Source organism: Sorghum bicolor, chromosome 6 (assembly GCF_000003195.3).
Source record: "Sorghum bicolor cultivar BTx623 chromosome 6, Sorghum_bicolor_NCBIv3, whole genome shotgun sequence".
Classification (NCBI taxonomy): Eukaryota; Viridiplantae; Streptophyta; class Magnoliopsida; order Poales; family Poaceae; genus Sorghum; species Sorghum bicolor.
Window position 1 is genome coordinate 50921951 of NC_012875.2, and position 69635 is coordinate 50991585.

General features: G+C 43.5%; 7 protein-coding genes and 1 non-coding gene across 10 annotated transcripts; 4 read left to right on the plus strand and 4 right to left on the minus strand.

The window, feature by feature from the left end:
• Positions 666-3658, minus strand: LOC110436673 (probable low-specificity L-threonine aldolase 2). The gene is made up of 9 exons (XM_021464127.1): positions 2912-3658; positions 2541-2652; positions 2212-2262; positions 2039-2110; positions 1801-1933; positions 1594-1652; positions 1408-1505; positions 1053-1119; positions 666-961 (listed from the first exon to the last, which is right to left on the minus strand). Exons 1-9 carry the CDS (start codon positions 3346-3348, stop codon positions 878-880), a joined length of 1113 nt encoding a protein of 370 aa, XP_021319802.1. The 5' UTR covers positions 3349-3658; the 3' UTR covers positions 666-877.
• On the minus strand, positions 7602-12114 carry LOC8075931 (probable low-specificity L-threonine aldolase 1). Of its 2 annotated transcripts, XM_002448142.2 has the most exons (10): positions 11884-12114; positions 10327-10786; positions 10096-10207; positions 9933-9983; positions 9745-9816; positions 9535-9667; positions 9191-9249; positions 9001-9098; positions 8135-8201; positions 7602-8045 (listed from the first exon to the last, which is right to left on the minus strand). In XM_002448142.2, exons 2-10 carry the CDS (start codon positions 10767-10769, stop codon positions 7962-7964), a joined length of 1119 nt encoding a protein of 372 aa, XP_002448187.1. In that variant the 5' UTR covers positions 10770-10786; positions 11884-12114; the 3' UTR covers positions 7602-7961. The 2 variants fall into 2 exon arrangements, with proteins under 2 accessions (XP_002448187.1, XP_021319745.1); XM_021464070.1 differs by lacking the exons at positions 7602-8045; positions 8135-8201 and adding an exon at positions 8696-8922 and having other exon boundaries at positions 11884-12024.
• TRNAR-CCG lies at positions 21095-21167 on the plus strand. The gene has a single exon. It is a non-coding gene; the product is annotated as a tRNA-Arg (tRNA).
• Positions 21236-23449, plus strand: LOC8054277. Its single transcript, XM_002446742.2, has one exon. The coding sequence runs from the start codon at positions 21534-21536 to the stop codon at positions 23211-23213; it is 1680 nt and encodes a 559-aa protein (XP_002446787.1). The 5' UTR covers positions 21236-21533; the 3' UTR covers positions 23214-23449.
• Positions 26190-29172, plus strand: LOC8075932. Its single transcript, XM_002446743.2, has 2 exons — positions 26190-26545; positions 28546-29172. Exons 1-2 carry the CDS (start codon positions 26325-26327, stop codon positions 28871-28873), a joined length of 549 nt encoding a protein of 182 aa, XP_002446788.1. The 5' UTR covers positions 26190-26324; the 3' UTR covers positions 28874-29172.
• On the minus strand, positions 38445-40480 carry LOC8075933 (transcription factor MYB4). The gene is made up of 3 exons (XM_002448143.2): positions 40136-40480; positions 39908-40037; positions 38445-39347 (listed from the first exon to the last, which is right to left on the minus strand). Exons 1-3 carry the CDS (start codon positions 40266-40268, stop codon positions 38792-38794), a joined length of 819 nt encoding a protein of 272 aa, XP_002448188.1. The 5' UTR covers positions 40269-40480; the 3' UTR covers positions 38445-38791.
• On the minus strand, positions 52954-57459 carry LOC8054278 (protein root UVB sensitive 2, chloroplastic). Its single transcript, XM_002448144.2, has 10 exons — positions 57211-57459; positions 56948-57088; positions 56027-56115; positions 55855-55939; positions 55634-55693; positions 55456-55549; positions 55086-55183; positions 54659-54838; positions 53707-53829; positions 52954-53625 (listed from the first exon to the last, which is right to left on the minus strand). The coding sequence occupies exons 1-10, from the start codon at positions 57220-57222 to the stop codon at positions 53188-53190; spliced, it is 1320 nt and encodes a 439-aa protein (XP_002448189.1). The 5' UTR covers positions 57223-57459; the 3' UTR covers positions 52954-53187.
• Positions 59672-66416, plus strand: LOC8054279 (inositol phosphorylceramide glucuronosyltransferase 1). Of its 2 annotated transcripts, none has more exons than XM_021463754.1 (10): positions 59672-60206; positions 60635-60755; positions 60859-61044; positions 62024-62172; positions 62751-62858; positions 62967-63104; positions 63208-63306; positions 65039-65315; positions 65384-65507; positions 66049-66335. In XM_021463754.1, exons 1-10 carry the CDS (start codon positions 59973-59975, stop codon positions 66182-66184), a joined length of 1572 nt encoding a protein of 523 aa, XP_021319429.1. In that variant the 5' UTR covers positions 59672-59972; the 3' UTR covers positions 66185-66335. The 2 variants fall into 2 exon arrangements, with proteins under 2 accessions (XP_021319429.1, XP_002446789.1); XM_002446744.2 differs by having other exon boundaries at positions 59674-60206; positions 63208-63345; positions 66049-66416.

Sequence of the window (69635 nt, forward strand, 5' to 3'; positions counted from 1 at the left end):
GATACCGTCTGTGTGATGGCTTGCTTTGCCGATTGCCATCTGGTGGTGGTGGTGGTCGGAGGTCGTGGAACCGGCGGCGGATCGAACGGCAGCGATGCAAGGGTATGTGGCTCTGGGCTACGCTCCTGTACTGTACGTACGTACTGCCAGCACTGCTGATATTTTTCTCTGGATACGGAGCACGCTCCGGCTCCACGCGGACCACGCCACTCAGGCTCCTGTTTACTGTTGGGCACAGCACAGCGCTGTGCAGCATAAACGACACAGGTGGCGTACGTTGTGTCGCACGCACCAGCTGTGCATCAACAACTCAAGGAGCTACGGCCTTCAAAAACAGGGAGAATCTCTCTGCTCATGTTGCGAAAAAAAAAAAACCATCGCGATGTTTCATATGCAGAAAGCAAAGCTCATGTGCAGTGAGTGAGAGTTCGGTTCATTAACCTCATTTCTACCCTTCCACAAACATCGAGAACTGCATTATTCCTTCGCATCTGTAATGCTCTGCTTTACCTTAACCTTCTATCATATTTCTTCTCTGTGTATATAAAGGTTTTCCTTTGGCTATATATAAATGTTTTCTTTTACCACCAGCTGAGCTTTGTTCGCTGATTTGTTGTGAGAGAAAAATAGGCTGCCAGATTCGGCAAATAAACTCGAGCGATGTCGATCTTTCAAAAAAAAAATTAACAGCGCCCGTATTATTACCGGTGAAAGCAGAGACACAAGAATGAGCAAATCCAAGCAAAGACTGAACAGCAACAATTATTCGGGACATGCGGCCTGACTACAATAGCTAGCTATAGCTTCGGTCACTCACAAACAAGCAGGGCACCAACTAGTGTGAATGCATCAGGTCGGCAGAATCGAAGTGATCGATCTAGTGCCCATATGAGCTTTTGGTAGTTCCGTTTGTCAGATGCTCGAATTCAGTACTGCCTTTCAGTAGTTCTTCAACAGCTTTCTGAAACACAAGAAACCGTATTGTCACAGAAATGAAACGCTACCTAATAACAGTGAAAGATGGAAAGTTAGTGGTCCATGCTTTTGCATACCTCGACACATGTCAATGCATACTGAACATCGCTATCTGAAATTTGGTAATGGATCACGAACCTAATCCTGCGTGACACAAAGAGTTCAATATGGACAGTTAAATGCGGATCTTACAAAAATTTAGATATGATTATGAACTTCTTGGAGGAAAAAAAAGGTTGATTCTGCTAGTTGAACGTAGAGTTTCAGTCAGACTACGGATAACAGTTCTAGTACTATGCAGTCTAGCTTGTTACTGAAAACTGAAGACAATGTTGCAAAGACGGCCAAAACAATGTTAGGAATAAAGGATAGACTAGAAGAGTGATCATGTTATTGAGTCCAAAATTACTCAGTAAGAGAATAGAACTTCACCTTTTTGAACTAGCTGGCATTGCAAGCACATTGTGTTGTTCCAAGACTGCACACAGTTTGTCAGGTGATATTCTTGGATCCATGATATCAAAGAATACCTTACAAAGAGTTGATATGTGCATATAAGACCCTTATTACAGTTAACAGTGAAAAGTAAGAGGATGTATTGCAGGCTAAGTGGCTAACCATATTTGTCTGGACCGAAGCCGAATCCACTGTAAGCTGTTCAATTTTCTTCAGTCCCTCTAAGAAAATGAACCAAGACATACAAACTTCAATATTAAAACTCCACAAACAGAACTAATGTTTAGAAAGCAAGTGGATTTTCAGACATTGTGAGTTGTGATTGTCAAAATGAAATTAAAGTTTGATTCCAAAACTAGACAACGGAACCTGCCAAAACTTTAGCCTTTCTGTGGTCATCCGCGAGCTTTCCCACAGTGTCACGAATGGCAACATGAGCAGCAGCACAAAGAACTCCCACCTGTCTCATTCCACCACCTAGGGTCTTTCGGAGAATTTTGGCCTGAAGGAATGTTCAAATTACTACTATAGCTTGATCTCTGCAGTTATATTTTTTTCAATAAAGTTGCATCTCTGCTGTTTAAACTTAGAAATTGATTGATCTGACCTTGTCAATGAAGGCCTTCGAACCAACAATAATTGATCCCACGGGTGCGCCTAATCCTTTTGATAGGCATACCTAGTTCCGGAGAAAATAAATCGACACAGTCATATGTTAAGTACAGCCAAACATACGCAGGTTTATAGATCGAACACAGTAATCAGCAAACTGAAACATACCGAAACTGAATCAGCAGCTTTCACAAGTCTATCTACAGGAACTCCAAGTGCCTGGCACAAAGAGCAAGATGTGTTAATACTTGATAAGAGGCTAGGACGCTCTGCGCAAATGTTAAAAATTTCTAAGTGAGAAAGGCTGCTATTATGCTCCGTGCTTAGATATATGGTTCACCATTCAGATGTGAACCCTCTAAAATTTTCATCTCCGAATACAGAACAATGAAACATACTACATCCTAACTGGTCGTTTTACTAACTCTGCTGCAGGAAGTTTCAGAAGCAGATATAAAATTACAGTACAGCACACATGCATGTACAACACTACTCACCACAGACGCGTTAAAGATGCGAGCTCCATCAATATGAAGCTTCAAGCCATGGCTCTTGGCAATTTCACCAACCTTGTCAGTGTATTCTACTGATAAACATTTTCCACCAGAACTGAAGAAACAGATAGAAACATACGAATTAATCAGATGAGAAAAGGTTATATATTCTACTCGGGGGTATCTCACGTTTTTTCCCCTCATATTCTCTCTTCCCATCTTCTCCACTCCAGCGAGAGAAAGGCGGATCTCACCGCGGTTAGAGAGGAGGGCGAAGAGGAAGGTGGAGAAAACCTCGGGTGTGAGAGAGATGGGGATGAAACATTCAAATCCAAATAGGAACAAGATTGGGGACAGGCATCTGTGCAACTCACTTCCCGTGTGTGTTCTCCAAGCAGATGAGCCTGGTCGTCGGGTAATGAAGATCCGGATGCCTGATGGCGGCGACGATCTTGTCAACATCCATGGTGCCGTCGGGGTTATTCTTGACGGTCCTGGGGTGCACGCCGCCGATGGTGGAGATGCCGCCGTTCTCGTAGACGTGGATGTGCGAGTTGTCGCCGAGGATGGCCTCGCTGCCCCTGACGTCGCAGTGCACGAGGACGGAGATGAGGTTGCCCATGGTGCCCGACGGCACGAAGAGCGCGGCCTCCTTGCCCATGATCGCGGCCATCTCCGCCTCGAAGCGCTGCGCGGTCGGGTCGGCGCCCAGGACGTCGTCGTCGACGACGGCGGCGGCCATGGCGGCCCGCATCGCCTCGGAGGGCTTGGTCACCGTGTCCGACCGGAGGTCCACCACCTTGCTCGCCATTTAGCTGGTGCTGCTCGAACAGAACCTCTAGCTACACTACAGCTCCCTCCAGGCCTCCACTGCAGCGGAGCGACAGAGTCGTCTCCCAATAAATTACACACGCCAAAGCTCACGAACGAATTGGATGCTCAACCACCACGCTTTGTCTTTGAGATATGGTTTGCTTTCTCCTTGAAAATTGGCAATTTTTTCGCGCTTTTGGAAGTAATACCAGTATGATGGCTGATGATGCATTGATGCTCATTGCACTTGTTTCCAACAGAACACAACACCAGCCTACACGCTAGAGGCCAAAAGGACCGCTCAGAGTCGCCACAGTCCAGGACGCCCGCTCGCTCCCAAACGAAGCAAACAGGCGAGGGAGTCAGGAGACGACTCCGACGTCGTCCTCCTCCACACGCACACGTCGACAACGTATGCGTCCAGGTGCGCCGTGTCCAGACTACAGACTGCACTGGTCACTGGAAAGAAAGGGATACAGAACAAAGTCTGATAGTGATCGCCCACGCCCAGCTACGAGCTACGGCGACGTGGCCCGTGTCACGCATTCAGTCAGTTAGAAGTCTATCAAAATTCAAAATGGGTAAAGACAAGAGAAAGAATCGCACGGATCGTTTGAGTTTACCTGCCGAATTTGTCAATCATTTAGCAGTATTTTCAGCTCCAAGAATTAGAGGCCTGTAAAGAAGCAGGTGGTTTATAAGATTCTGCAAAGATACCACATCAAATCTGTTGAAGTCCCTGGATTATCCGATGAACACCAGTAAGCTGCGCTTATGTTGATGTTTCATTATTCTAGTCGTATCTTTTTGTTCTGAACTTCGATTTTGATGATCCCGAAATTGTTGGAAAGCTTATGAAAACAGTATTGCTATATGTCAACCGGTTAATTTAGGATCATCTCTCAACTTTTTTTTTGCTGTCGGATGGCGTCCCATCTGTTTCCTAGAGGGAGCCGGCTTTAGGCGGCCTGCTTGTCTAGTTGCGTGGTGCAGCGTGTATGTGAGCAAAGGAGAGGGAGTTGCTCGTGGGGCCCGTGCTGGTTGCCAAGAGAGAGGTCGACGCTGTTTCCTTGTGCGCGGGCATCTTCGGCAAGGGTGCCTCTTCCGGTTCACGGTTGCAATGTTTGAATTTTGTATTTTTAAAATTTTGTGAAGAATTTATGAATAATTTGATATATATTTCTCTGATTTCTGGAATCCATAAAAATAATTTGTCATTCTTTTTGAAAATTTGACATATATTTGTGTTATTCATAAATTACACCACTCTTTTAAATAAGTTATACTGAAGAAATTATTGTAAATATAGTAATAAGATAGTGTAAATACAGCTATAAAACAATGTAAGTGCATAGAAAAATTCAGTTGATGGGAAGGACTAAATCAACCGGTTGTTGGCTAGACAGATCCTATGAAAATATCTACAATTTGAATTTGATAGTATACCCATTTGACCAGACAAATCCAACTCAATAATCTCTTTGTCCCGACTTGTGCATCCCTATAAATGGGTCCTTGTAACTGTGTTGTCGCTAAAATCATCAAAACCATATATAATCATGCACATTGGCTCATAATCCCATACAACATACCACTTTGCTAGCGGACTCACTAAATAGCGAACGTTCATCAGATTTGAATCTAGCGAACGATCATACAACCCCACGACTTTCCTTTTTTGGCAAAAAAAAGAAATCCCGCAATTTTCTATTTTTGGAAAGTTTTCTATTTTAGGCAAAAAAATCGCTACTTTTCTTTTTTGAAAATTTGTACTCACAACTTTTACGTAAAACTTATGGAACAAACTTTTACGTATAACTCATATACATGACTTTAATATATATCTTCACTGTGACAAAGTTACACACATAACTTATACATATAACTTACTACATGATAAAGTTATACACATAACTTTTATCTATAATATTTTATGGAACAAGTTTATCAACATAATTTATGACAAGACAATTTAGCGAACGTTCAAAAAAGTTACAATTAAAACTTAAGCATATAATTTAATTAAACCAATTTTAACATATAAGTTAATAACTGCAAGTTAAGCACAAAATATAATAAATAAAATAGCTTTGCAAAAAGTTAGACATAAAAGATTATAATTATAAGTTAATATCTACTAGTTACATGTAGAAAGTTAGATATAAAAATTGTGTACAGAAAGTTAGATATAAAAGTTACGTGCAAAAAGTAAATAATTATAAAATTTACATCTAGCATTTTAAAATAAATGTTTTACTTTTTTGTGACATCAGCGGTGGTTATGGAAGAGCACGCTAGAAGAGGAGGTAGTTTGAACCTTTGTTATATCAAATTAAGTGAACGATCGCCCAAAAGGGTTGACAACATATATAAAAAGAAAAAATTGATAGACTTATATAAAAAATAAAAAGAGAAAAAAAGGCAAAAGAAAATTTTAAAAATGTTTTATTAGCTTTTGTGTTTTAAAGTTTTGGCATAAGTTGTAAGTTATATGGTATAAGTCATATGGTGATAAGTTTTGCAAAGTGTTATACCAAGTTGTTAGTATAATTTATAGAAATAAGTTATATTCTATAATATATATGTATAACTTAGTTACCTTCTAAAAATGGAAAGTTGCGGAAATTATCATTTTCAAATAAGGAAAGTTGCGGGAGTAGCTGATGGTTCGCTGGATTCGTTACTAGTGAACGATCGTGGAATTGGATTTGCGCTTTGCTAGTTAAGTACAATGGCGCATAAGTCCCTATCATACAAGTTTTTCACTAATATAGGGTCATTAGCAGATTTGTCACACAAAGAACCTCCCATGCAAAACACTAGGTCCTAGGACATTTGAAATAGCAATAAACAAGTAATCCATGTAATCCTAATCCCACATATAAACCATAGGGCACCTAGCTTTCAGATGGCTTTGGAAGAGCTCCTGGCCAAGTTAAGTCTTTTTTACTACGGGTTACAAAAGTTTAACATAGAAATATGTTAAGTCCTCAGAAAAAGCTTCTGCCGACTTTGATTTATAATCAGCAGAGGCTATACCTGTTGAATATGCTTGCACAGATACCCTAGCGGAAAAGGGATAGCTCGACGGCCCTAAAATGGCCCAGGAGGTCCGTGATGTCAAAAGGGTAAGGCTAAGCACCCTCATTCCCTCTCGCCTAGCCGGTGACAAAGCCAACGCAAAAGTCACGTGAAACTCACACCTGTCTCACCATGAAGCCTCAACTTTTTCATAAGAACCTTCCTTGCCTGGCGTCCGGCTTAGCTGTTTTTACAAATTCCTTTAGTTTTAGTTTTACTAGATAAGCCGCTCCACCAAACGAGTCAGAGTATAAGCTATGCCAACCATACTTTTATCTTACATGAATACATGATAATAAGATATATGTTGTTGACTTTCATCCACCTTTTCTCCTTCATGTCGTGCATGACCACAGACTGCATGTCTCTACATCTCGTGCCTGACACGACACGAGCACAGAGTTCCTCCTAGTTCTATCTTTACATGAGCACAATTTCTTCCCAATTTATCTTTATACAAGGATCATACTAAAAACATGTTTGGTTAGACGACCAGAATGCATTGTTGACCATGCAGCAGCCCCATACCATTGATTTCGATCGCTTGGCAGATGGGATGGATGCCTATAGGAGGAGCTGCCTGCCAAACGACCGCAACAACTGAATGTTTTGAATTGGCCCCTCCTAGCAACTGAATTTTGCCCATATACTTATACTATTTTATTACTATATTTATAATGATTTCTTTAGTGTAATTTGTTGGACAGAGTGATATAATTTGAGGATAGCACAACTTCTACTTCTATGGATTGTAGATCTCTGATAAATATATGTCAATTTTTTTAAAAAAATACAAATTATTTCTATGGATTGTAGATATCAGATAAATTTATGTTTATTATTAACAAATTGTTCACAGTTTCTAGAAAAAAAATACAAATTCTTCACATATCACAGACTGGAGGGGGTCGCGCCTGCAGCCGCAGCGGGGAGTGGCGGCGGACGATTGGCCTGGGGGTCGACGGCGGAGGGAGGGCCGGTGCATGCTTGGGGGGAGGGGGGGGGGTTGGAGGGAGGGCGAACGGCAATAAAGCACGCCACGTGCCAGATCCGACGGCCAAAAATTCAGTTGTCAGATGCTCCCAAAACAACCGGTTGCTCTCTAGCAATTATCTATAAGTAATAAGGGCGGCACTATAACACAAGAAACAGTATTATCTGGGTCACATATATTCTGCATTGGCAATGCTCTGTCTTTAACTTTCGATGTCAATGTTTTTGCTCGGTGCATACAGCATACAAAGCATACAGTGCATCTGTCTTCTTCTCGAGCAAATTTCGTTGCATCCCTCTTACCAAGAAGCGGAAACGGATCAAGCAAATTCTCGGAAGGTAAACTACAACACAAGAACGAACGCATGCGAGTGATGGGTGAACAGCTATAACTATCCAGCAAAGGTGTGGCTACAATTTAACAGCTAGCGGTTTTTTTTAACAAACGGGCAAACGAGGAGTGTGCCTATTTCATTAATAGAGAAGAGTTTTAACAGCTAGCGTTGATCACAAACAAGCAGGGCACCAGGCTGACGTCTAGTGCCAATATGCGTTTTTGACAGTACCATTTGTCAAGTGCTCCAACTTTGTACCGCCCTTCAATAGCTCTTCAACAGCTTTCTGAAAACAAGGAAAATGTACCGATGATGACCACACTAACAGACGAAGTGAAAACTGGAAGCAGTTCGAGGCTCCAAACTTTTGCGTACCTCGACACATGTCAGTGCATATTGAACATCGCTATCTGAAATTTGGTAATGGACGACGAACCTGACACTGCATGATACGAAGTACATAGCTCAATGTGGGTATCTAACTCTGCCCATCATTAAAGATACTACTGTAACTGTTTAGATTAAAGTCTGATTTGCTAATTGATCATAGAGTTTCTGTAAAAATAGGGACAATAACCCTTCTTATTCTTTTAAATATAGGCAGCTATGTTCTTTAAAGTGAAAAAAGGAATAATACTTCTTGACCGAGCCATCGAGCTTATCAGTCAAAAAATGAAGATATGATAATGAAAAGGAGACAATGTTAGGGGGTTTACATTATCACCAATAGATTTTCGATAAATGTGATATTTATTCTTTTATCAGTGAAGCACAATATAATTAGTTTTATCACCCAAAAATATCAGTGATATGAATTGCCCACCAACTGAGCAACCCAATAACTTGTAAACTTTGAAACTATGTTTGTTGTAATATTTGGGACTGTGTTTACTACTTAACCAACGGAGTTTGATATTCACTCATTGTTATGTGTTGTTTTTTTGTGCTAACTTGTTTGGAGAGAATCTATATGGTTTTCTGTGCAAATTGACAGTCTTTTCTCCAAACTTTGGTAAAAAGAAACCATATCACTGATAGAATTTTGATCCCATTTATCGGTCACATCTAATATTTTCTATAACAAGAAAATAGGAGACTGAACATACAAGGCCATATACGCTTCATATGTAGAGGCAGGGATATTGTCTTTAAAATTCCATTATCTAAGAAAGGAGACTGATCATGTTACTCAGAGAATGCAACTTCACCATGTAAACAGGAAATAAAGAATGGAATTTCACCTTTTTGAACTTGCTGGCATTGCAAGCACATTGCGCTGTTCCAAGACTTGGCATAGCTTGTTCGGTGAAATGCGTGGATCCACGATATCGAAGAACACCTTATACAAAGTAAAGGTATGTCATATACTGGACCTTTTCAGTTTACATTGTGGAAAATAAGAAAATATAGCGCTTCATCTTTTACACTGACCATATTGGTCTCAACCGAAGATGAATCCACTGTAAACTGTTTAATTTTCTTCAGGCCCTCTAATATAAGAAAACGAAATGGAGTTACAAGGTCAGGAATAAAAGCTAACACAAGGATTTAGTTTCTTTTCTAGAAATACCATGAAAAGAGCAGTGTTTTGTTTTCCTTGTATGTATTAGATAGGATGAAAAAAAATGAAAATCCTGGGTACTAACAATAGAAGGTTTTTTTTTTGTCTGTTGGGTGTGTGTCAAGCAGAGGGGCTGTTCAGGGCTTGTGAACTCTGAATAATAACAAAAATGAAGTGAAGCTAGACTGAAAAGAAAACTATAAATAAATGAAACCTGCCAAGGCTTTCGCCTTCCTGTGATCATCCGCAAGCTTTCCCACAGTGTCGCGAACAGCAACATAAGCAGCAGCACAAAGAACTCCAACCTGTCTCATTCCACCACCTAGGGTCTTCCTAAGAATTTTAGCCTGAAGGCAATATTTCAGGTTTCCACTATAACATGATCTCTGCAGTTTTAAACTTAAAACAGAGAAGTTGATCAGACCTTGTCAATGAAGGCCTTTGAACCAACAATAACTGATCCGATGGGCGCGCCTAACCCTTTAGATAGGCATATCTGTAGTTCATGTTTCAGAGAAACAGAATCACCACTCATATATGTTACCTGAAGCTCATTCATATGCATGTTGTAAATTGACCGCACAAGCACAACCCAGCAAACTAACGACATACCGAAACTGAGTCGGCAGCTTTTACAAGTCTATGTACAGGAACTCCCAGCGCCTGGCACAGTAAAGCACACAGAGATGTTAATCCTCTATTACCTATGCCTGAAAGCAGAACAATGCTTGGTTTATACAGCTCCCTGCGACAGCGAGAATGTTCAAGTGCTTACCACAGAGGCATTGAAAATACGAGCTCCATCAATGTGAAGCTTCAAGCCGTGGTTCACGGCAATTTGGCCAACCTTGTCTGTGTATTCTACGGACAAACATTTCCCACCACAACTGCAGAAGAAGTAAGAAATATACAGATTATTACTTTAAGTAAAAAAAAAGAAAGCATGATATATATGAATTTGACTAGCAAGGTGAGCAGCAGCAGCTAACTCGAGCGATGGACTCACTTGGCATGTGTGTTCTCCAAGCAGATCAACCTGGTCGTCGGGTACAGCAGCGCCCCGTCCGGGTTCCTAATGGCGGCAAGAATCTTATCGACGTCCATGGTGCCGTCGGGGTTGTTGGGCACGGTCCTGGGGTGCACGCCGCCGATGGTGGAGATGCCGCCGTTCTCGTAGACGTGGATGTGGGAGTTGTCCCCGAGGATGACCTCGCTGCCCCTGACGTCGCAGTGCACGAGGACGGAGATGAGGTTGGCCATGGTGCCCGAGGGCACGAACAGCGCGGCGTCCTTGCCCGTGAGCGCGGCCATCTCGCCCTCGAAGCGGCGCGCGGTCGGGTCGGCGCCCAGGACGTCGTCGTCGACGTCGGCGGCCGCCATGGCGGCGCGCATGGCGTCGGAGGGCTTGGTCACCGTGTCCGACCGCAGGTCCACCACCTTGGTCACCATCCTCCTGCTCCGCGCCGCTGCAGAGGAGGGAGCGAGAGAGAGTCTTTAGGAGGGTGATGGATTGAGATGGACCTGCGAAAGCTCACGAACCGGACGCTGGACTGGTGTGGGTGTTTCGTCACGTCCGGATACTTGGTACTACGTACAGGACTTTCGCTACAGGTACAGCTTTGTCTGGCCTAAAGCTTATGGTTTGTTGCTTTGTCTGGCCTAAAGCTTATGGTTTGTTGCTTTGTCTGGCCTGCAGCACTAGCAGTATGTGTAGTGCACCAGCTGTTTGAGGTTGCTATACAGCAGCCTGCAGGAATGCTTGGCCCTCTCATCACTCACTAGCCGGGGCCGGGGACGGACGAAGCAGGACGCTTAACTGGCAACTCAACTCCAACACGGCAGATCAGAGGTGAAAAAGAGGTAAAGCAAGAGTACAAGGCAACATCGTCGCCGTTCGTTCACTCGTGCAGGGCTGCAGGCGGCCCGAAACAAAGAAGGGGTCGTCCGGCACCAAAGAGAGAGGAGACGACAGGGACGAGCCGACGTCTCGTCCCCGCCCCCACACGTTCACGCCGTGCGCGTGTAGGGTGCACCGAAAGCGTGCACCGCGCAGGTGACGACGGGGGAAGCAGGGTGGGGCGCACACAACTCTATCCGCCCAGCTACCACGGAGCTTGGCGTCGTGTGGCGTGGGCGCGTGGTCCGTGTCACGCTCACGCATTTCGCCAAGAGCCGCTCATCAACATGGACGGGGAAAGACACGGAGCGCGCGACAGAGATAAACGCACAGGCACGCCCACAGCGAGCGCGAGCACGCACGGCTCCAAGAACGCGGTGGAAGGACGCGCTGCGCACGGGGAACGACTCCACCATCAATCGCTCCCAGTCCCCAGCACTGGGAGTCGCGACGCCCTCGTGAAAATCACTCCGGCGGTCACGCGAGAGACGGGGCTCAGCTCACGGAACGCGACCGCCGACCGGTCGAGGAGGGAGAAACGAGACCAAAACGGGTCCATTTCGGCAAATTCCCCCGTCCGTCGACAATATCATCGCGCGCGGCACAAACACGGCAGGGAGGGGAGTATGTAAAACAGAGGAGGGAGGGATTTGCAGGGTCGCGCACCGGGATGCGGAGGATGAAAACGGAGGCGGCTCCCCGACCTGTCCTGCCGGCCACTGGGGACGAGCGTAGCGGCGGAGGTGGGGGAGTGGTCGAGTGGAGGCGAGTGGCGTGCGGTGGTGGGGGAGCCTTGGCCTTGGCGGACGCGGGGCGGCCGTGTTTTTTATAGAGGGCCATGGCGGGGACGAGAACAAGAGGCGCAGGCGGCGCCCCCGGAAGGGTGGAGGGCTCGCCTAGCCCAGCGACGTACACATCAGCGGGCGCCAGCCGCGAGCTTAATCTAGGTGCCCCCGAGCCCGAGCAGCAGCCGGGCCATCTGGCCAGCGCACCTGTTTCCTGACCACCCGTTGTCACGCGCCGAGCTGAGAGGGTTGCTGCCGTTTGGCTTTTGTTCCCGTCCGCGCCTACTCAACACCAATTGTGCTTATGCGCCACTCAGTAAAACGTGGAGGTGAGTTCCTTAACTTCTTTTTTTTTTGCTTTGCACAATCTCCCATCCGTAGATAAGGAAAAATATCGAGTGCGCATGACAACACAACATTTGACGTTATTGGATTTACTCTAAAAACTACTTTTATTTAAGATTTTGTTAATGAAACTGCTTTTATTTAAGATTTTGCTACAAAAGTTTGGTTCAAGACAAACTGAAAATGACCTATATATATGTTTGTAATGGGTACATTTGTGTCACCATGTCTCCATCTGAATGAAATTTATTTCACCACGTGATATGAACACCGGAGGTACAAAGATCCTAAGGGGAGAAGAATGACGCAGTGTGCTCGGGGAGCAGACACGGGCCCACGGCGGCTGCAAGTCGCCATCGGTTTGGATCCACCGTGATAAGCTAAGGAATCTTGGGCGACCAGCTGAGACCCCTTTGTGTCCACTAGAGCCCAATACGGACGGAATCGTCTGCAAGGGACAGTTTTCGTTTGCAATTCGCATCAAAGATTTTATTTAACAAACATTATCTAATCATAGAGTAACTAGGTTTAAAAGATTCATCTCGTGATTTATAGGTAAACTGTGCAATTAGTTTTTATTTTCATCTATATTTAATACTCCATGCATGTAGCGTAAGATTCGATATGACGAAGAATCTTAAAAAGATTTTGGTTTTTGGGCGAATTAAACAATGCCTAAGTGCGGTGCCGGGAACATTCTTCCAGATTATGGTAGCACCACACGAGTCCAATGCAACCTCTAATTCCACTTTCAAGGTTTCACCTACGCAAGCGGCAAGCGGGACTGCGGGAGTGATCATCAGTGCATCGCCATGGTCGCGCGCGCCTGGTTCTGCAGCATGCATGCACGCATGAGGGCATGCAAGGCAACTTGGTTTTGACGGCCTTGAATGATTAATTGTCACCTGCCAAGTCCAAATCCGCTTTGACCATTTTTCGTTTGCAAGCGTGGAAAATAAGCACGCCGTACCGTATGCTAATCGCTCACAGTTACAGCGTGGTACGTGTCAGGTACGTACAAGTATACCATGCGCCTGACCCACGGTCTAGCTAGCTGTAGCTGAGGGGAACGCATGCAGGCTCTTGGCCCGATGGATCACGATCGACGACGCCGCGCTGCAGCTTTTGCTTCGTTGGTGCTGAGTCGTCGTAGCTGCACGGCTGGCGGATAGGGTACGTGGTGGACCTGACCTGCGCGGTGCACGCCGTGCCGCCTTCGCCGTCCGCCCGTCCAAGTGCACGCCCACTGCACGGTGACGAGGATAGCGCACGGGCGCACGGCGGCATAGCGTGCGCTTTTTTGACTCAGCAAGATTATTGGTCTTTGGTGACTTGTTGGTCCCTCGTCACTCTCCTGCCTCCTGCCATGCTTCGTGTGTGGTAGTACGAAATATCTGCGTGTGTGGTGTTGGTGTGTGCTCGTGATTTGTGATCCAGCTCCTGCTGCTGGATAAGCGCCGAGGTTAGGTGGAGCTCCTCGTCCTCGCCATCGTCCACCAATACACTCTCTCGCTCATGCATGCAATTTTTGGTCTTCTACCATGGACGGATCGGTTCGTTCAGCACGGTGGCCACAAAGTGAAAGTGGTGGCCAAAAACTTGCCGTGCTGGACTTCAGTTCTATAATCCTCCTCCTGGAAAACGTGGATTATAGGTTCTGATCGCGTCATACGTAGACATCCAGCAGGGGCATGTTATCCATCTCGCAGAGTTGGGGAGTTTGAAGTTATAGGACATATTTGCATGGTAAGGACTAATTGTTAGCTAACTAAAATCAGCCATAGAACTGACCATTAAACACGGGTCCTTAGAGCAACTCAGAGTTGATAAAAATGGATGGCTAAACTCGTGATTTAGACCTTGTTTAGTTCTCAGAAAATTTTACAAAAATTTTCACATTTCTCGTCGCATCGAATCTTGCGATACATGCATAGAGCATTAAATATAGATAAAAATAATAACTAATTACAGAGTTTACCTGTAATTTGCGAGATGAATCTTTTGATCCTATTTAGTCTATGATTGGACAATATTTATCACATTCAAACGAAAGTGCTACAATATCCATTTTCCAAAATATTTTGGAACTAAACAAGGCCTTAACCAACATCTAAAATAGAAACCCTAAGAGCAACTCAAAGAGACTATCTAAATCCTTTCTAAATGCTAGGAATAGAGATTTTAATAAAAAATTACCCTCCAACAGCTTGTCTAAATGGTTATGCAAATATAACTATCTTCTATTCCCGATTTTTCACTAGCCAAAAATACAAGATGAGAATGACTCTATAGAGTGCACATGAGAGATAATAAAACTGTTGAAGAATGAAGAAATATAGAAAGCAATTTTTATAAAAATGGTTCTCTAAATAATGACTTAGAAAATGATATTTGCAAAGACTCTTGGAGATGCTCTAACAAAAAACACAAAAAATCAACAGTCTTTCCAGTAGGGTGAGATGAATGGTTAACGGAACATGCAAGCTATATCTAGCATACCAGAATTCCGGAATAAATGACTTGTTATTTTAGAAAGCCAACTCTTTCTTTTTTTCAAAATAGTCAAATATAGATTACATAACATAGATAGATCTTCTGTTGGAGTTGCTTTTAGTAGCATGTTAATGGCTATGGCTGATTAGCTATTTGGAGCATCCAATGCTACATAGGACTAATCAGTTTTAGCCATTAACTAATTACTTCTTTTGTACCTAAAGAAATCAATTCTTACTAACTTTAGGACAAATTAGCAAAGGCCTTGTTTAGTTTACTCTGAAATCCAAAAACTTTTCAAGATTCCTTGTCACATCGAATCTTAGGGCACATGCATGAAGCATTAGATATAGATGAAAACAAAAACTAATTACACAGTTTGTCCGTAAATCGTGAGATGAATCTTTTGAGCCTAGTTTGTCTATGATTGAATAATATTTGCCACAAACAAACGAAAGTGCTACAGTATCGAAATCCAAAATCTTTTCAGAACTAAACAAGACAATATGCTGCCCCTCATTAAATGCGGGCCCAATGTAATACTGAATGTTGCTGTCCTATATCGACCTGCTGATGAAGCCCGTTCGGCCTTTCGGAGACTTCATGAAAGATAAAGTTGTTTTTTTTAATTATTATCAGAAAGCCGATCGGAGTTTTGGTTAGCCTTAGCCTGCTCTTACCAAATTAATCTATGGTTTTTTGTTTGTATGTATTGTGTAAATCTAGCTAGTGCAGGGTGTATTAAGTTCGGGACTGCTAGCGCTCGGACGTCCGGCGCCAGTACCGTATCCGGACGCCGAGCCTCCAACCCGCGCCATCCAGAGAAAATAAAAAAAGCGTCAACAACACATCCGTACGTCGAGCCCCCACCCGCAAAAAGAAAAAAAAGGAAACCGTCCGTCCGCAACCATCTCGCGCTCTGCTCTACTTGCCCCGTACGGAGGACTGCTCTTCGTCCGCTCCCCAGACAAGGAGCCCGTCCCCACCACCGTGAGCACCGGATCCACCTCGCCCCTCGTCTCACCGGTCCCTAGCACATCTGCCCATCGTCAACTCGTCCCGACAGCCTACCCCATAGACTTAACGCTGCAACACAATGCGCGTGATAGTACAACAACATAGATATACTACTACAACAATAGATTGAAGTAGCTGAAACACCATAAAATATAGTATTACAACAAACACTGAACACCTATTACAACAACATGCAAACACTACTACAACATACAGATTGAAGCATTGGATGGAGCAGCTGAAACACCATGAAACCTAGTATTACAACAACAACGAACAACTGCTGCAACAACATGTAATAGCTAATGCAACAGCTAGATTGAAGCATTGGGTGGAGAAACCGAAACACCATGGATATAGTAGTACAACAAACACCGAACAACTCTTGCAACAACATGCAACAACTAATACAACGGTGAAGATTGAAACATTAGATGGAGCAACTGAAACACCATGGACATAGTACTACAACAACACCGAACAACTGCTGCGGCAACATGAAAGAAACTACTAGAACATGCAGATTGAAGTAAGTGAAACAACATCTTGAAACACAGTATTGCAACAAACGACTGAAACCTACTGCAACGTCTAGAGAGAACCATTGCAATGAAGACGAGACCTGAACCTGAGAGCTCGTCAAAATCCTACCCTACTGCAACATCACTTGAAAACGTACTGCAACAAGCAGAGAACACCATTACAACATGCGTGAGCGCTGAAACCCAAAAGCTCATCGAAACCTTAACCACCACCACATCACGTAGATCCAGACCCAAAGGAGAAGTAGGAGGAGGAGGAGCAGAGTTGAAGAACGTAGAGGAGGAGGGAGGAGGGCTAAGTCTAGATCCACAGAAGAAGAAGAGGAGGGCTTAGATCTAGATCCATAGGAGGAGGGAGGGGAAAGAGAGACCTCAGATCCAAATCGTCCCCACCTATCTTATTGGAGGTGCGCCGTCATCCATGGAGGTCGCCGAGCGAGGAAGACGTGCGGCTTGCTACAAGCCACCGTCGCCGCCCCCACTCCGGTAGCATAGAGACATGGAGGTTGTAGCGAGGTGAGGAAGGGAGGAAGGGAGAGAGAGGGATGGCTAGCCAGCGGCGCAGTAGAGTGCGGGCGTGTGTGGCAAGAGAAGCGGAGCAGCGAGAGAAGATGAAAAGTAATGAATAAAACGTGTGGACAGCAGCGCGAGGGAGAGAAGAAGGCAACGAGTAAATCGGAAGCGGATAAAACGAGTGGACAACAGCGTCCGTCCGTCCGGACGTCTTATACATATCATTGCCGTATTAAGTTGCGTCCTCTTCTTCGAGTGGATAAGTTTACCCCTTGGTGACATTTTGTCGAACAAGTGATGGGCAGTCAAACCTAGCAATGGTTTGGGTTAAAACCGGGTTTTTGGTTTGGTTTTACTTTTGGACTGTATTGGTTTGGATTGAAACAGACTGAAAAGTCAGTTGGGCCAGTTTGGTTTGGGCCCTATTAAAGTGGGCTGAACTGGTTTGGCTGTAAATAATAGAGTTTACAATGATTTTTTATTCTATCTATTTATTTTTTGCTTTTGTTTATGGCTAAATATAAACAATAGCATGAGGTGCCGGTGAAATGATGGGTTGGAAATTTATTTTAATGGGTCTAGCGCATAAGTGGTATGGTTTGGTGTGGATGATTGAAGTCATGGTCTAATTTGGTTTGAATTTGACTTTCACATATATATATGTTTTGGATTGGTGTAGGTTTGGTTTGGATCTCAGCCTACTGTCAGGTTCGCAGCAGGAAGCACCGAAGCAGCAGCGAGCACCTCAACGAGCTGGCGAGCCAAATAGCACCTGCGCGTGCGTGACGTCCTACTGGAGACCTCGCTGCTGACCGCACTAATTCACGAACGTTCATTTGAAATGGGCCAGCGAACGACCTCCAACCAATCAAACTATTTTTTTAGAAAAATACTCAATCCCACATGATACTATTTTTGGACGGACCTAGAGACACGCAACTCTCAGACTCCTTTTGAGCGGACGTTGCATGCACTTTTTTTCTTTTCCTATGCAGTCACACGGGCGACGGTAATTTCCTCACTTTTGTATTTTCTTTAAACTACACGTATAATTTAGAAAACTAAGTTACACGGTATAACTTTTAAGATTAACTTAGTAGTTCTAAGTTACACAATATTATCTTTTTTTACGCAAATTTTATATTATTAAAACAGTTGCGAGAATAGCATTCTCTTTACGTTTCATCGGTTTTTTTAGAAATAATCATTCGGGAACATAGAGAAAAGGATTTTAAAAAGGGTGAGGGAGTAAAATAAAAATAACTTTTACACCCTATGTTACACAATAACTTCCATATAGATAATGCGAAGCTATATAACAAGTTACATAATAGATTTGTATAACTTATACAACTATGATATTCAACATCTGTGTGTTTTAAATTGGAAGATATGCAAAATATATATGTGTAAAATAATAAATTCAAATAACAAAGTTGACTAGAAGAAACACTTTAGTTAATACAAATACTAACATGGTTATCTAATATAATGTGATAACACATGAAACTAAATGCAGCAAGTTCATCAAGTAAGTTAAGATGGCGTACACATGAAAACATAAGTTAGATATATAACTATGTACACTAAGTTAATGAAACTAGGAGAATGCCCCGCGCGTTGATGTGGGAATTACCGGTAAAATTATACTATATGCTAGTGGATGATTTTTAGTATTCTAGCATGGACAACTAAAAATATGTTAGAAAATGATGTGGTTTGCTAATGTGAATAACATAGATGCAGGATAAATGATATGTGTTAGTTTGATTTATTACTGGATAATGATGTGAACACTTTGCATGGCGGGATAATGTATTAGTGGGATGATTTAGTGGATGTTGATGTGGGCACTTTGCATGGCAAGAAAATTAGTTAGTGGGATGCTCTAGTGGATGATGATGTGGATGCTTTGTATGTCAAGAGAATTAGCTAGTGGGGTTTATCTATATAAGAGATATAGATAAGTTAGATAGCATTCTTTTGTGGACCGAGGTAGTAATTTAGAATAGAGGGAGTATATAAGTTACACAATACAACTTATGTACATAAGTTACCGAAATTATATATTAGTGCATATACAAAGTTGAATTTTTATTAAAGTTATTCTACACAAACATAAGTTACACCATGCAACTTAGTAAAATAGGTTAGCAACATAACATAGCAGAATAAGTTAACAACATAATTACATGTTATAATTTAATATACATAAATTGCTACTAAAAAATAAAATTCTTTGAAATATATAGAATTGAGGTCTAGTTTTCTTCGTCTTGTCACGCTGATGCAGACGGAATTAAAAATAGACACACCGAGTTTGCATTGTTTTTTGCATGGTGATGTAAGAAATAAGAAAAAGAGGAGCGGAAAAGAAGGGCAGTCAAACTGTATTAACTATCAAATGTTCGCTACATATGAACGTGCGCATAAATGGATTTTTGCCTCGCTGCTGTGCCTCATGCCCTCAGCTGGACCACTGCTTAGCAGCCGGGGTACGGGAACATGGGCACGTTCTCCGTTCCTAAACGTGGAACGGGAACATCATGGAACATCGTTCCCAAATGCGGTGGAACACGAATCATATATAGGAGCAATCATAGGAACGTCAGTCCCAAGCGACTATAGAACTTCGTGGTGTGTGTGCATACTGTGTCCTTCCCTTCCGTGAGCGGTCGGCGAAAAATCTAGATGGTGATTGACTCATTGGCCTAGACCTGCAATGAGCCTTAAGGTTGGAGTTGGACACCCCTAAATGAAACAAAAATACAATAGTAAACTATATCACGTTAAGAATCGAACTCATTTGATTCAAAACAACACGTAAAACTACCTGAGCCAACCACTACGTCCCAAACATGTTTCTTTAGAAAGTAGAACGCGTTCCGCAACTTAAAAGGAACGAGACGAAGCTATATACCCTCTACGTTCCATAGTTTATGAGAATGTCGTACCGCGTACCACGTTCTCGTACCACGTACGTATGTTCCGGGACCACCGGGACGAGAACAGCAAGACCCTCCTCTGGTTTGTAAAAAAAAAAAAAAAAACCTCCTCTGCTCCAAAAAAACACGCAGCTCCTCTGCTCCTCTGCTCCAAGGACAGAGCAGCTCTGCTCCTCCTCGGCGACGCACGCACGGACGCATCCCACGCGCACACCTCGTCTCCCATCCCGCGCATGCACGGACGCCGGCTAGCGCTCATGGAGGTCGTCCCGCTGCAGCAGCACCTCGCCGACGCACGCACGCATGAGGCCGAGAGGCGCAGTGGCCGAGCGGCGCCGCCGGTTCGTTCGTGCTCGTGAAGAAGCCTCGTGGCACGGCCGGCTCGTCCTCCTACCGAGCTCGGCGCTGGCATGGCCCAGCCTACTGCCGAAGTCCTTCCCAGCCTATCCGAGGAAGCAGCGGCGGGGAAGGGGAAGTCCTTCCCAGCCTATCCGAGAAAAGCATGTGTCTTCATCCGCACGACGCACCGCCTCGCCGTCGCCGCCGACCTGCTCCCGCTGGTGCGTTCGTGCTGGCAGCTGGCGCTGCTCAATTGAGCTCGTCGTCAACCTGCCACCACCGCGGCACTTCGATGGCGTCGAGTCCACCAGCGAGATTCCTTTTGGTCGCTTCCAGGCGAGGCGATCTGTGTCCCCGCGCTTACAGCGGCCATCGACCTCATGTCACTCCCGTAGTCCCGTGCTACTGCTGCACCGCAAGGCATCGACGACGACCTCCATCTCCATGAAGGCTTCCGAGTCCGCCGGTACGGTGATACTCCCTTTTTCGTTCGTATGATGATGAAGCAGGACGGGCAAAGTGAATTAAAATGAACAAGTGATACTCCTATTTGGCTGCCTGTTGCTGACGCATCTTGTCTACCTAATCATATCCAAAGAGTCGGTTTTCCTTTTTCCTGGCTCCCCTCAATGAAAGTTGAGAGGTTTCATATGTTGATACAATATATACATTTTAATGGCAAATGGTGCCATGGCAGGGCTTAGAACATCTTTGAACCTGGACAAACAGCGCCCGGCCTTGGCAATGTCACTGAATGGCAGGGATTGTTGTTATAGTTCAGTAGTGACATGTACATGTACTACCCACATTGTAATTTTGTAAACATCAATGTAGGTAACAGATTATAAAAGAACCAATCTGTTAAACAGACAGCCATTATGTCTGGTTGCAAGAAATTGGTCGCATGGCCTAATGGATAAGGCGCTCGCCTCCGGAGCGGGAGATTGTGGGTTCGAGTCCCACTGTGATCGTTTTTGTTGCTCAGCGTGATTTCCTCTCTTTCTTTTTTGTTCGCTTTACCCCTCCAAGTCGCTCTTTTTTTTTTTTTGAGTACGAGATCATCATCGAGGCCCGATCAGCTAAGGATCGCGCTGCGAATCCATCGTCCGATCCAAGTCTTCTCCTGCAAGACCGTCAAAATAATGCAACGGAATCTGCCCCCTGATCTAGGTGTTTCTTTCTTGTGGTAGAGTCGTGCGCTATCTCGCCGAAAACCCGGGGCCGCCGCCATATACACCAATGCAACAACCGCACCTCGCCACGTCTTGTTCGCCGTAGCGATCGATCTCGCACCCGCACGCACCCAAAGTCCAAAAAACCACCCCGGCACCACCAGCATGGCCGTCGACGACGTCGTCACGGCAGCCGCCCACCGCGCGGACGGCGGCGCCACGCCCGCGCCTGCCTTCCCGATCTCCACCACCCTCGTCGTCCCCGCGTCCGTGACCGCCATCTGCATCGCCGCGTCCGCGTACTACGTCTCCAAGCTGCTGTCCTACTACGCCACGTTCGCCGTCTCCCTCGTCTGCTTCGCCCGCGCGGTCTGGCCGGACCGCGTCGGCGCCGCGCTCGCCCGCGCCGACGCCTACGCGCGGGACACGGCGTCGCGCGCGCGCGCCGACCTGGAGGCCGACCTGCGGTTCCTGAGGGACGTCGCGGCGCGAGGAGCGCACCCCGCGACGACGACCGGGCCCGAAGCGTGCGCGGCGCGCCTCGCCGGCTGGTGGAGGAGGAAGTGGGACGAGCACAGGGACGCCGCGTGCGCGGCCAGGTTCGTGCTCCGCATGGTCGCGCTCGTCGCCCGCCTCGCCGCGACCGTGCTGTTCGACGCGGCGTGCGATGAGGCTAGGGCCTGCGCTCCGTCGGTGCTGAGATACTTGAGACGCGTGGTCGATGGGATCAGGCCACCGTCGTCGTCGTCGTGCGACAAGGGCGAGGACGACGGCGAGGCAGCCGCCGGCTTTGTGTTGAAGGACATCGCGTGTCTCGTCGGGGCCGGGTTCTACCTCCTGTTCACCATGCACCTGCTCTTCAGCTTCAACGCCGCCAGTGGGATGCAGTTATGTGCGGTCTGCTTCGCGGCGACGTGCGGCCTGACGATGCTGATCGCTGACTGGATTGACCCGCCGGACGATGATGCCGACGAAATTGACACCACCGCCGTCACTGATGGCAGCAGCCGCCCCGAGGACGATGCCGCCGGCGAGGCAACAAGCCGAGACGAGGAGCTCGAAGTGCGCGAGTCGTGGCGGTTCCTCTGGGTTCTGGTCCTCATCACGCACTGCGTCGACGCGTTCCTCCTCCACGTCACGGTCGGCCCGCAGCCTACGACACTCGCCATCTTGGCCCTCTGCAACTTGGAGGTGCTCAAGGTTGGAAGGCAAGTCCAGATGACGCCGGACGACGACGGGGAGGGAGCAGGAGCTGTCGACAAGTGGCGCCGCGGTGCCATGGTGGTGTACGCGGCGTGCAGCGTCAAGATCTTTGTCGTCTACCTCGTGCTCGACTGTTCCATGGCCGCGCTCGGCTTCTTCTGGCTTTTCGTCATGGCGGACCTCCTGTTGGCTGAGGAGGACAACTTGTCGCACTTCGATGCCTCGGGTGATCAAGATGTCGACGAAGATGGGGAGGGGAGTGCTGGCTTCGAAGGGGACATCACCGGAGGCGACGAGGAAGAGGCTGACGAGGAGGCCAGGGAAGAGCATTCCAGCACGAGCTCATCAGAGAACAAAGAGGAGGAAACTTCGTCTGCGCATTGTTGTGATAGTTCATCATTAGAGGATGAAGACGAAAGATCTGCGTATTGTGATACTCGTTCAGAAGATCATGAGATTTTTGAGGAGCAGGGACGACACGAAGGACTGGATTGCGGCAGCGGCGGCGGCAGCACGGACGACAGCTGGGTTTTTGTAGACGTCGACGATCCGGAGATGCCGGCAAAAGCTAACTGTGGCGCCAAGCGGAGGAAGTCCAGGCCGATCCCACGGAGGCGTCCGAGTTTTAGTTATTTATCGTGATATGAGATTTTCTAGCTTCCGTTAGGATTCTTTGTATAAAGCTTCCATCCGGGATAGAGAGTTCGCTAGGTAAAACTAGATTTAAACTCAAAGACGCATTTTTCTTGCAGTGTGCGTGTGCTGTACTGCTGTGTAGTGTGCAATGCCTTTTAAGTCGTCCCTGCAGTCATTACATGCCCACTGTTGCACATGAACCTCTTTTGTCTTTTAAAAAAGAACGAATCCGTTTTCTACGAGCACAGTTTCCAGTTTTTCTTAGCTTGTTCTCACTGAACGTTCAAATTCTTCCATGGTCGTAGATTTATTTAGTGACCACGTGATGCATTTCAATGTCAACTCTATAGTCTGCCTAGACTCGTGTGTCGCTCTAATTTGAATTTACCCATGATCATATGTTCCAATTCATTTGAGCTCAGACTTTGCATCGTATACATGAACACTTTGCTAGGTGCAAGAAATTAAAAAGAAAGAAAGGTATCAGAGTGAAAACAAAAAAAGATGGTTCAATATTGAACTTATCTCGTGACTTTATAGTTGATAAAATAGGAATGATATCATTCAAGCCCACCTCAGCCTGCGCCGAGCAAAAAAGAGGAGAGTTCTGTCACACGTGAAATGGTCCAAGGCCCATGCGCTAACACGTCAAAGGGGTCAAGGCCCATGCGCCAGGGCCGCCATCGCCATAGATGAATTAGATCAGTTTAGATTGTTTGCAGGCTAAAGTCCAATAGAACTATAAATACAAGGGACTTTGTATCTATTGAATCTTATGCACATAAATTAGAGTTTAACCCAGCAGCCTGCACCGCCACCCCCTGCCATGCCGCCGGTGGCCACCACGGCCACGGCCCTAACACAAAACTTTCACAAATCGGCTATTTAACCTCTTCTAGCGATACAAGCTGGTTCACCTTGATATGTTGACTTGCACCTAAACCTAGTCACTTACTCCCTCCGTCCCAAAATAAAAGTCACTATAGGATACGTGTAGGTTAGACTTTTTTAACTTTGATTAGCTTTGTAGAAAAAAATATATATAATATTTATATCTCTAAATAAATTTATTATGAAAGTATATTTAATGATTTATCTAATGATATTATGTATTATAACTATTAATATATATATATATATGGTCAAAGTTAAAATGTTTGACTTCTCAGGAAATGAGAATAATATCTATTTTGGAACGAAATTTAAAACACAAACTGAGACTAATTTACGAGACAAAATTTTTAAGCCTAATTAGTCTATAATTAATAATAGATTAATCCATAATTGCTATAGTAAAAATATGCTAATGATGGATTAATTAGACTTAATAAATTTGTCTCACTGATTACTGAAGGAATTTGTAATTTTTTATTAGTATTTGAACACCGTATGGACCACCCCATATGCATTTGATATGACACCTATTAAACTTTAGTCTCTATATCTAAATACTCCCTAAACTTTAGATCTAAATACTCCCTAAATTTTAGATCTTGGTGATCTAAACAAACTTTTACCTTTTAGTGAGTACGACCATCCTGTTAACACTAACAACTCTGTATCACGCTATCTCAAGAGCTTCACTGAACGAGTGCTGAAGAAGGTCGACTCTCTACTAATCCATTAGCCTCTTGAGTAGCCGTCACCTACTAAGTCAAGATTCCCGAGGCGAAGCAAGCGGCAGGCGGCCAAGACCCTCTCTTGAGTTCTAGCTTCTAAGCTAGGTGAGGTCCTTGTCATGTAACGATTAGGCTACGTCACAGGTCAATCAATACTGGGCATGTCACGATAGAAGGCTTATGAGAGGATCTTCGAGGGGAACCTCACTACACCCGACGTCGAAGCTTTGGATGTGCTCTTCATAGACGTCGAGAAATTGTCGTCCTGGCAACTGTGGGGATGCAAGCCCACCTCTTAGGTTGCATTGCTATGCTTGTATTGGTCGTATACCTTGTGTGTAATATCGGAAGTTAAGTTCGTGTAGTAGGATGGTCCAGTCTCAAGCTGTTTGTCAACCTCCTAGGGCGCTCGTTAGTCACATCGTCTATTTAGTTAATCTCTCATATTTAATATAATGATGTACAAACCTTTTGCGCATTCGAGAAAAAACATTCATCAATTGGAGTAGTTACATAGTAATCGGTGATCGTTCAGGCTATAGAAATTTGATACTGGATTAGGAGACAGGAGAAGGTATAGTAAATGTGAGAAGACTTCGAGAAAAATAAATGGACAGTTAGACCAATCAACCTCCTAGTGATTGATACTTTGTAGAAAAAATTTGAACTAGAAATCCACTTATTCAGGATTTAGGAAGAGTAGATACATGAATCCATAAAAAGCTCAGTTTTACTGAAAACACATTTCCATAGTGCGTCTCCCCAAGACCCCATGCGAGTGTTTAGTTCGCAAAATTTTTAGGTTTTGGCTACTGTAGCACTTTCATTTTTATTTGACAAATATTGTTCAATGATGGAGTAACTAGGCTTAAAAAGTTCATCTCACAAATTACAGTTAAACTGTGCAATTAATTTTTATTTTCGTTTATATTTAATGCTCCATGCATGCGATCAAAGATTCGATGTGACGGGGAATTTTGAAAATTTTTGCGAACTGAACCAGGGCCTTGTTTACTTCCCAGAAATTTTTGCAAAATTTTTCACATTCCCCGTCACATCGAATCTTTAGACGTATGTATAGAGTATTAAATATAGACGAAAATAAAAACTAATTGCACAGTTTGGTCGAAATTGACGAGACGAATCTTTTGAGCCTAGTTAGTCTATGATTGGACAATATTTGTCAAATACAAACAAAAATGCTACGGTGTACATTTTCTAAAATTTTTCGGAACTAAACAAGGCCCTGGCCTTAACAAAGTATGTGGAAAGTTGAAGGGAGGAGAAGAAAATCTCACACCCATGGCATGACAAGTAAAGACATGCATGGGCCCGGTGCACGCTCCTTCCAAGGAGCCGATCTCAGAGCACACAGAACAGTGTCCGCATTTCAAACTGGGCTCCATAAAGTTCTGTCGCCTGTAGGATAGCAGCAGGCAGCTGCGGAGAGAGAGAGAGAGAGAGAGGAGAGAGAGAGAGAGAGAGAGAGAGAGAGAGGATGGATTCTCTAGCGCCGCTTCGTCCTCTAGCTCTCGCCTGCTTCATCTTCCTTTGCTCATTCTTCTGGGCAGCAAATGGGATGTACGCTAGGGTTGGTGTGGCGGCGGCGGCGGATGGGGAGAGCAGGAGGATGCGGCTGCACACCGACGGGAGCCGCGGCGACGCGCACGCATGGCCTGGGTACCTCTACACCCGAGCAGTTGGGAGATGCACACCCCAGTAAGCAACTCAAATCACTCCCAGTCCCATTCTTGGAATAAAATGTAGCGCCTTTCTTATGTGGATGTTAAGAGGATTTGATTTTCAGTTGGTTATTTTAGCAACTTTTGATGGTCACTGTATCAGTGTTTACTGCTCAGTTAGACATTGAATCTGTTCTAAAAAAAGAAATGGATACGAGGCTTTCCAGTTCTAAAAAAAAAAGAAAGCTTGGGATGTTCCTACGTGTAAATCTTTCCAGTTCTGGTCAATGAAGTGGGTGGCTTCAGGTTACATACCTTCAGAGCACACATTGTGGGAGGCTGGGAGCTTTGTAGCTTACCAAACTGAACCTTGTAAGTTCAGGATTCAGAAAATGAGAAGGCAAGAAAATAGTAGCATTTTAGGTTGGGTAATGCAAGACGTGTCCCCAAAAATTTACTCTTGTCGGGACGGGTAGATCTCAAATATTTGTGGTTTCAGCCTAAAAATTCCAGGTATGCTTGGTTGGAAGCCAGTTTTTGCCAAGGCAATTTCAGGGCAAGCCAAAATGGGTACACCTTTGCGAGCCCACCACCTCAAATGTCCTTTCTTGAATACCTTGTCGTACACTCCATCCCAAGCTAAATACTTGAGCAAACCATCCCATGGAATCGTCCTGCTAAGCTGTACAGCACTTGCTCCATCGAGTACGTCTTGACTTTTGAACAAGAAGTTAGGGGGTGTTGTCTGGTCAGGTAGAGAGGTTGTTGTAACAATGTATTTCCTGCGGTAATCATGTCATTCCTTATTTGGAGTATCTGTATGTGGCACATTTTGCTTCTTCTGAGTTGGTTGTTTTGAATGCACGGCCATCATAATCAACTCCTGTCCTCGCCTAGTCCCATGACACTAGGACCATTCACATTCGTTTCATATGGATCTATGAACATTTCGTTGGTCTCAAGCTTTGGTTGTCGTAGTTGTCCTGTTGTGGGGCGTCCTGTCATTAAGAGTTGTTTTGGCCTTGTGGGGTGTTACTCTGCAATAGATGCATTGCTATCATAACCTCTGCGTGATCCAATTCTGTGGATCACACCTTTCCACATAAGATTTTAACAGTGAAAATTCTGCAAAATGGCTAAAACTACCTGCCGGTGCAGCTTGGTAAAAATCCCTTACATGGGAAGTTTGAAAAAAAAAATCTTAGTTATGGTCTTATCATCTTATGGGTACTGACAACCAGCTAATTGCTAAACCATATGAGTCCCAGTGCCCAAAAATTGGCATCAAGCTTCTCTGTCCCCTTTTAGGGGAGAATGAAAGGACACTTTCTTTCAATTTGTTTTCTTCCTGGTAGGACCTTATTGGCTTACCATCTTAAATGGCCTTTTCTTGGCACAAATAAACACTTTGTGCCCCCACTTTCCTGCAAAATTCATGTCTTGCTGCTCCTGCATTCCATGGCTTTATACCCTTCCTACCTACATATAAACAATAATTGATTGAGCAGGATAAGCGACTCACCATTCGTTTCCTGATTGATTTTAAACCTTTGAATAAAAGAGTCCTTCCATGAATCAAGGGAAGGAAAAGGACATCTGGCTATCAAATAAACTTGGGAACACGTTCCTTTTCCTTTAGCATAGTTATTAGCTGCTGGCATGCTTATGCTCTTTCTGTATGTAACAGAACTTCCTTTTGGAAATTTTCCTCTGTAGCATCTATTTGTGAGTGGCTGCCAAACACTCTTACTAGTATTTAATAAGGTGGCTGTCGATACTTTGCATCTTAACTCTCAAGCAATACATAGATTTGTTATTTGCCATGTTAAAAGATCATGAGTTTCCACAGTGTACTCCCATTTTATGAAGGAGAATGTTGAAGAAGAGGGATAAAATGTGTATTTGCATTACCAACATTTTGTTTACATTGCAAAGGGTGGAGCAGCCTGAATGAGCTGCCTAGCCAACTTTTGTTGATTTAGGAGTAGTTAGTAAACAGCAACAGTGAGATCCTCATATCGTGTGCAAAATGTGCAGATTCTGGAGCAGTGGAGCTGAGCCATGGCCAAACATCATCCCTCAGGAAGCGGCGGTGGCAAAGGTCTTCGGCTCTAGGTCCGTGGAGCGGTACGGACCACGCCTCACCCTGCTGGAAGCTACTATGAGGACCGACGACATCGGTGGCAGCGCCTTTGTGAAGCTCGTGAAGCAAGGAAGCGCTGCTCTCCTCAACGCCTACGCGAGGAGAGGGTTTCCTTTCAATTCCTGGGAGGTGAAGGCCCTTCTGCTCGAGGCGCTGGTCTCCGAGGAGGCTGCCGTGGTCCAGGCGGAGCGGTTCGAGCAGGCGAACGAATCCTGTGTTTGATGGATGAAAATGAAATGAAATGATGGTGCGCTGAAGCTTGTCCCTGCTTGGGAGCTGTATCATCAGGAAGGGGGGCGTGGAGTAGCTGTGTATTGTGTTCGTACTTCGTAGTTGGTCACCACTTCTGTGACCTTTTTTTTTGGTGTTGAGGTTTCTGAAGCAGCTTCTCTTGGTCGGCATGTTTCTCTAACTGCCGGGGTAAGTGTAATGTTGTTGTGTGCACTGATGACTGATGTGTACTAGGTTCTAATGAACGTATCGTAATTTTCCAATGTTAATGGAAGTTCTGTGTTGTCGTACGCACCGTCGTGCTATCGTTCCTGAATCCTGATGCTTTGCTACCGTGCTCTGATTGCTCGTTCGTCGGCGAGGGCGCGCTAGGCTATAGATGGCCACCGGGCCGGGCCGGCCCGGCCTGGCCCGGGACCGAGCTGGGCACGGGCTGTAGCGTGCCGTGCCGATTTGGCCCGCGTGCCCGTGCCGTGCCTCAGCAGCCCGCGTGCCTGGCCTTCGGCCCAAGCACGGGCCCACGGGCTGACTTCGTGCCGTGCCGGCCCGCGTAGCCCGGCGGGCCGGGCCGGCCCATAGCCCGGTTTTGTAAAAAAAACAAAATAACCACACAATGACAATGATCACTTCACCAACATAATGTCACAATCAATTTTTTACAACTCTCAACTTCTCAGATTCACAATCTCAATCTTAAATCATAGAAATAACATCAAAAAATATGTAACATAAAAATAAAGTTGTTTGTGCAATGTCCGCGGAGGTGGTACCGAGCCGTTACCGGGCCAACCCCTAAAACTCGGTCCGGGCCGTGCCAGCCCGCGGGCTCAGAGGTCGGCCCAAGCACGGCCCGCACCACCGGGCCGGGCCGGCCCGGCCCACGAGTTACCGTGCCGTGCCGTGCCTCGGGCCGCATGGCCATCTATACGCTAGGCCGCCATGGGATTGGGAGCCTGCGTGGTGCCGAGACGGCAAGTATGGCACGCACCCACGAAACACGGTCCGCGGTCTGCCGTGGGCCAGCATCAAAATCGGTCAATCCCACGAGACATGGCTCCGCTACGGGCTACGGAGCGAGTGGTGAACTGGAGCCGTGGGCTGTGGCGGCCTCACTTTTGCGGGCGGCTGGGCTCATCGCAAAAGAGAGAGCCAATGGGCCGCCGAAGGCACAAAAGCTGTGTTTACATGGTGTCTCTAAATGGAAAAAGATCAACTTTACCTCTACTATTGTTTTGTCAGCTTTTCTTCTTAATTAAACTTTAAAACTAGAGATCTTATCCCCTCAACTTTTAGAATCATTCAAATTACCTCCATGAAGTGGTTATGAATGTGGTTTTGTCTCTTTTAGTTAAAAAATCGATAAATACTTTAGAAAGATTTTTAAACCACAGAAAAAGATCTTTAACCTTCTAAAACTTCTGAAAAAATATATATCTATGATATGAAGAATCCAAAGTAAAATATTTATAGCTTGTTAAAATATATCTAGAAGCTTCCAAAAAATAGATTTACCTATAGTAAAATGACAAAATATCCCAAAAAAGTACAAAAACTTTGCTATGCATTCGTGCTGGTTATGTCTTATCTTTTCAGAAAAGTGTTTTTAAAAAATATTTAGACATAAATTACATAGTTTTTTTTTGGAATTTTATAGTTTTTTTTTTCAGGATATTGTTTCCATTTTTCTAGAACTGATTTTTTTTTTTTGGATATGCTTGTAAACCGCATGAGACCAACTGGCCAAGTCATATATAGAAAACTTTCCTGTGGCACGGACAGAGACTCTGAAGACTGGGGCACCGGAGAGAAATAAATATCTTTAGACGGACGTGTTAACGGCTGTATCTGTATGAAGGTCCAGGAATGCAAGTTCGACACCACCTCTATCATCAAACAGCTCCAGCTATAATCCAGGCCACGTTGCGTGACAGTTCAGAGAAGCGCGGCCCGCAGACAATGCGAGCAGTATTCGCTGTGCACGCCATGCACGGATACTATACGCCGCCGGCCGGTCTATCTATCTCGGCACGCGTTGCCAGTTGCCGCCGCGCTCCTGCTGTGACTGTTAGCTCCCCTGTCGTCTTCTGCTCGATCGAGCACACTGCACACACCATCTTCTCCATTGCACATAGGACATAGCCATCCAATGTTGATTTGAGCTCACATCAACTTGGGCCTTGTTTAGGTTAAAGTTTAACTCTCGTCACATCGAATGTTTGGACACATGTACCGTGAATAGAAGGCGCAACTCCTTTACCACAAAAACCAATAAACGAGTTAATTATTGTGGCTTCCTAGGAGAGCGTTTCGGCTGCAGGTCTAGTTAGGCCAGTCTCAATGCATAGTTTTATGGCACAGTTACCAAAACTATAAACTAGGTAATCGAGCCATATGAGTTTCATGGGGATGAAACTCCTCTCTCATATAATGAAACTCCTTCATTTAATGTCTCTGCCAAGTCAGCAATTTTGCTTATGTGGCACCCTATTTAATATGATGACACTCCCATAAAACATGTATTGAGATTGGCCTTAATTAGATGTTGCCCAAGCGTGCATACAGCAACTGCCAGCCCATTGGTTCTTCCGCGCAAAAGCAAGGTTGCATGCACCCATGAACAAGCGCCGAGGAGATTAGAGACGCAGCACTAAATGTTGCATGCTCGGTTGAACAGATGCCAAGACTCGGCTGCCTTCTATTCGCGGACTAAATAGAAAAGTAGTTAGGCCTGACGGAGAGAGTATAAATTAAAGTACTAAATATAGGCTACTCCATCCGTTCCAAATTATAAATAATTTCAAAAATCTTAGAGAGTAAAAGCATTTTTAAATTTGACCAAAAGTATAGAGAGAAATATAAAGATTTATGTCATAAAAATAGGTACACTATGAAAATATAACTAACAAAGAATCTAATAATACTTGGTTGGTACCAAAAATATTATTATTTTGCTATATAAATTTGGTCAAACTTAAAATTTGACTCTCTAAGATTCTTGGAATGACTTATAATTTGGGACGGAGGGAGTATTTACGAAACTAAAAACACAGCTAGAGAGTAATTTGTGAGGCGAATCTTTTGAGTCTAATTAGTTCATGATTTGATACTAATTATAAAATAAAACGAAAGAGCTACAGTACCTATTAAACTTTAACACCTCTAACCAGACACCCCCCTTAAATCCAAAAACTTTTTAGATTTGACATTGTAGTATTTTTGTTTGTATTTGATAATTATTATTCAACCATGGACTAACTGGGCTCAAAAGACTTATCTCGTAAATTACAGATAAATTATACAATCAATTATTTTTTAAATTTATATTTAATACTTTATGCATGTGTCGTAAAATTCTATGTGATAGAATATCTTGAAAAGTTTTTAAATTTTAGGTGAAAGTAAATAAGACCTTGATCCATCCATCCACTACCGACGCCCAGCTGCGCAACCTTTGTACAGCGTAATCAGCTGGTCACAGAGCACATGACGGGAAAAAAAGTCCTCCCAAAAACAAGTGTGTCTAGGCCTTGTTTAGTTATGAAAAGTGACAAGTTTTCGGTACTGTAGTACTTTCGTTTGTTTGTGACAAATATTATCCAATCATGGACTAACTAAGATCAAAAGATTCGTCTCGTGATTTACAGCTAAACTGTGTAATTAGTTTTTATTTTCGTCTATATTTAATATTTCAGGTATGTGCCACAAGATTCGATGTGACGGGGAATCTTGAAAACTTTTTGGTTTTCAGGATGAACTAAACAAGGCCTAGTGTTCATTTTCTTAGAATAAATTAGCATCAGCCAGCCAATCATGGCCGTTGGATCGGTCGTGTATCCATGTGATGACGTTGGCTTTATGTGAGAGTCATTGTTCTCTCTCTTTCTGTTCGTCGGTGAGTTGTTATACTCCACTAATGGAATCAAATAAGAATCCCTAAACAGCTGTGGGTGCAGCGATGCCTTCCCATGCACGCCATAGAACTGTCAGTGTCAGGTTCCGGAAAGTATATGCAGTGCTCTTAGCTTGGGGAGGTCTTAATGTCTTCCTATATGCAATGGCAAGCATCAGAAAATGATGTCTTAACATGCAAAACACAGCTTGGGGATATCAAATAAGAAGGCATCTTTGAACTGCGAAACATTGCTTCATTCTTCAGGCATGAGGCATCAGGACAAACAACACTGGGAAGAAAAAGAGGTTTCAACTCCTGAAACCTGAAGCTTCTGCTGGTCTGGTCATTACAATTGCGATGCCTCCGACAATGTACATGTATCAACAGAGACGGTCTAATAACCTCGCCGACAATGTATCAACGAAGGGCTGCGGCGGTGTCTGTCGGCCATTGTTGTGTGTCTTTCTGCCAACCTGTGCATACTTTATCAGGATCTAACATACAGTCGGCGTTCAGCTCGTCAAACTCGTTTTTGTCTCTAGGCAGAAAAACACCTGGACGCTAAGTTCTGGGATCTGCGCGTACGTCTGCATCATTTTGTTGTTTCTGTTTTACACGAAACAGATACAAATTGCTTTAGGCCTTGTTTAGTTCCCAAAAACTACCAAAAATTTTTAAAATTCCCCGTCACATCGAATCTTAGGACACATGCATGAAACATTAAATATGGATAAAAATTAAAACTAATTACACAGTTTATCTGTAAATCGCGAGAAGAATCTTTTAACCCTAGTTAGTTTATGATTGGAGAATATTTGTGACAAACAAACGAAAGTGCTACAGTACCCGAAGCCAAAATTTTTTGCAAACTGACCGGACCAGGCGCCACTAAAATTCAGATAGTGTACAGCACGCGGTAGACTTCCGATCAATGTCATCAGAGCGTCCAATAATGTTTATATATTGTCAATTGGAGGATATATGTGACTTCTTGTTGGTAAAAGTAGTACTAGCATTTCGTCGGATGCATGCGTTGAATTTCCAAGTCTGATCTCTGGCCATATCTTGCACCGAAAGAACAGTAAGTCAGTAACTACGACCTGAAACTGATCTAGTCAATATGGAGATCGCCATCGGATGTGACACTCTTCATTAATGACTAAGAGGACCCATCTACGTATCTATCAGCATGTAATAATTATACAAGTTACAAAGGTTGAAATCAATTAACGTTCTACGCGATGATCGAGCTGCTTTGCACTCCACTGCCATTCGTCCAATCCTTTGTGTTGTCGAGTTGTGTGGCATGTTTGTTTGACCAAGAAGCGAGCATGTGGTGGAGTGAAAATAGATCATCAGCTGTTCTTTGCACGTGTCACGACTTTATTTTGGAACCAGTATTCATTGTGAATCTTACCGTAATTGATTATATAACATGTGGATTGATCTTGTTCCTTGATACATACTCCCTTGATTAAAAAATAGTCTATTTGATAGGACTTTTCTCCGAAGTCCTAACAAACAGTTTAGGAGGATGAGCCGATTTTTCCAGTGAAAAAAGTAGAAGCCCCTTGAGGAGGAGCTCTAACAAACAAGGCTTATTAAGAAGTCAACCGATTTCAGATTTGTTTTTAGTGGACCTTGTCCAGATAACTCCTTGACTTCGTATGACCCTTCATGTTTACCTAAATTTATTTTAGGATTTATAACGCTACTTTTTTTTATTATAGAAAATGCATTCGTCGATGGTGAGGTGTTTATAGTAATTTCATTAATGTTAAGATCTGTCAGCTTAAATTTTTCAAGGTGCTCAAAGAGTTAGATGTGTGTACTAGTACCTTGTCTTGTATAGGTAAATGTGTGCACATATATATACTAGGTGGCTGCATATGTAACGTGATTTGGAAAAGTATTATAAAAAACAGCATATAATTTTTTTTTAGAGAATAGGAGGGGCAGGAGAGCCCCTGCTGGAAAACTTTTGGTTAAAACAGCAATCAAGACGATGAAAAAACAAATGTTTTAATTATTATGATTGATTTAATAATACTTATTTGATATTATAAATATTAGTAGTTTTAACTTATAATTTATTGGCCTCTTGAAATCGAGAAGTGTACTTTTTTTGGACGGACGGAAAGATCGCGAAACATGGCTGCTATTGGATCCTGTTCCTGTGCTTACATGTGTGCGTTGGAACATATCCATCTGTCAATCATGTTCCCAACCGTTTTCTAAAGATTTTTTGAACAACTTCCTATTATTTGCACCAAGCATGCACTTGCTTCCAATAAGAAATGTAACAAAACTGTTGCGCGGTTCCCTGATTAACATCAACTACATGATGACCACTACAATTTACTTATTATTTTATTCAGGTGTCACTGCAAAGTACATATATAGTACAATTTTTTTCTGAAAGGTTAGTGTACAGCATCTTGGCTTCAGCAAAGCTTCGTCTTATGTAACACTAATGCATCATGTTGATAAAGAAAAAACTTGAGAAACCGACAAAAACCAAGCATGCACATTTAGAGCCTGTTTGGATCGACCTAATTAAATTTTAGCTAGCTAAAATTTCAAAGCTAAACTTATTTAGCCAGCTAAAAGTTCTCCCAAAATTTTAGTTGGGGTGTTTGAATCCTTCTGTTAAACTTTAGCTAACTTTAGCCAGTTTGAAACAAGTAAAATCAGTTAAACTTTAGCTTCGTGCTGCGCCATTTGAATCCCTAGCAGCTAAGTTAGGCTATTAGAAATTTATCTACAAACCAAAAGGGCTAAAGGTCCAACAATCTTATTATGAAAAAGCAATGGCTGCTTGCATTGGGATCACATGTTTTTGCTGGTAGGATTAGTGGTGCAATCATTTCATTATTTTGGACTCCCGGACCGATTATGCGTACACATGTTAGATGTAGTGGTAAGTGGTGTAACCACACTATATACTCTCCAAAGAGATAGTGACCTTTGTGATGTATCGAAAGCTTCAAGTTGACTCCAACTATCGTCGTGGCACTTTTTAGGGTTTCCCTTCTCCAGCTTCCGTGCATCTTCATCTTCTTGGTTCGAGTGAATGTATGATTAGGCTACTGTTGCCATCCGCCGTAAACTTCTATATTTTTTTTAATTATAGTGCCTGTAATAAGTCGTAACAATGCCAAGTCTATCTTCACCTCATCAAGTTAAAAATATTCCTCCATGATTTTGTTGGTGGAGTGGGTCTAAGTCTAATCAAGATAGAAATTCACAACTTTTGACTTCTACTTCACATTGCTACCTTTTTTTTTCTCTGAATGCATTTCCAGAAATTTTGGTATATTGTACAGATGCCCTGTTCTTGACATGTACAGATATACTCTCTCCGTTTTTCAAATGATAAGCACATTTTATAGTCAGAAAAAAACATACAAAAATATTTTTAACCCCTAATTTTATCCTTTAATATGCTGTTATTTGCTAAAGAATAAATATCATCTGAGAAGCATTTTGAATACCAATTTATTGATGCAAAAGTTATGTCCTAACTTATATACAGTTAACTATTGGTTTAAAGTTTATTAAAAAAATTGATGCGTAAGCGACTGTACACATGTTCACATGTCTGAGGAAAAGCCAGACTTTTTTTCGTGCCTTTTTGATCTAGTACTGCAATTAGGAACAATATAGTACGAACTAATACACATGAAAGGATACGCACAAACCTTTAGAAGCATATCATTGAGCTAATAGCAGCCAGCGCCAGCTATCTCCACTAGCATTTGGAAATGGAATTTAACCTGAACCTATGGCTATATCTAGTTTGAGCTATTGTGGAATATTATTGTAAAGTTAATCTAGTCTATCAATATATCCCGTAGCCAAATTTGAATCTCAGATGTTGCTTAGACCAATAATTAGAGATGGTACCCGAGGCAAACCTTTTTTTTTTCTAGCGAGGACCATATTGCTGTTAGTGATGCCTACGCATTGCCTTTTAGATTTTATTATTATCTAAATACAATAAAGCATGGATCTATATGACTATATGTAGCTTTCTATCATGAAGGAATAAACAGCATGGTAGACCATTGAATCAACGAGACGAAACGTCAAACACTTGTTATCCTTGTTGATTTAGCTTGTATATACTTTAATAACAAACCAAAACTAGATGGTGCCGATCTATTTCATTAATATACAATGATATTAAAATACGATTCTGGTTGATCAGTGTTCAATGTAACAACTTTTCACTACACTAGCTAGTGTCCATGAACAACGTTTCTGACCGTCCAGAACATCGTTAAGGCGTGTTGTATTAAACTTTTTCTCTATCTTAATACAAAAATGTACAAACGTTTTGCATAATCAGAAAAAATGATGTTAAGAGAAGATACATGTTCGCCGAGAGGACCTAGAATAAGTTATGAAATTAATTAGGAAAAAAAAACTTATTTACGATGTTCTAACGGTGGAAATTAGACCAAAGAGTCCATATCTACTACAATAAGAAATAGTAATCAGAGCAACAAAATAAAGGAAATAGTAATTTGATTCCCATCACCGCTTAGTAAAGGGATTAGTGAGTTTTTTTTTGAACAAAAGGGATTAGTGAGCTGTTGACTACGCCAGCTACTAGAAAATTTACAAGAGGAAACTATACGTCCGAAGGAGTTACTGGAGTAATTAGCACACAATGGCATCAGTATTCTTTACGTCAGCAGTATGTCATATTTACCTCTGCATGCACTGAGTGATATGTTTTCTTCTGCGGATTAATTTCCCCTTTCTAGATATGGAACCAATTCTTTATGTCCTGCAGTCATTTAAGAAAATTGCCTTTTGAAAGCTTCAATCAAAGGATAAATTCCATGTCCTATACTGTACTCGTCTACTCAGACAACTCCTCCTTTGACTTGACTAGGATACAATGCGGAAGTGTTCACATCTTGTTTTAGAACAATGAGCAATGTTTACTTATACAACATCTTTGCCTCCTCTTTTTTTGATTCTTTCTTACTTTTCTGAACTTGTACTCTTGTTTTCACTAATGCATCTTCATTAGGGGCTTTGGCCTCCTATTACCTAAAAAATAATGTTTACAGTATATTCATTCAAAAATTTTGATTTCTGCACGTAGAGCGTATGATCATGATCATTAAGGGCGCATTGGTTGCGATGCTCATCAAACTGTCGGCGACGATAATTAGCAGTGTGTTCCACTCATCTAACACAGCTCAAAAGGTATCCTCGACAGTACAGTATCTGAACCAACGGCAGGACACACCTGCTTGTGCCATTGGCGACTGTTGATATATACTGTATAAGCAAGAAAGGCACGTCAGGTTGGAATAGAAAATGGCGGCGCCAATCTGCATTTGTGGATCAGCACCCCCACATGTTCTTCGTTTACTTTTCCAGATCAAACAAAGGTGACGCAGAATCAATCAGGCGACAGCCAGATCTGTGCTTGGCATTGTTTAACTGTCAATCACACAAAAAGAAATCCTCCTTTAGTTTGTCCCGGTCTCTGCACACGTGTTTCAGACTTTTTTCTCAAAGGCAACAGTTACCATTTCACCTCAGCTGGGCCGGGACGAAGCGTGCAATGGAGAATGGACAGATCGCAGGACAGAAGCCTTGCACGAGTTCAGCATTGGCATGACAGTATGACACAAGTAGCACACGAGATGAATCAAGAAATTGCAAGAGCCCGAGTCCATTTCTTGTGATCCTTCACTACTGTACATCGAAATCTGCATGCACAGCTGCAAAAGAATTCTTCTCAGATGGATTGCATAGCATAGGCTTCGATCACCGATATCTTGTCGATCGATCTTTATATACAAGAGGGCAAACAAGATAGATATCTTCTCGCGTTGTTTAATTTCTGCCTAATTTCGTCGTGGAGACTCTCTCTCTCTCCCTCCTCTGTTAATTGGCTATGTCCCCTCCGATGCAAGACGTGTGCAGAGGGAGAGGAAAAGAACCATGAATCAATTAGCCAAGGAACTGAAAATTCCTCTCGCGCGCGCGGTCTAAATCTGCGGCAATTCTTGGTGCACGTCGCCGGACTCCATGAACACTCCGAGCCAGTAGTCCAAGTCGCCGTCGGCGCCAACCGACGACGCGCCCAACGCGTCGTAGGGCTCCATGGGGACGTCGAAGCTCTCGAGCGGCATGGACAGCGTCTCCGACCAGAAGGTGTCGTCGAACTGGAACTCCTCGGCGTCCGAGGCGGAGGAGGTGAAGCTCTCCTCCTTGATGGGGAACCCGCCGGCCGAGCTCCCCGTGTTGCCCTGCTCCTGCTCCTGCTCCGTCATGGACGACGACTCGGTCACCGACGACGAGGCCGGCGACCGTTCAGGCGACACCGGCGCGGTGGTAGCTGGGACGACGGCGACGTCGTCGGCCGTCGTCTTCTTGGCGGCCCCGCGCTTGGGCCTGTGCTTCTTGCCGGCGCCACCTGCCTGCGCCCCGTGCTGCTCCTCCGGCTTGGTGGTGGGCTCCAGCCGCTTCTTGAGGTGCGTGTGCCAGACGTTCTTGATCTCGTTGTCCGTCCGCCCGGGCAGCCTGGCGGCGATCGCGGACCACCTATGTGTGACCAAACAAACAATTCAGAGATCGTCAGTGCACAGCTTTGTTAAAAGGAAAATCGATTGCAACGATGACATGCATGTTCTACGCTGCTATCTACTCTACTCCTATCCTAATTAATCTCTCTGCTGCGTGATTTGATTCCCCTTGCGGAATCACACGCACTTGTTTAACGCTGTATACTAGTTCAATTTTTTTTTTAACTGCACTGAGCTCAAGACGGCAACAAGGACGGCCAAACTAGAGGGAGGTGGAATCTCCGGCGGATCTCGCGCATCATCAGTGACGCAATTAATTAACTATAGTAGTGACCAAGTGGCCTGCACACTTGGATTTTCTTTCTTCGTCGGCCTCGAGGAGGGGCCCATATGGGGATGATAATGTATTGTAAGCCCTGCCCTGCCCCCACTGACAGACAGGAGCGAGAGGAGGAAGACGAAGACGAAGAGTGATTTGCGTTTGAAGCAACAAGCAACAAACAATCATTGCTCCTCCGATTGAGCAAAACACCCGAAAGGACAGCAATGCGAGAAAGGGAAAGAAAAAAAGGATGGTACCTGTTGCCGAGCTGCTCGTGGAGGGTGATGATGGCGTCCTCTTCCTCCTTGCTGAAGTTGCCGCGCTTGATGTCCGGGCGCAGGTAGTTGATCCACCGGAGCCGGCAGCTCTTGCCGCACCGCAGCAGCCCTGCAACACAGCAGCAGCACGACTCGTTAGCAATCCGCGGCCGAGGAGCAAGCAGAGCTGAGCAGAGCAGAGGCAGCTCGAGTGCGTGGGTTGCTCACCGGCTTGCTTGGGCAGCGCGCGCCAGTTGCTGTGGCCGAAGCTCTGGATGTGGTTGACCAGGATCTTGTCCTCCTCGGGCGTCCATGGCCCCTTCTTGAGCCCCATCTTCTCGCAGCACGGAGCCCTCCCCATTATTTGGTGCTACTGGATCTCCTCCTCCGACGAGTGTTGTCTGCTTCAGCTGTGTGCTTTGCTAGATTGGCTTGTCTGTGTCGAGGGGAGGTGTGGGGGAATGCAGCTAGGCAGGGCGAGGAGGGAGAGGCGTGTGCTTGCTGCTTGCCCTGTTTGTTTGTCTTTGGGGACGGGAGCACTGTCCTGGTCGCGGTGAAGGCAAGGGTGGAGTCGCGAGGGTGCCCGGCTATTTATCTTGGTGGCGAGTGATGACATACAGTTTGAGAGGGGGTATTTTTTAAAAAATATATATAAAAATAAATGCATATAGCGTTTGAGAGTTCAAACAGGCACGTGCTCAATGCGTAAGCCCAGGCAACTTCCGGGGTGGTTCATCTGGGTGGGCCAAAGTGGGATGTAATTTTTCTAGCGTTTGTGGTTTATTTTTTCCTCGTCACTTTTTAGCTCACGAATTTTGAGTGTCCGGATTCTTTAGTCTATAAAGTTTAGTTGGCAAAAGTTTTAGACCATTTTAGTTCAATTGTGAGATTGGCTAAATTTTAACTAAATTTTAAACAACACTGGTTGGTTGATTTATTGTGAGAGAAAAATATTGCTGACTGAAAAAAAAAAGTACAACTAAAAAGAAAAGAGAACATACGATCTAAAATGTAGGATCTAAACTTTAGACGATGGGATCAAACACAAAGAATGTTTGGTTACATACGAGTAGCGCACCCTATCACAGTGGAGTACTGTGTAGACAAAAAAGAGTGGCCATTTAGCCTCAATAATGGAGTGGTAAGGCTAGTCTTAATGAAAGTTTCGTTTGCATTAAATAGGTTGCCACATAAATTTTTTTATGACATGGCTGTGTATTTAAGAAGAGAGAAGAAATGAGTTTCATCTAGACGAAACTCTCTTAGCGCAGTTACTCTATGAGTCTTGGAATTAAATGACTATGAAACTATAAAATAAAACTCTCCATTGAGAGTGGCTATTTCATTCAAGTTTCATTTTATTTCACATGACAAGGCAGTCTTAGAAACAACACCATAAAACCCTCCACTGACACTAGCCTAAGTGATTGACTATTTATCATTTAGTGTTTATGATAATATTATATACACGTGTCACCACTTAGGTCTTGTTTAGTTGTTAGGGTCAAAAGATTCTTAGGTACTGTACCATTTTTATTTGTATTTGATAATTATTATGTAATCATAGATTAACTAGGTTTAAGAAATTTGTCTCACAAATTACAAATAAACTGTGCAATTAGTTATTTTTTTATTTATATTTAATGCTTCATGTATATGTCATAAGATTTAATGTGATGGAAAATCTTGAAAAAAATTTGGGTTTTGGGTGTAACTAAACAAGGTCTTAACACATGTACACCGAGTGATGATGCACCTGTAATAAAAGACAAATCAGGGTGACGAGGAGGAGAAGGAGACTCGTCATCATTCAAAGGTTGAAAAGGGGACAGTCGTACCTGTGTAGTACTAGTACACCCGCCGTACCGCACGCAGAGGCTCTCCGGGGCCCGGGCTCAGCGTAACGCCGTGCTGTACGTGCACGGCACCGCTTTCGGAAACGGAGCCGCACCCAGAGGCCGGCGCGCGGCAGCGTCCTGGCTTAACGCCCACCGGCGTCTCTCGGGTCTCGGCTAGCCGCCAGGTCCTCCTCATGGCCGCGCCCGTGAATCCACGGCACGATCTCTGTTACTAATTGTATAATTTTATCCTGTAATTTATAAGATAAATCTTTTGAGTTTATTTAGTCTATAATTAAACAATATTTTCAAAATATAAAATAAAAATACTACCGTATCGCTTTTGTAAAAAAAAAATCAACTAAAGAAGGGTCATAGTTAAAAGTTGAGAGACGACGCGAGGAAATTAACGGCCCTAGAGTCGTCGCACGCGCTGCGGGCCTGTGGGCTGCAGCGCGGCGGCGTGCGGAGCAGAGTTCAGGGCACCTGGGCGAGGTGTCACCGGCGTGCAGCGTGTGTTTACGTCACGCAAGCGACTTGTACATCATCAGTCTGAGCAGGCAGCCCGAGGCGGGCGGGGGCGGGGGCGGGCGCGGGACGTCGCAGTCGCAGCCGTATCGAATCCGGGCTCCTCGCGCGTCTACGGCCGCTTTGCCCGGGCGTGGGCGTGGCCGTCGGCGACCGACCGAGAGCCGAGACCGAGAGCGCGGCAGCGGCAGCGGCAGCGGCACTGACCGCGAACGGTTCAAAACCTTCTTCAACGCTACGCCATGGCTGCTGCCCTCCGACGATCCGAGATCCTCCAGCTACCTCTTTATTCAGCCCACTCTGCTTTTTCATTTTAATTAATTAATACTACAGTGTAAGTTTGAATTGGCTAAGGGCTCGAGCTTAGATCATGCATTTTTCATTTAGCCCTCTCTGTGTTTTCGTCTGGAGCGAGCGCAAAGCGGCTTTGTAGGTCGCCGGAAACTTTCACGTCGAATCTTTGCTAAACATTATCTTAGTCCGGAAATAAGTAATTATATGAAAAAAAAAAAACCCCGTGATGGCCTGTGATGTCAGGTCATCACAGGCAAAGCGACTGTGATCAAACTCAAAACCCCGTGATGGCCTGTGATGTCAGGTCGGTATTTTTGGCCACGACCCCTATCCATGCTTATGCTTGCGGTGGCCTTGTTTAGCTAAAAACTCAAAACTTTACAAGATTCTATATCACATCGAATCTTACGACACATGCATGGAACATTAAATATAGATAAAAAGATAACTAAATACACAGTTTACCTATAAATCACGAGACGAATCTTTTAAGCCTAGTTTCTCCATGATTGGATAATGTTTATAAAATTAAAATAAAATTACTACAGTGTCAGAATCCAAAAAGGTTTTGCATCTAAACAAGGCCTTAACCTGCACATCAGTACTAGTACAACTGTAGTACGTGCTTGTATTCTAGTGCCGCGGCTGCCTAACGAGTACTCTAAGCCTTGTTTAGTTCACCCTAAAAACTAAAAAGTTTTTAATATTTTCCGTCACATCAAATCTTATGGCACATACATGAAACATTAAATATAGACGAAAACAAAAACTAATTATACAGTTTAGCTGTAAATCACGAGATGAATCTTTTGATTGTCACAAACAAACGAAAATGCTACAGTACCGAAAACTTTTCACTTTTCGCAAGTAAACAAGGCCAGCAAGTGTTCAATGGTTGGAGCCTGGCCTGTCCCTTGGCCTTGTTTAGTTCTAAAAAATTTTGCAAAATTTTTCAGATTCCCAGTCACATCGAATCTTTAGACACATACATGAAGTACTAAATATAGACAAAAATAAAAACTAATTGCACAGTTTGGTCGGAATTGACGAGACAAATCTTTTGAGCCTAGTTAGTCCATGATTGGACAATATTTGTCAAATATAAACGAAAAAACTACAGTGTCCATTTTGCAAAATATTTTGGAAGTAAACAAGGCCACGGTGGCATGGAGTGTTACGTACTCCCTCGGTACTAAAAAAAAGTAAAAGACTTAGATTAAATATTAAAAATATAAATTATAAATAACTTTTAAACTATTGAGTTCAAAAATATGAAAACCATATAAAAAGAATTATTTTAAAAAAACTTATATATATATTATTTTTTTTAATAAATATTATTATAAAAATAAAGAGTCGAAGTTATGCTTTGAAAATTATGTCACTATTCAAAATGATTTTATTTTTTTTTAAAGTATGGAGGAAGTATGTATGTAGACCTTGCCGTGGCCCAACGGTACTTCTACGGCAACAAATAAATCAATTTAAGTAAAAATAATAATTAGATTTATATAAAAAATAACAACGACTATAATAGCAAATAAGTAATTATATGAAAAAATCATGTAATGGATATTAAAGTTATTTTCTATAAATTTAATTAAAATAATTTAACTAAGGATAATTATCAGAGTTTATTTATTTAGGGGTGTTTGGTTTACAAAATAAACTTTAGTCGCTATCACATTGAATGTTTGAACACATACATAAAGTATTATAGACTAGGAGTATTTATGAAACTAAAAATATAGCTAGAGACTAATTTACGAGACTTAAACACTAATTGCTACAGTCCACAAATATGTTAATGATAGATTAATTATGTTTAATAAATTCATCTCGTGCAGTACTGACGTAATCTTTAATTTATTTATTTTTTGTTAGTATCTAAATAACTCATGAGCCATTCTATATGACATCCAATATGACACCTATTAAACTTTAGTTCGTATAACCAAACGCCCTTAGTTTGGGACTGAGGGAATATAACTATACTCATATGTTTTATGTGCATGTCGTCCATCGGAAAAAAGAGAAGAACCGACAATGGAAAACAACTATGGAAAACGTCGTTCAATGAGAACAACCTAAAACTTCACTGCTCGTCCAGCCAATACCTACGCCTTCTTTAGTTCGTGTTTTTTTAATTTAATTACGGTAGTATTTTTGTTTGTATTTGATAATTATTATCTAATTATAAACTAACTAGACTTAAAAAAATTCATAAATTACAGATAAATTATATAATTAGTTATTTTTTATCTATATTTAATGCTCTATGTATATGTTCAAATATTTGATATGATATAAAATCTTGAAAAAAAATTAAAACTAAACAAGACCTTACTAGTAGTAGTAAACAAGAAACAAAAATCCTTGTAGACTTGTCGTTGCACAACATGTGCGGATTTAGATTGACCAGAACCAAATAAAGTAACAGCCGGGGTCAAACGGTCAACGATTATTCACGGGCGGGGCCCACCCGGCTGGAAGCGCCGCTATAGTTGGCCTAGCAGTCCGGGCTGATTTGGAGCCGATCGGTGCGGTGCTTCCTAGCTACTGTACGTACGTACTGTATTATTTTGGTCTCGTCGGGCTGATTTAGGCCTTGTTTAGGTCGTAAAAATTTTTAAAATTTCCCGTCACATTGAATCTTTAGTCGCATGCATAGAGCATTAAATATAGACGAAAATAAAAACTAATTGTACAGTTTATCTATAATTTGTGAAATGAATCTTTTAAGCCTAGTTACTCTATAATTGGATAATGTTTATCAAATAAAAACAAAAATACCACAGTAGCCAAAAAGCTAAATTTTTGCGAACTAAACAAGGCCTTAGAGTATGACCATCATGTCGCGCGGGGTCTTGGCGTTTTCCGCGCGTCCACATCAGAGCTGACGACGTTGCTTCATCAACATGTTGTTATCACAGCACACTGTGTATAGACCTTAGAACAGTCTCCGGCGGCAAACAGTGGCCTTGTTTAGTTCCGAAAAGATTTCGGATTTCGGTACTGTAGCATTTTCGTTTGTTTGTAACAAATATTATCTAATTATGGACTAACTAGGATCAGATTTGTCTCGCGATTTCCGGCTAAACTATGTAATTAGTTTTTTACTTTCGTCTATATTTTATGCTTCATGCATGTGCCACAAGATTCGATGTGATGGAGAATCTTGAAAACTTTTTGCTTTTTGGGTGAACTAAACAAGGCCAGATAGGCGGCCTAGTTTTCGTCCCTCCCATAAAGATTTTGTTTTGCACTCGTAAATTTCGTCCCTCCCACGTTGCTTCATCGCTCAACATGGGGAAACTGTTTAGATGCATCATGCATGCCTGTTACATGATGTTTCTCTAGACCATATATAGGTGCATCCAAACATGTCCTGCGTGCTGAAATAAAAGACGGATGTTTACATCTTTTTTACTTGAAAAATATCAACATGTGCTATTAGCATAATTAGTTTTCTTCTCGGATACCTACGTCGCATCTAAACAAGAGCCTCCTCTAGCCATGTTGTGGCCATAGAACCTATAGTAATATCGTTGTTTTTAGGACTGAGGAAATATCATATTCCACACGGACACTAGCTCTCCATAAAGGTACAACGCACACATGTATACGTGCTCGTGCGACGACAACGAGAACAAGCTCACAAAAGCTGCAAGTGCATGAACGAGGAATAAATCGGTCACGCAGGGACGCGGGCGGGCACGCGTAGCTTTCAGGACGTCGGCATCGCCGTACGTCGTCGATCACCTCCCCGGCCGGCCCCTCTTGTATATCTCACCCCGAGTTCACAAATGAACTCGTTGTCAACCAGCATTACTTCAACCGGATATGAGATCAATTTGATATAAACTATTAATCACGTACCTCTCCACTAGGTACGCCGTTAAACCCGATTTTTTTTTTCCAAAGCTAATTGAAGACCACAGCCATGCATGTCGATCGAGCCATGTTTGTCCCGATCAAACGTATCGACAGCATTACTATACGGTGCGTGCTCGCGTGTCGCCATCCATCCACACGCGCTCTAAGCGGCCGGCTAGCTAGCCGCTAGCGCAAAGTTTCAACGCATGCCGATTGACACACACACTCGCCGTGGGGACTTATTTATCTATCTTTCGTTTTAAATTAAAGTTAAAAGATTGTCATATTTTACTTTACACGCTGTTCTCGACTTCTCGTACGTAGGCATCTCCGTGTCAAAGTCCGTGATTAGACTTATGATCCATGCTTATATACAAGTTAGAGTAGCACGCATCTAACAAAAATTGATGCTAAAACATATTAAAACAAATGACTCAATTTTTACATAAATCTTTGAGTTGTACTCCCTCCATTCCAAATTATAAGGCATTTTAAGAATCTTGGAAAGTTAAAATATTTCAAGTTTAACTAAAGTTATTGAGAAAATTAAAAAGATTTATGACATCAAATAGGTATTAATAAAGAATCTAATGATATTTATTTGACATCATAAATATTATTATATTATCACATATGTTTGGTCAAACTTGAGATGGTTTGACTCTTTAAGATTCTTGAAATGACTTATAATTTGATATGGAGGGATTAATAATTTAGATGACCATGTGATATATAGTATTTTCATGCTAAAAAAAATATATTGCATTTTATTTTATGTACGTTGCAACGCCACGAGTATTTTCACTTATCTCTTTTTGGGATCGTGCAAAGTATGGTTTTTTTTTGAGATTACACAGTACAACGCAGATGCTCAACACGCATGCACACTCACTCCTATGAATACACGTACGCAAACCCTACCCCTATGACCATCTTCGAAGGACTGAATCGACAAATCTTGAAGTTCACAAAGTCACCATAGGTATCTAGTATATATACTTCTCTAGTCTTTACTACGTAGAGTACCACTTAATCCACTACCTATGTTGGGGCTTAAAAAGTTGAGGAGTGACTATATTTAATTTATCTATGTATATATACTATAAAGATCTCTGAATGCGAAGCACAGCGAAAAACGTGGGTTCACACGAGAGGAGAGCAGTAACTTCGTCGTGTCCTTTTCATTTATTTGGCGCAAAGTATAGTATGTACGCCGAGCTAGTACCGTACGTGTGCAGCCTTCTCGATTAATTACTATATAGTCAAGGTTGGTTATAGTGCAAGAAGATATAGTGTTTTCTTTAATTGGCTCCGTGTCATCTCGTTTGTGTTCGTCAATTCAAAGCAGGATCATTGGTTAGACCATCCACGCGTGCAAACCAACGACATATCCGCCACTAACTTTTTTTTTAAAAAAAAAAGTATAGATCCAGGACTTACATTCTTTTCTTGAGCCATTATGATTTTGGCACGTTTCTTTGTCTTGTCACTATTCTTCATCTACAATGGAGGAATAACAATGTTTAAAGTTAGATTCTCATACCGCAATGTATCCCCATATCCCACATATATACAGACAACTACCCACTATACATACTCCATCCATCCCAAATTGTAAGTCATTCCAAAAATCTTGGAGAGTCAAATTTTTCTAAGTTTGACCAAATTTATATGATAAAATAATTATTATTATGATACCAACTAAGTATCATTAGATTCTTCCTTAATTATATTTTCATAGTATACTCACTTTACGTTACAAATCTTAGTATTTCTCTCTATAATTTTGGTCAAACGTGAAAATGCTTTGACTCTCCAAGATTTTTAGAATGACTTACAATTTGGAATGGAAGGAGTAAGTAATAGTCCCTTAAGGCATTTGTAGTGTAGTGCTACATCGAACCATGAAAATGACCGGAGTGATTAAGGCCTTGTTTAGTTCTGAAATTTTTTGCAAAGTGCTACTGTAGCGTTTTCGTTTGTATTTGGTAATTGTTGTCCAACCATGGACTAACTATAGACTCAAAAGATTCGTCTCGTAAATTACAGAAAAACTGTGTAATTAGTTATTTTTTATTTATATTTAATACTTCATGTATACGCCACAAGATTTGATGTGGCGGAAAATGTTGACCTTTTTACAAAATTCTTTGGCAACTAAACACGGCCTAAAAAAATCTCTCTCCCCCTTGCCAGTGGAATGAAGGGCTTGCATTCATCCTTTCCTCCCCTCTCTCCCCACGTTTGTGATTGGTTATTTTAACACCCTTGGTTTGAATGTGGAGCCCAATTTTTGGTCTAACACCCCACGGTTCGAATGCTCTAGTGTTCCTGCCCATGATTCGATTTGAAACGACACTAGAGCTGCTCTCATGTTCATTTGCCACATCTGCCAATACACCCATGTCAACATGGCACACTAGTCGACCCCGCCACCATAGCATGGCACCACCAGCACGTGCGGGTGCCACATGTTTGACCTGAACACTGCATGCCCGTGTCTGTGATGTAGTTTATCAACCACATGCGTTATCGATCCCATAATAGTCACTAGCAAGCTCGCACACACACCACCATCTTCCATCTCTATTCTCTAATCAAACATCCCATCACCATCTCTCTCTCTCCCCTACTTCCTCTTCTGCTCGATGGCATGCATGTGGCTGACCGACTGAGGCATGCGGTGGTAAGAGGGGCCTATGGCCAACAAATCCATAGTTGCTGCTAGTTTATAGATTCTTACTCCATGTGGCTGATCCTCCATTATTCACGTATGGAGCTACAGGAAGAAGCGACAACAATGATGACCAACCCAAGCTCTAATAATCTACTCCCTCCCTTCCATATTATAATTCACTCTTACTTTTTTGGTATATATATTTTGCTATGTGTCTAGACATATTTTATATCTAGATACATAGCAAAATTGTTGTACCAAAAAAGTCAAAACGACCTATAATTTAAAATAGAGGAAGTACATCACATAAAGATGTGATGGTAGCAGTTTGCCCTACAACTGTCCTCCCTCCATTTGTAGACATGTGGATCGGGAGGGAGCAAGGGAGGGGAGGAGGGTGGTGGAGCCGGCCGCCAGATGTGTGCTGGTGCATAGCAATGGAGAAGCGAGGGAGGGTTTCGGCAGTGGCCAACTCCTCCAACGAACGCTTGTCTTCGAGCGGCAGAAGCTGGCGATGGCCTCGCACATCGCTAACATAGGATAGCTCCATGGGAGTGCAAACCTCCACAGGCAGTTAGCAGCAATAATAGCTCCTCCTTCCTAGCTCCAAAGCGACGCGAAAGATAGAGATGTCCAGAAAAAGACGATGAGACAAGTCAATAAGAGAGGTAGCACGAAAAAGAAAGGGATGAGATCGAGATGTGTCTAACAATGGCTGGGCTTCATATGGAAGTGTCATGACGTACGTGTGGACATACTTTGCCTATACGAAAGTATATAACATGTCATGGACCTAATTCTCCACGTATTGTGATGTCATTAATTATTCCGAAAAGTGAGCAGTGGCAGAACTCATAAACGTGCCAATTGCGTACGACAATAGCATTGATCAAATTAACCCACGGAGAGTACGTAATTACAATGCTAAGGCCTTGTTTAGTTGCAAAATATTTTGCAAAATGTGAATAGTACCAATTTTGTTTGTATTTGACAAATATTATCTAATCATGGACTAACTATGCTCAAAATTAAGATTCGTCTCGTCAATTCCGACCAAACTGTGTAATTAGTTTTTATTTTCATCTATATTTAATACTTCATGCATAGGTCTAAAGATTCGATGTGACAGACAATCTGAAAAATTTTACAAAATTTTTTGGGAACTAAACAAGGCCTAACATATAAACAACCAATTAGTGGGTGTGCCACTGAGAACCTCAGGTAACCTACACTAGTTAGCAGTAGCGTCGGGCGTGGGTACGTGTACGTGCCCAGTCGGCTTGGGAACGCAGCGCGTTAACGGCCGGCCGTACGGTACGTGTGTGCACGGCACGCGCGACACCAGAGCTTTGCGAGTTGCGACGTCGCCTCATCGCCATGCGCTCGTCATCACCTGCGACCACGGTCCACGGGCAGCGCAGCGCAGAGTTGTGCGGCTGGGTGGGCAGCCTCGCTCGTCGAGTCGTCGTCGTCGTCGACCGGCTCGTCGCCGGCCGGTCCAGAATCCGGATGTGAAAAGGGAGCCGGGGCGCCGGATCCTCCGTGACTTTCCGGCATTTTGGAAACGGGTCGATGATTTCGGTGGCGTCCGTGCGTGCCGTGCTTGGTCTGCCGAGGTAAATAAAGCTACTACGAGCTAAGCAAGAAATTAAACAAGACAAAAGGGGATATAAAAAGGGATACGACTACGAGCTAAGTAAACAAACACGGTAGTGACGGAGTATATATATATTTCCCCACGCGGGATATTATATTGCCGGACGACGGCCTTTTTTTTATTATTATTACAAACAAATGGATATTGCAGCCTGCACCTTGGCAGTTCGGTACGGTTCATGTGTCCACGTCCGGCAACCGGCAACAAATAGGATAAAACCTGCAGAATCTGCGCCCTGATTTCCCCTGTATATTTTTCTCCTTGAACACCCACCATGCGTGCATCGGTGCATGGACCTCGCGGTGGCGTTTTGCTCTAACTTTTCGTTTTTTTTTTGTGGGCATAACCTTTTCTTTTTATTATTATTACATACAACAACTGCATCTTCACACACGCTCTACTTTCCCTCCGACGCACATGTGTACAACTCATGTAGTCTTGGGTATTTCCTTTTATTCCAGAAAAGCGGGCTTTTTTTAGTAGAGTATACTTCCTCATTTCAAGTTATAAATATTTTATGTTTTTCATCAGGTACATAGTTTACTGCACATTTAGAAATATGCTAGATATACAATAAAATTAATATATTAAAAAATCAATGTCTTATTAATTTGGAATAGAGTAAGTATAATATAATTCAAAATAGCTCGAGGATATCTGGTGGATAAGAAAACAGAATTTTTTCCGTCCGATACTGGGTCGTGAGGTGTCGGCATACCTTAACAGCCACGATAATTTCGCAGGCCTTAATTTGGTTCATCTTTTTTTTCTCTGACTGTCCTGTCCGGCAGTATACGTACCAGCCAGCTGCTATCGACGGATCGTCGTCGTTGAATCCTTCCCCCCCACCCCCCCATGTACGTGAACCACTCCAGTGTCTGCCCAAAGCAAGGTCGACCTGTTTAGCTATCCACGATGCTTATGTTTTATATCCTGGCTCATGTATTTACATGAGTGAAGTACCATCATATGTAGTGGATATGGTATCTGGCGATTTACCTTTGCACACTGCTTAACACATATGATGCTTTTTCAAAAAAAAAAAAAAAAAATCGCCCTGCAGGCCTGCACCTTGTGTCACCTGCATTTTTCATAGCATGAGGTGTCGATAAAAAGGCTAAAACCGTGTCATGCGCTCCGCGGATGGTTGTTCTTGTTCATGTCGCTTTGATCAGGTGTCCAGTACCAGTGGATCCAATATTGTATGATACTTCACCTCGTTCAATCGTCACCCATTGACTACTAAACGAGAAAATGGCTATGATAGGACTCCAAACAATAGGTTTCTCTATAATAGGACTCCCAACATCGCTTTCTCCTAAATAGGACTCCAAACGTTGTTCATAAGCTCTAATAACATTTCGAGCTTTTTTTAATCAAATTTGGTAATTTAAAATACATGTATTTTTAGTTAATGACTGTATTGCTCTTCAGATATCTACGTTTCAGTTTAAAAAAAAGAGATCGACATTTTTCCTTTACTGTAAACGGCGGCGGGCGATCTGCCTGGACATCAGGTTGCAGGCAGCACGGAGCACCAGGAGCGGGAGGTACCTGGCCGACATCCAATATTTACTACTGACAGGAAGCCATGACCATGGCCAGCCAGCACTGCAGCCACGACCATGCGCGGCATGGCAGCAAGGCAACAAGGCATCGGTTAATGAAAAGTCAGGAAGCTTACAATGTTTTTTTTTTCCCGTAACGTAGACAGCCATTACAGTCTAATGACTAAAGGATAAAAAAGTCACTTTAGGAACAAATACAAGTATTTAGACAAGAAAAAAGATTAAAAAGGCACAAAATATCATTACAGCTTATTACCAACGTTTAGAGTCTTATTTTAGAAAAACCAACGTTAGGAATCCTATTTTGGAGAAGCCACACGATTAGAGTCCTATAATAACCATTTTCTCTTACTAAACCCAGCATCGACCCACCACACTGAAAAAAGAAAAAAAAATCTATTCTTCCTCCTTCGACTTTCACAAAAGTCTGTTTTTCTCCCTCAGCTAACCATCTTTCTTAACTTTTCAAACCATGCATGTGCATTTTATCTCTCTGAAGCAGATTCAAAGTCGGTTTTACTACAACGAACGGTGGTTTTGCTATAATGACAGTGAATCAGTGATTTTATTTTATTTTTTTAATTATTTTAAAATTATAGTAAACCATGGAAAAATCATAAAATAGATAGACTAGCTGGCGAAACATTCATGGAATCTCCATGATCACAAACTACCCCAACGTGCACACGAAAAAAAAAGTTCTAAGAACCAAAACTGTGTGACACTTGGTCAGTTCATCTTCTGTGTAACTAGAAGAGTTAGACTACACTGCCCTGCACTGCATGAGTTCATGCATGGTTCCGCATCTTCCTCCAAAAACATAAAAACTTATAGTCTTGCAACTACTGAAACTTTGCAAATGCAACTCGACTACCGTTCCCATCCAAAAACTGATCTGTGTACCACCCTCTACTCCTAACTTCTGATACAAAACTGGGGAAGACCATCTTTGTCTTCTCATAGGCTTCCTTCAGAACCGTGTCACGCGAAACGATGCCTGACCTCTCCATCTCTGAAGCAAATGCGGCGACCAGCCACCCCCTCAACGCGTCCTCTCCGCTCGCACTTTGCTCAAGAACCATGTATGTCTTGTTGCTTTTTTGGGTAAGCAAGAACTTCTCATCTGGGAAAGTTGCCCTCAGCTGTTCAACAAGCGACGGACTCAAGACCCTGCGGAGTGGCTGTCCAATTTTCACACTTCCAGCTTCTTCTATAACTCGGTTAGGAAACAGAAGGTCTTCTCTGTACCTTAGCTCAGCTGGGCTAGAAACCTTTCCACTCTGTTGTGCAGACAAGTATTACTACCGTATCTGGACTGAATAAAAATGTTGTCGTTAATTGATAGATCAAAGATTCCAAACCTTAATAAAATCAGCCACAATCATTGCTGTTCTTTGTGGGTTGAGTGTATTTACAGGAGTTGCTCTCATCTCTTGAACAACTCCGTATATATGCACTGCAGAAAGTAACGGGCCTGCAATTAACTGACGAAAATGGCAAGCTCGTTAGAAGCTTGTGTCAATGTAAGGTTCTTAATTGTAATAGCAAACAAACCTGCATCAACATAAGGTTCTTCAGCATTATAGCAGGTTCAGATGATATGCAAGAATTGAATGCAAAGTGGGACAAAAAGATTAAAATAATCCTAAAAATTGCATTATCTGTAATTGTTCTATGCAGTAACTTTCCAACAAGTAAATTAGTCAGTTACTAGGTAAACACCAAAATATTGTGTTGTATCTGGTTTAGCTGAATATTTACATCGAGTAGCAGGAACACATCGATAAAGGTCTGTTATATATAGTGGATGGCATATTTACAATATGAATAAGAACCAGCAATTACTAAATGAATGATTTCTTCTTGCCCTAAAAAGACTATGATGTCCTCATGCGCAGAAAAATCCAACAAAAACTATTTACTGAGATCTCCATCATCCCAGCTTGCATTCATGCTAACAGCAGGTATATGGAATATAGTTCGTCGTGCCACAAAATTCATTTAATGCTCTGACTGAGCTGCATAGCATGTCTATAACATAAATGATGCACTACTTTAGAGGACCTAATAACTTGTTTTGAGTATAGTTGATTTTGGAACATGGAACCATAAAGCACTAGACAATGGTGGAGAACTGGATAACATAAGTAGAAAGTTCATATAGCTCTATGCTTGCATGCTGTGTCATATGGTTGCATTTACAATGCATGTCACATGCACATTTTCTCTACGTATTTTTGCCTGATGATAGAGTGTAATGGAACAGCTGTAATGATAGGATAGATGATGACATGTAGTTCTGCAAATATGTACCTTTCCTTGAGTTGTTGAACAGACAGTAGATGCCAATCCAATTCCAGCTCCTATTCCCATGACATTGAAAAGTGTTGAGATGGCTTCCCCTTTAGCAAACAAATCACTAAGGTTGCCTTCTTTGGCAAAAGAAGAGTAAATTGGAAGCCTTGTCGCTCTTGCTGCAACAACGGCCATTCCCTGCAATGAAAAGTAACGAACCATAACATTGCAGCTCAATTTTCAGGCAGAAAAACCAGGACAAATACATTGCCATGCCATTACAATGCTACCATTCTGTATGGTTATTTGAGACTATGTTAAGGGAAACACTTCTTACTCATTCGTAAATATTAAGACACAACTGTGCATGTAAAATATCAAATAAAAGATTATATATATCAATATTCTGTAATCTAAAGGGTGCAATGCCAGTTAGAAAGGCCACCTTCGCAAAATTTCCCAAGCCAGCTACTTCAAGGAAAAGTTGTGGGCACAGCGGTGAAACAACTTCCAAGGCAGTACCAAGATCATAGAGAACATCAGCTGTCAAAACACAGCAATGGGCATGAATAATAGGGAAAATGGCAGTAGAAAATAAAGTTGTGGACACAATGGTGAAATGACTTCCAAGGCAGTGGCAAGACCATAAAGAACATCAGCTGTCAGAGCACAAAAATAAGCATGAATAGCATAATCTAGACTCTAGAGAAACAGCAATAGAAAAGGAAAAAAAATATGCAAAAGTATCAACATGACAAGCAAAAGAACAGAAATATCAGAAAAGGGGTGATAATATTCATATCATCATTCCTCACCAAGTATCCTCCAACTCTTTGGTTCAGAATCCATTCTTGCCCCCATGCTGCTACAAATGAGCTTTCCTGCGTGCTGCATTCCATCTTTGAGAATCTGAAATAGATAGAGAAAATCAGCCAATATGTTTCAAAGCACTACCTACTTGAACTTTTAGCATCTCTGTCATCATATGCTTACCCAACTTACAGCAGTTGCTTGAGCTGGGGTAGGTCGCAAACCTGCAGCAAATAGCAACGACTGAGCCATAGCCCACTTGGGCAGTCAGTCGACGAGCATAAATTTTTCCATAAACGAAATGAACAGAAGTCAAAGATCTCAACATGCTTTGCAGTCTGTTCTGAAGACCAACTGGAATTTATGGAATCAACGCACACAAGATATGAAAAAGATTTACTGACCTGTGTTGACAGCACATGTAGCATAGCACTAGAGAAATGCTGTAGTGCTCGGAATCTGGTATAAGTTAAGTAACCCTCATTCACACTGCATGATTAATAGCAGAGACTTAACACAATAGGATGTATCCCAGCAGAATTATCTAGAATAGCAACGAGCCTAGGAACTTCATACCTGTATGGATAACCTGATGGAAAAAACTTGTTCAAGAAAGAATCAACAACTTTATCATGGATAGGTCTAGCATCCTGAATAACTTTTACCTGCAGGAAAATAAGAGTTACGGACTAAAAGAAAATTAAATAAACCCTTAAGATATTGATGAAATAAGATTTTTCTAATTTCGCTACAGAATCATGCTTGTACACTTAGGTTATATGATCTTCAATTGTCCAAGCAAACATTTAGAGGTTGTATTTCAGGTAACAACTTGTACATTTCTGAGGTACAGCGAGAGAAATCAAGGCCTGTAGATATGTGTGCCATTGTGGCAAATCATTCCTACCATCGAAATAAATAGGCAAGCAGCTCAGATACTATGAGCAGTACGTAGCTATCTCCATGATCTATAGTGCAATGTTCAAACTGCAGATGGCATAACCATTCCAAAGTTATATAACTTATAGGAGGGGTGAGCAAGGATACAGGTTAGTCAACATCTTGAATCCCAGCAACAATTCAAGCAGGCAAACCATTTTACTACCCAACAAAAAATGTTTGAATTGTTGAGATGGTCTATCACAACACTGATTGCAATCTGTAAAACTTTAAAGGAAACACACTGACAAATCAAAAAACCTTTTAGCAGAAAACAACTGTGGCAATCAGGAGAATGCTAGTGCCTAGGTGAATCGCACTGTCCCATTTCCCTCTCTACCCTTCTTTCTTTTTTTATATGAAAGTGCTAGTAGGGGACACCTACTCTGATACTTGCTGGAAGAAGGTAACGCATTCTCAGCTAATACTACTGTGTTAAGTTATCCCATGGGCAGATTTCTGTTCCCCCACAGGAAGGATAAACTCGGAGATATACTAGAACGACATGTGGTGCGGGATTCTGGAAATTAAGAGCTCCAAGTAAAACGGAAGGCTTACAGAGATGCTGCCGCCGCCACTACCAGCGGCGTCGAAGCTGCAGAGCCGTGAGACGGACTCCGAAATCTCCACCCAGCACATCGGCTGCGGGGGCGGCGGCTCCGTGGCGGCCGCCCTGTCGCCACCTCCACTTATCCTCGCCTGTGAGATATTTCCCGCAGAGACGGGGAAGAAAAAAGGACGGTTCCATTCAGCACGACAGAACTATGCACGGCGAACAAGGCGTTGGAGCAACTGGTAGGAATCGAGGCGCCTCTGCTTACGAGTATGTTCATCTAGGTTAGCTCGGAGCGCGGCACGGGAGCTCGAGCCTCGACCGTCGCCGCCACTTCAGCGCCCCCTTCAAGGCTGATGCCTGGTGGGTGGCTGCTCTACCTCTCTCTCTCTCCGCCCGGTCACGGTGAGGGCGAGACGCCGCCGAGCTCGGCGGAAGGGATATGGGACGGCGCGGGGTGGGTGGGTTGCGTCATCCAGTCGTGGCAATCCAGCGAGGAAGAGAGGGGAATGATGGGGGGTCCTACGTGTCATTGTTTGTTGAGATGATTTTGCAAACTTGATTTGAGGGCTTCTACAGTTCTACTAGTAGCTAAAATAGATGTAAGCAAATTGAGGTTTTAAAATAGGATGAGACCCTCAAACTAAAAGCAGGGGCTCTAATTTGAGATCTCATGCTGAAGCTGCACTTAGCGGGAGAGTGGTCTTTATCTCTAGACTCTGGCACATGAAGCAATCATTGTTCACTAGGTGATACCAATTTTGATGGAGGAAGATAGTTAATATCAGTATTCAAAACTAACAATACTGTATTTAGTTTAAAAATCTCTAAAACAAAGGCGGTCATATCCATCTTTAATTTGCACTACGCACTATTTGGTAGTTTTTTTTCAAGCGGCTTTACCTAAAAAGCCTGAGAAGTTGGAGAAGCAACAGCTCGAGGTTAGACCTCTCCTTTAGTAGGCTACTTTTTGTTTGCTTTATGAAAAAGGAATAGGTTGATTTGTCACATAAATATACGAAAAAAGTTGTTTCACTAAATCAAAGAGATAGACTCACAATGTATCCCTTCATCTACAATAAGGTGATTCTTCAACCGAACATTATTCGTGAAAGTCTAATTTTCATCCGTGAACTTTAAAACTAGGCAAAGTACATTCCTCAGCTTTTAAAACCATGCACATTACATTCCTGATCTGGTTTTGAAAGCGGTTTTATCCTTTTATTTTTATTTATTTTGGCTGAATTTTTCAAAAGAAACATAGTAAATTATATAATAGTTATAAAATAGAAATTCAATTTTGTTGGACTTTAGATGGGTAGATCTACACATTTAATATATAATATGGTATACTTTAGTATAAAATTTTTGCTACAGCTTTAAGTCTATGTTTTTTTGTAATTAATTAGAGTAATTGTAGTTATAGTTTCTAAAGTCCAATTGTGATGAAATTTATATGATGGGCTAATTATTTTATGCTTGAGTTGTAGTAAAAATTTTATACTCATTGGGTCATGCATTACTTAGTTATAGATTTATTTAGTTTTATCTTATTAAATTTGAATAAACCTATAACTAAGTTATATATGATCTAATGAGTATATTTTTTTACCATAGTTTAGACATATAATAATTAGCCCAACATAAAAAATTCATCATAATGATTGGGCCATACAAACTGTAGCTATGAATTATTCTAATTAATTATAGAAAAAACATATATCTAAAACTATAACAAAAACTTTGTCTAAAGCATACCATATTATATATTCATTGTGTAGATCTACTTAAGTCCAACAAAAATTAGATTTTTTCTATTTTATGATTTTTATGTGATTTACTATGATTTTTCAAAGATTTAGCTGAAATGAAAAAAAAAGACAAAATTGCCTTCAAAACCGCTCATAACCATGTCACGGACGCAATATGCACGGTTTCAAAAGTTGAGAGATGTATTTTTTCTGGTTTTAAAGTTTAAGGATAAAAGGTAGACTTTCGCGAAAGTTGAGGGACCTAAAGTGGACATCTTCCTTTTTCTTACGAGCTTTTTACCTGTATGGCTTTAAAGAAATGTCACTTCCTTCTATAGCCTCTTTTTTTGAACTTACATGCATGGCCACAAAACAAAATTTTCTTCCTTCTATGGCCTTCCGTCCATTTTTAACATTTGATGGTGTTAAGTCAATGGTAGAATGACCATTTTACCCCTGGTAGAAAAAACACAAAATAATTTATTTTCTTTTGCTTTGAAAGCAAAATATTATTATTTTTAAAAATATAATATTTTTATTTTGAAAAATAAATTATTTTGCTTACAAATATTTTATTTTTAAAGAAAAATACTGTTATTTTTTTCCCAAAACTTTACATTTTATTTTTTTCCGCTAGGAGTAAAATGATCATTTTATCTTTGACTTAACACAGTCAAGTGTTAAAAATAGACAAAAGGTCATAGAAGAAAGAACTTTTCATCTTAAGGTCATACAAGTAAGTTTTAAAAAAAGAGACCCTAGAAGGAAGAAGTAGTTTTTTCTGAGGCCCATTAGATAAAAGGCTCTTTTCTTACACTTGAACTATACATAAAAGGCCCAAAAACCAGCTGCACCGGCCCAACCCATTAGAAACTCCTGGCACGGCGGCGCAGCCTCGGCACTTTCGTTGTTTCTGCCCGTCTAGAAATCCCGCCGGCCTCAGCCGCTTTCCTCCCCCGATCCCATCTGTCGTCCAGTGCTCAGCCTCAGCGAAACGATGAGCCGGAGCCGCCTGCACCTGCTCCAATGACTCGATGAGAAAGAACTCCAAGTTGGACAAACCGTTTGACCGAATACTAATCTCCGCGAAAACAAAAAATCATTCCAACTCTCGAACACCACCTGCGCTGCGCGGCTGCACCCAAAACTTCCCCATCCGGCCATCTCCCCCAAAAGGCTCCTCCGATCTGATTCCGAGCCCCGCCAGGCGCCAGCCTTCTCCCGCTGCGTCCCACGTGCGCCCCACCATCTCGAGCCGCGATCCCATCCGGCGGCCCCGATGCGGTCGCCGGCGCTCCTGGCCGCCGCCCTAGTCGCGGCGGTGCTCCTCGCTGCCGGTGCCGGGGTCGCGGCGGCCGCGACGGAGGAGGCCTACGTCACGCTGCTGTACGGCGACGAGTTCGTGCTCGGCGTGCGCGTCCTGGGCAAGTCCCTCCGCGACACCGGCACGCGGCGCGACATGGTCGTGCTCGTCTCCGACGGCGTCTCCGAGTACTCGAGGAAGCTCCTCCAGGTCTGCGGAAGCTCCGATCACTATAATTTCGTCTGGGTACTTTTATCTCTTATAGGTGAATTGGGCAGCTCCCTGGAGTGTCTCCGCCGGAGTGCCTAGCTGCGCGGGGTTACTGTTGATGCTCATTTTAGAGCTGCTCACTGATCTCGCTGTCTAATTGGTTAGAATTTTGGGAAAACTTCTACTGAATTTTGTGTCGTAAGTGCTGTGGAGCTGGACGAGGATCTCTCCTTCGTTCCTACTGGTTTCATGATGTGATCCCCGTACATCAACACATACTTTTTATCTAAAAAAACATCGACACATACTAAAATTAGTTTCAGGATTTTAGTAGCATTTATGTTTCCTTGAGTTCGGACATTCAAGTCATGTAGATCTTGCGCCAGTCTGATCTGGTGGCCAAGCTGACCTTGCATATATTTCATCAGGCAGATGGTTGGATTGTGAATCGTATAACATTACTGGCTAATCCGAACCAAGTTAGACCAAAGAGATTTTGGGGTGTCTACACCAAGCTAAAGATATTTAACATGACAAACTACAAAAAAGGTAAGTTTTTCAGTGATTTTTCTAGTTTGCCGTTTTATCTTTCTGCATTATGGCTTTGATTTCATCTTTGTTCATTTTTTCTAATAGAATGCTGCTCTCCCAGTTGTTTACCTTGATGCAGATACTATAGTTGTGAAAAGTATCGAGGATCTTTTCAAGTGTGGCAAGTTTTGTGGAAACCTGAAGCATTCTGAAAGAATGAATTCTGGTGTGATGGTTGTTGAACCCTCTGAAACTCTTTTCAATGATATGATCAACAAAGTGGGTCAATTGCCTTCTTACACTGGTGGTCAGTGCTCTTCTTTTCCTGTTCTCTAGGTTCCATTTTTTTGTTAACATAATTCCTTTATGAGAAGGCCATAGTACTAGTTGTTACTATTCCCTTTTATGTAGCCTCTTCTGGAAAACATATCGATTAAGATTAACGATAAGCAGTTTTTTAAGTGCTTCGAAATATAATAGTACATGTCTAAGAACTTATGATATGGTGTTAATTGTTACAAGACATATTTTGTGGAGTATAGGAAATAGCTAATTGACTAATTACATAGCGTTGATAAAATAAGCCATCACTGCTTATAGAACTGGCCTAACGGCACAGCGGTAAATGAAAGTATGCAAGCGCTCTGCGGCCTGCCACACCAGCCTCCATGGCGATCTTTCTGCAAGTTCTCCAGTGGCAGCACTTCTTCAGACTTTAGCCCTCTGTTGTGCCATACTGCCATAGTGCCATTGATGATCGGAGAAACATCATTTCCAGTTATCCAGTCCATGGCTGCACATGTACATTTTCATGCTTTAACAGAGCCTACATCCGTTGTCTTTATGCTGCTACGATAGCCACCTATCTTCATTTGTTCTCTATCCAAACAGTTGCTCCAGGCCTGCTTGATACCAGATCGTTGCTCTGTTCTATTCCTTACCATTGACGCTGAAACCCTGGGAGCCTGGAATTTTCTCTTGATCAATATCTGTCTTTCCTTGGAATTTTTTGACAGAGGGTTAGGGTAAGATGGGATCTTCAAAAACAATATTTCACTTATCCATTTGACATTTGCCTAGACAGGTCTGTATTATCTAGAAGACTGTAGAAACTTATGTGGTGGATCATTTTGCTAGGGTTGAATGTATTACTTAGAACAGACTGGCTGTAGTTACAGGTTTACCACTTATGTATGGCTTGTTTTCTTTTATTGATTTCAGCATGTTGGCAATTCAGCATTTTCAGTTTAATAGTTCTTATTTGGATGTTGAACTAATTCATGCAGGGGACCAAGGTTTTCTAAATTCATATTATTCTGATTTTGCCAACTCCCGTGTCTATGAGCCAGACTCGCCTTTAACTCCTGAACCGGAGACACAACGCCTTTCTACCTTGTATAATGCTGATGTTGGTCTTTACATGCTAGCAAACAAGGTAAGGCTCCTTATGTATAATTGCATATTGATCAGGGCCCAGTGTATTGGCCAACTATCCTGATTAAATGGTACATAAAAGCATTGCAATTTGTTAACCCACTACATGATTGTTCCATTCACGTGATTTACCATCAGCACTCATGATTGTCAGAGCATCCCAACTATCAAGGTTAACTAAAGTTTTGTCAGCCTTGTATGTCATCAATCTTATGCAAGCTAATCATCAGAAGAAAATCATTATTAATTGTATTGACTTTGTTCTGCCAGCCTTATCTAAGGAATATTACATTTAATCTACCTTCTTGCTCTGTCTAAAGAGGACCACCCACAAATATTTCAATTGGTTGTCTGGACTGTATTAGCATGATTGTTTTAGCATTTCAAATTTATTGAAGGTCTTTAGTTTCACAACCCCAAACACTAGCGTTTATTTGTGTTATTACATTTTGAAATAGTTTGGTCTTCTGTTTAGAGTACAATTTTCAATATTTTGAGTACCCTTTGATTGTTTATTTACATGTGCTATAGCTTGGTGCTTGGGCCTGGTTATGGATCTGACTTTCTGTTTTGTCATAGTGGATGGTTGATGAGAAGGAATTAAGAATCATCCATTACACGCTGGGTCCCCTAAAACCCTGGGACTGGTTCACAGCGTGGCTTGTAAAACCTGTTGAAACATGGCAGGTAATATTTCATTTTATCAACTGTTTCCTCACTTTCATAAGCAATTTTCTAAGTAAAAAATAAATGTCAAGCATGTTAGCAATAAACTTATGCTCTCCATCGTTGCAGGATATTAGGCAAAAACTTGAAGAATCTCTTCCAGGAACTGGTGGGGGAAGGAACCCTCATGACCAGCTGGTTGTCAAAATATTGTTCATTCTCCCATTTTGCTTGCTGTTATTTGGTTATTACCAATCATGTTTTCAGGTTATATAATCTGTTCCTTGTAGCAATTATTTTTATTGAACATTTTTACACATGATTTTGAAGATTTCCTGCCTTCTCATTCGTTTATATGATTTTCTGACAGACAAACAAGGAGTTGATAAGTATAAGATCACTATGTGCATTTGCTAGAAGAGCTCGCCACAAATACAAGTCTGAAGAGTCACTTCCATCTTATTCAGTGGTGGGTTCATCGTCTGTATTTGGTATTTCAAACCAAAGGGTTAGCTCTCGACCTCTTCAGTGACAAATCTCCATTCCCACTTGAAATTTGCATGTTACTCAACGTTGTCAATGTGCCACCTTTAGGAACAATTATGAAACCTAAAATACACTTTGTTTCATATTTTAAGTGCCTACTTCAGTCCTTGATTCCACTAGCAGATCTAGCCCAAAGTTTAGGTAGGGCAAAGAGTAGATGTCATAGAAAAGGGATATGATACAGTTGTTCAGTGATACACAACTTTACAAATATAAGGAATTAAGGATATCGCAGATATGGCCACAATACATGTACACTTCAAATTTGGAAAAAAGGGGTTGCAAAGAGTTTAAAAAGGTCGATAACATTGAAAGCTGTGCCATATGTATTCCTTGGTATGCTTCCTAATTTGAGCTCCAAACGACAATCAGTTTTCTCAAGTTTTATTACATGTATCAATAGAAGGTACTTAGTATTCCCAACTTTTTCACCAAAGGCAACGATTGCAGGGAAGGTACTATGGATCTGTTTGGTTGCCTGCAGTGTGGTTTACTCGTGTTTAGTTGCCTGCAGAGGCTCATGCAGACTTGCACAGTGCTCAAAGCAGGTTTCGTGCAGCATTAGCTAGTATGGCAGATTTTGTGCACAGGCCGTTGCATATGTTTGTGCAGGCTTGGGTTGTGCTGCATGCAAGCAACCAATTACACCCTATTTGTACTATCTCCAATTCAAACTTGAAAACTTTTCAACTGAAATCAGTATAATGGAGTAAAGACTCGGCAATTTTTCTAATTCTTTCTACTTAAGAAATATATTGGCATTTTCCCTAACTGTTCAAGGGCAATGCACCAAACTGAAGGGATTCATTGTCACAACTAGAGACAAGGCACAAAGCAAGTAGAAGCTTTTACATGTGAGCGTAGCAGAACAAGATGCTATCCTCTTGCCTACATGCACACCTTGCGCTGGGGCATGGCTGAGACTCAATTAATAGAATGGAAGGATAGCTATGAGCCAGATTTGGCCATTTGGGGGTGCTGCCGCTGAGGCGCTACTCTAGGGATATCTTTCAAGGCGAGAGCTACAGAGAGAGAAGTGGTGCTGTGCTCAGGCAGTACAACTAGACATTTTGGCCCAGGCCCCCAACACCCTTCGATTTGCTTGTTTTCTCTCATCACCATCATAGTTTTTTTTAAAACAATGGCAGGACTCTGCCTTTCAATTAAGATGAATGAAGTTTATGTACAAGAAAGGGTAGCCAAACGTGGTGCCTACCACGAAAGGCTAACCCACCCATGCGACGCGGCAGAGTACAACACAGATGACCCACCCTATGATGCCAGACAGATTGGCAGGACTACAGTGGTGCCTACCACCATCATAGTGGTGTGGTCTGGTGCTACTTCTCTGCCTCCAGTTGTCTAGCCTGGAAGCAGGACTAGAATGGGGAGTGGGGACAGGGCCTTTGGAAAGAAGGGAGAGGAGTGTTACTGGCCGCCAGGCAGCTGGGACTGCTTCCTGACCCTGTTGTAGGGGCTCTACCTCTGCTTGATTATAATATTTTTGACTAAACTTGGCTAGGAGGATGTCTTGCTCTATTGGAAATTTAAATTCTGGTTCTTTACTTCTTTTGCATCTTTGTATGATTTCCTTACCGAAACATATTGATTATATTATGTTATATCGATTTGATGGTTCCTTGGCTTTCATGCAGTTATCAAATGGACATTTGAAGCTACCTTCTTATTTTGGGGTAATCGCGGTGCTAGTCTGCTTCATGTCTGCTGGTTTCTCTCTCGCATTTGCTTTCATTATCATTCCACGGCAGGTTATGCCATGGACAGGTTTGCTACTGATGCTTGAGTGGACCTTTGTGGCATTCTTCTTATTGTTTGGGAGTTATCTCCGTTTTGTCTACCGGTGGGGAAGTATTAGTGCAAACCATGTGGGCTTTAGCAATTCCGATGCATCAGAGAATCATATGGGTCCAGGTATGTTGAACCTTGTAGCCTCTCAAAGGGTTTCCTCATCCTAGTATTAAACAGTTGGTCTTTTGCAGGCCATCAGCGAAATATGTCTGACTGCGACATGGATGCAACATTTTACTGGATAGGGATGGCAACTATAGCTACTATTACTGTATTGTTACCAACTATCTTGGGCATAACTGCACTGTTCACAAAGTAAGGCACCTGACTAGACCCCTTTATATAAACTCCTGGCATATGATTATATGAAGAATGTAGGGAAGACTCAGCTGTAGTAGTTTATTGAATATGTAGATAGATCACGTGTTCAGAATTTCCTATATTATGATGCAAGAGAAGGGGTCTGGAACTTAATATTGGGGATTGAGGCGATCTGAGGGTGTTGGTATGTAGGGTTTGGCCTATGGATGACGGTTAAGGTTGTACTTGTGAACTTATCACATCATATATTTTGTTAGGGGTCATATGTAATATGCTTAGGACAGACATTACACAACCTAGTTTCACAAGGTGAGTTTGCTTCTTCCATCCTTATATGATGGCTTTGTAGTGTAGAGTGCCAAATTCCAGATATAACTTAGATTCTAGCTTATGAATACAACTTGAGTCTAGTAACTAATGCACATAAATTCGTTGAAAGGGTTCTGTTATGCCTGCCAGTAAATGATGAGACTTACATTGTTTGATTTTTGCATGCCGGTAAGTGATGAGTCCAATATGTTCTTTCCTTTGGCAGGCTAGGATTAATGGTCGCTGGTGGTATTGTGCTGGCATCTTTTATGACATACGCAGCGGAGCATCTTGCAATCTCAGCCTTCAACAAGGGTCAGAAAGACAGAAATGCGTCAAGAACTCGAAGCTTTTGTTTTTAACGTTCAAGTAAAATCCATGTTGTATTGTAGGTAGGTTTGTACAAATGATGATTCATTTTTAACACGTGGCTTCCTGCCCATGGCCCCTTTTTGTAGCGCTGTTGTCACGCTAACTTGTGGTAAATATATTTCCGACGTTGTTTCTGTAGCACAGTTGGCATGGAGCTTACTGACCTGCACAATACATCCTGTTTATATTTCGACAAAAAAAAACTTCATATTGTTTGTAGAAGCATTCACCGCAATTTGTTTGTTATGCTTGTGTGTATATATTGTTCATTACTCTAGTGTATTACTCTAGTGTGTTACTGTGATGGCAATTTTCTGCAAGAACATTGTTGGAGTATAGGAGTGAGTATTGGCCCATGTGGCTAGGCCCATGAGGCCCATGTATGCTATACTATATTGCTACCCTCCTAGGGTTGGCCTAATCAAGGAAAATTAACAGTTTAGCATGGTATCAGAAGACTAGGTCTTTCCTTCCTCCTCCCTCACCAGCCGCCGCCGCCAGCCCCTGCCTGGCCGGCGTGCGCCGTCGCCGGACCGCCATGGCCGGCCTCCTCCTCCCCCACCTCCCCCTCCTATTTTCACCAGTTTCCCCCTCTCTCTACCTCCCAAACCTGGGCGCAGCTCGCTGCCGCCGCCGCCGCCCTGGCCCCTCGCCCGCTGGCGGCTGGTGCGCGCGGGACGGCGCTGCCCGCGTCTGGCCTTCTCCCGCAGGACGCGCTCGGACCACGCCAGTAGGGGCCGCCCGCAGGAGTCGCCCGCCCTTGCCCTGCGACCGCAGGGAGCGAGCTGCTGGTCGGCCTGCGCCCGCAGGGGCCGCTCGCCCCTGCCCTGCGGCCGCAGGGAGCCACTTGCCGGGGACGCACGCAGGGGGTCCGCCCGGACTTCACGTTGGGCTGCAGACCGCTGTTGCCCAAGCCGCCATGGCTGTGGGCAGGACCACCGACCCTGCAGCGGCAGAGGACGACACGGTCGCAGCAGAGGACGCAACAGGCGCCCTGTCTGGCGTCGATGCCCTGGCTGCAGCCATGGGGCCCGCAGCCATGGCTGCTGGGGCTGCTGCCGCCATGTCTGCTGGGCTAGGGATGCCGAGCGCGGACACCGACGCCCTCCTGCGCCCGCCTGTCATCCCTGCCCCTCCTCCGGTCGCCCACACCACCAACTCCGTCCTCGCTGCCGCCCTAGTTGCTGCTCGGGCCGCGGCGCAAGAGGGCATGGCCCGCGTGCGTGAGGCTGCCATCGCCTGGGAGCGCGAGCGAGATGCGGCTGATGACTTGGCCCGCCAGATCGCCGTAGCGGAGCAGCTCCTTGGCCTTCCTGCCTCGGCCGACATCGGGGCCACGTCCTCCGGCTCGGCCGGTCACCGCGTGGCTCACACCGCGGCGGTCCTCTGGCACGATCCGGCCGACCCGCTCGTGACCCAGCTTCACTACCAGGCTGGGGGTGTTCAGAACATCCGGCTCATGGTCCCTGTCGTACTCGAGCCGGAGTCGCCATCCTACGCTCGTTGGCGGGACATGGTCCTCCTCACCCTCCGTCGCTACGCCCTCGACGACCACGTCCTCCTCGACGCCGTGGCCGCGGTCCAGACCGCCTCGTGGCTCCGTCTCGACAGCATCGTCCTATCCTGGATCCTGGGGACGATCTCCCTGGACCTCCACGACCTTGTCCGCAACACCCCGAGCGCTCGCGGGGCCTAGCTGGCGCTCGAGGGCCAGTTCCTGGGCAACGCCGAGGCCCGGGCTCTGCGGCTCGACGCGAGCTTCCGCACCTGCGTCCAGGGCGACCTCTCCGTCAGTGAGTTCTGCCGCCAGATGAAGGGTATGGCGGACTACCTCGGCGACCTCGGCTGGCCCGTGGAGGACCGCATCTTGGTCCTCAACGTTCTCCGCGGGCTTAGTGATCGTTACTCCTACCTGCGGACGTGGATCACCCGGCACGGCAGTGGCCCTTCCCCACCTTCCTTCAGGTCCGTGACGATCTAGTCATGGAGGAGCTTACTCAGGGCCTACAGCCTGGGTCCACCGCCGCTCCGAGGTCCTCGTCCTCCTCGACTGCTCTTGCTGTCACTCCACCCCGTCATGCCACACCACCACAATCGTCACTTCTGGGTCCTCTTCCCCCCGGGCCGAGCGGGGGTGGGGGGCCGTGGCGGCCGCCGCCGTCGTGGTGGGGGACGTGGAGCAGGTCGTGGGGGCACCACGACGCCGCCAGCTCCACGGGGTGCACCCTGGCCATCCTACAACAACCCATGGTCAGGGCGTATCTCCATGTGGCCGTTCTAGGCCTCCGGTGGCGAGCCTCGCCCACCGGCGGCCATGCTCGCGGGTGCTCCCCCGGGGTTCCCCTCAGTGACGCCGTGGGCGGCCCCATTCCCCGCGTCCTCGTGGGCTCCTCCACCCGCAGCCTTGCCTGGGTCTGCCAGCTGGGATCAGGCGGCCTTGGCGCACTCCTTCAGCACCATGGCCCTGACACCTCCAGTTGGGCCGAAGTGGGTCGCCGACTCTGGAGCTACTTACCACACCACTCCTAACCCCGGTATACTTTCTTCTGTTCACCCTCCATCTTCCTCTCTCCCTTCGTCCATTATGGTCGCAAATGGGTCTTGTCTTCCTGTCACCTCTGTGGGTGCCGCCGGCCCCCATGGTTCCTTTCATCTTCCTAATGTTCTTGTTGCTCCTTCTATGGTTCACAATCTTCTTTCTATTCGTCGTTTTACAACTGACAATTCTTGTTCTGTGGAGTTTGACTCTTCTGGTGTTACTGTGAAGGATTTGGCTTCCCGGCGTCCACTGCTCTAATGTGACAGCACGGGGCCCCTTTACACTCTTCGCTTTCCGGCACCTGCCTCGCCTCCTTTGCCAGTTCTGTCAGCTGCCTTCGCCACCACTATCTCCACTACTTGGCACCGGCGTCTCAGCCATCCTGGACGTGATGCTTTGATGCAGCTTAGTCGTAGTTCTGATATTCGATGTACTCGGGCTCACGATGAGCATTTGTGTCATGCGTGCCAACTGGACCGTCATGTTCGTCTTCCTTTTCATAGTTCTTCTTCTCATGCGGCCTGCATTTTTGACCTTGTACATAGTGACTTATGGACCTCTCCTATTCTCAGTATTTCTGGATACAAATACTATCTTGTGGTGGTGGATGATTATTCTCATTGTTCCTGGACTTTTCCTTTACGTGCAAAGTCTGATGCTTTCCCCGCGCTTGTCCACTTTTTCGCTTGGGTGTCCACACAGTTTGGCCTCACTGTCAATGCTGTCCAGTGTGACAATGGTCGGGAGTTCGACAACTCCACCTCCCGTGCCTTCTTTCTCTCTCACGGTGTCCATTTGCGCATGTCTTGCCTGTATACCTCCTCCCAAAACGGCAAGGCTGAGCGCATGATTCGCACCACCAACGACACCCTGCGCACTCTCCTGCTTCAGGCCTCTCTTCC

Excerpts from the sequence above, each read along its gene's own strand:
- LOC110436673 (XM_021464127.1), bottom strand. The coding sequence starts at position 3,348 with ATGGCGAGCAAGGTGGTGGACCTCCGGTCGGACACGGTGACCAAGCCC. Across the intron at positions 1,653-1,800 it reads AAAGGCTAAAGTTTTGGCAG|AGGGACTGAAGAAAATTGAA; the intron begins GTTCCGTTGTCT and ends TCATTTTCTTAG. Across the intron at positions 962-1,052 it reads ATGCATTGACATGTGTCGAG|AAAGCTGTTGAAGAACTACT; the intron begins GTATGCAAAAGC and ends CTTGTGTTTCAG.
- LOC8075931 (XM_002448142.2), bottom strand. The coding sequence starts at position 10,769 with ATGGTGACCAAGGTGGTGGACCTGCGGTCGGACACGGTGACCAAGCCC. Across the intron at positions 10,208-10,326 it reads TTGGAGAACACACATGCCAA|TTGTGGTGGGAAATGTTTGT; the intron begins GTGAGTCCATCG and ends CTTCTTCTGCAG. Across the intron at positions 8,202-9,000 it reads ATGCCAGCAAGTTCAAAAAG|TGTCAGGTTCGTCGTCCATT; the intron begins GTGAAATTCCAT and ends CGTATCATGCAG.
- LOC8054277 (XM_002446742.2), top strand. The coding sequence starts at position 21,534 with ATGGCCGTCGACGACGTCGTCACGGCAGCCGCCCACCGCGCGGACGGC.
- LOC8075932 (XM_002446743.2), top strand. The coding sequence starts at position 26,325 with ATGGATTCTCTAGCGCCGCTTCGTCCTCTAGCTCTCGCCTGCTTCATC. Across the intron at positions 26,546-28,545 it reads GTTGGGAGATGCACACCCCA|ATTCTGGAGCAGTGGAGCTG; the intron begins GTAAGCAACTCA and ends CAAAATGTGCAG.
- LOC8075933 (XM_002448143.2), bottom strand. The coding sequence starts at position 40,268 with ATGGGGAGGGCTCCGTGCTGCGAGAAGATGGGGCTCAAGAAGGGGCCA. Across the intron at positions 40,038-40,135 it reads CGCGCTGCCCAAGCAAGCCG|GGCTGCTGCGGTGCGGCAAG; the intron begins GTGAGCAACCCA and ends GCTGTGTTGCAG. Across the intron at positions 39,348-39,907 it reads CACGAGCAGCTCGGCAACAG|GTGGTCCGCGATCGCCGCCA; the intron begins GTACCATCCTTT and ends GGTCACACATAG.
- LOC8054278 (XM_002448144.2), bottom strand. Across the intron at positions 56,116-56,947 it reads GTGGCGGCGGCAGCATCTCT|GTAAAAGTTATTCAGGATGC; the intron begins GTAAGCCTTCCG and ends ATTTTCCTGCAG. Across the intron at positions 55,694-55,854 it reads TACATGTGCTGTCAACACAG|TCGTTGCTATTTGCTGCAGG; the intron begins GTCAGTAAATCT and ends GCTATGGCTCAG.
- LOC8054279 (XM_002446744.2), top strand. The coding sequence starts at position 59,973 with ATGCGGTCGCCGGCGCTCCTGGCCGCCGCCCTAGTCGCGGCGGTGCTC. Across the intron at positions 63,346-65,038 it reads TTGGTATTTCAAACCAAAGG|TTATCAAATGGACATTTGAA; the intron begins GTTAGCTCTCGA and ends GCTTTCATGCAG. Across the intron at positions 65,508-66,048 it reads ATAACTGCACTGTTCACAAA|GCTAGGATTAATGGTCGCTG; the intron begins GTAAGGCACCTG and ends TTCCTTTGGCAG.